Source organism: Balaenoptera acutorostrata, chromosome 11 (genome assembly GCF_949987535.1).
Source record: "Balaenoptera acutorostrata chromosome 11, mBalAcu1.1, whole genome shotgun sequence".
Taxonomy (NCBI): Eukaryota; Metazoa; Chordata; class Mammalia; order Artiodactyla; family Balaenopteridae; genus Balaenoptera; species Balaenoptera acutorostrata.
Genome location: NC_080074.1, coordinates 24,182,868 through 24,254,956, shown reverse-complemented (window position 1 = coordinate 24,254,956; position 72,089 = coordinate 24,182,868).

Sequence of the window (72,089 nt, the reverse complement as noted above, 5' to 3'; positions counted from 1 at the left end):
CAAGTGGTCTAACATACATATCATCAGAGTCCAAGAAAAGGGTGTGTGGGCAGAACAGAAAATATACTTAAAAGAAATAATGGGGGACTTCTCTGGCAGTCTAGTGGTTAAGACTCCGCACTCTGGATGAAGGGGACATGGGTTGGATCCCTGATTGGGGAGCTAAGATCCCACGTGCCATGCTGCAGGACCAAATAAAATAAAATTTTAAAAAAAGAAAAAGAAATAATGGCCAGAAAATTTCAAAATTTGACAAAAATTGTAAATCTACAGATCCAAAAAAGAAACAGAAGGCAAGAAAAAGAAAAAAACCCAAGATTCATTACAATTGAATTGTTGAAAAACAGAGATAAAGAGAAAACCTTAAAAGTGGTCAAAGGAAAAAAGTCAAATAGGTATAGAAGAATAATAAGAAACACCTCAGACTTCATGAAAATAATGTAAACCAGAAGCAACAGCATAATGAATTTAAAGTGTTGAAAGAGGGGGCTTCCCTGGTGGCTCAGTGGTTGAGAATCCGCCTGCCAATGCAGGGGACACGGGTTCGAGCCCTGGTCCGGGAAGATCCCACATGCTGCGGAGCAACTAAACCCGTGTGCCACAACTACTGAGCCTGTACTCTAGAGCCCACGAGCCACAACTACTGAGCCCGCACACGGCAACTACTGAAGCCTGCATGCCTAGAGCCTGTGCTCCACAACAAAGAGAAGCCACCACGATGAGAAGCCCACGCACTGCAAAAAAGAGTAGCCCCCGCTTGCCACAACTAGAGAAAGCCTGCGCGCAGCAACAAAGACCCAATACAGCCAAAAATTAATTAATTAATTAATTTTTAAAAAAAAGAAGCTTCATATGTTTCTGCCATCGCCATAAAAAGAACTTCCCCTGGGCAGCTGCTGCCCCATCAAGCTGGACTCCAGAATGAACCCACTTGGATCAGAGCCACCTCAACTGCTCACAGACCATCAGGGAAAATCAAAGCTACTGCAGATGCCACAGCTTGAAACAAGAGTCATCCAGCCAAGCTCAGCATAGACTAACAGAACTGCCCTGGCCCATGCTGCCTGCAGAGCCAAAGGGGGGGAAAAAAAGATAAAAATAAAGTGTTGAAAGAAAAATAACATTGTCATTCTAGAATTTTACACTCAGTGAAAATATCTTCTAAAATTAAAGTGAAAATAAAAACTTTTTTAGACACACAAAAGCTAACAATTTATTGCTAGCAGGCCTGAACTGTAAGAAATATTAAAGGAGAGTCTTCAGGGAAAGGGAACAGAATACCATGAAAAATCTGAATTTACAAAAAGGAATGAAGAGAACAGGAAGTGGTAAATATGTTGGAAATATAAAAAATATTTTGTCACTTTAAAAATTCTTTAGGGGATACTTGTTTAAAGTAAGAAAAATAACATATCATAGGGTTTGTAACATGTAGAAATAAAATGCATGGCAAAAATAGCACAAATTATGGAAGGGGACAAATAGAAGGTTTTTACATTATATGTGAAGTGGTATAATATTATTTTATATAGACTGTGTTTAGTTAAAGATGTAGACTGTAAACCCTAGAGAAACCAGTGAAAAATAAAACAGATTATAGCTAATGAATAAGCCTTGGAGATAAAGCATAGTTATAAAAACGTTCAATAAATCCAAAAGAAAGCAAGAAAAGCAGAGAAATGAACAGAAACAAGTAGGACAAATAGAAATCAAATGACAAGATAATAGATGTAAAATAAACATATTGACAATTACATTAAATAGTTGGTCTTTTCAGACTGGATAAGAAAGCTTTTATGGTCTGAATGTTTGTATCCACCCCAAATTTATATGTTGAAATCCTAATGTCCAATGTGACGGTATTGGTGGGTTGGGCCTTTGGGAGGTGCCTAGGACATGAGGGTGGAGCCTTCATGAGAGGGATTAGTGCTCTTATAAGAGAGATCCCACAGAATTCCCTAGCCCCTTTCACAATGTGAGGACACAGAGAGAAGTCTATGACCTGGAAAAGGGCCTTCACCTCACCATGGCAGCACCATGATCTTGAAATTCCGAGCCTCCAGAATTGTGAGAAATAAATTTCTTTTGTTTATAAGCCACTTAGTCCATAATATTTGTTATAGCAGCCTGAACAGACTAAGACAAAAGCAAACCCCAAATATATGCTGTCTAAAAGAAACTGACTTTAAATATAAAGATACAGATAGTTTAAAAGTGAAAGGAAGGGAAAGATATACAACACAGACCCTAATCATAGGATAGTTAGAGTGGCTAAATTAATATCAAAGAAAGTGGAACAAGAAATGTTACCAATGACAAAAGGGACATAACCTAGTAATAAAACACCAATTCATCAAGAAGAAATAACAAATTTAAATGTGTGTGCACTGAACAACAGAGTTTTAAAATACATGAAACAAAAACTGATAGAAGAAAGGAGGAAATAAAAAATTCACAATTATGGTTGCAAATTTCAAAATTCCTTTACAACTGATAGAACAAATAGACAAAAAAATCAAGAAGAATATAGAAGACTTGAACAACACTATCAATTAACTTGACCAAATTTATAATTTTAGAACACTCTATCCAATAAAAGCAGAATATATATTCTTTTAAAATGCACACATATATTTATTAAGATATTCTATTCTGGGCCATAAAAAATCAGTAAATTTCCAAAGATTGAAATCTTAGAACGTATATTTTATATGACCACACAAAATTAAATTAGATATCAAAAATATATCTTCAAAGTCTTCAAAAATTTGGAAATGAAGTGATATATTTCTAAATAACTTATTGGTAGAGAAGAAATCACAAGAAATATTGAAAATATTTTGAACTGGAGAAAAATTAAATCAAAACATCAAATTTTGTGGCTGCAACTGAAGCAGTGATTAAAGGAAAATGTATATCTTTAAATGCTTACATTTTAAAAGAATTAAATTCTAAAATAAATTATCTAAACTTCTATTTTAAGAAGAAAATAGAAGAAAAATAAAAGCAAAATAAGTGAAAGGAAGGAAATAATAAAGATAAGATGGAAATCAATAAAATAGAAAATGGATAAATTGTAGAGAAAAACCAATAATATCAAAACTTGGTTCTTTGAAAAGGTTAGTAAAATTAATAAATCTCTAGTTAGGCTGATATTTAATGAGTGGGGGTAATGAGGAATGAAATGGGAGATATCACTACAGAAACTACAGATATTAAAATAATAATCCAGAAATATTTTAAACAATTTTATACCACTAAAAGTTGACATCCTAAATGAAATGGATACATTCTTTGAAAGATACAAATTATAAAGTAAACTTAAGAATAGAAAATTTCAAAAACCCTATATCAATGTAAAAAACTGAATTTAAACTTTAAAACTTTTCTCAAATGAAAACCCCGACCCCCAATTCACTGGTGAATTCTACCAAACATTTAATGAAAACATAAAACCAATCCTGGGACATTACAAGAGAGAAAAATCTATAGAACAATATTCTTCATGAACATAGAATCAAAAATTCCTCAATAAAGTATTAAAATCAAATCTAGTTATATCAAAATAATACACAACAATCAAGTGGGAATGTAAGTTTGGTTTAACATTTGAAAATCAATTAACTTAATTCACCACCACTGTAATTCACCAATGTAATTTCTTTAACAAAATAAAGAATTTTTGGTTACCTCAATAAATGCAAGAAAAGTATGTGAAAAATTCAGCATCCATTGATAATAAAAACTGATGGAATTAGATACAGAAAGAAACTTTAATTGGAGAGAGAGCATCTACAAAAAACTTTCAGGAGATACTTTACTTAAACATAAAAGACTGATTGCTTTCTTACTAAGACTGGGAACAAGGCAAGGATGTTCACTCTTACAAATTCTATTCAACATGTCCTGGAGGTTCTAGCCAGTGCAATTAGGAAAGGAAAAGGAATTACAGGCATACACATTCAAAGAAAGCAGTAAACTTCTACTTTTTCTCAGATACATAGAAGATCCAAAAGAATTTATTAAAACATTAGTAGAACTAAGTCATTTTAGCAAAATTGCTAAAACACACAAGTCAAAATACTAAAATCAAGTGTTGCTCCGTACTAGAAATAAACAATCAGAATATTAAATTTCAAAATACCATACCATTTGGAATCTCACTGTGGGTATTCATAACAGTTTTATTTATAATAGTAAAAAAAAAAAAGTGAAATAATCCCTATGTCCATGAACAGGTGAATAGACTTTTTAAAATGTGGTATATTCATACAATGGAAAACTACTCAGGAGAAAAAAAATTACAAAACATGTATGAATCTCAAATACACTTATGCTAAAATAAAGAAGCTAGAGACATAACAGTCCTTAGTACTCAATTCAATTTTTATGAAACTCTAGAGAAGACAAATCTAATATAGAGTGAACAAAAGTGGATCAGCTGCTACCTGGGGTTTGGGGGTGAGGAGGATATTGGATGAAAAAGGGAATGATTAAATCTTTTGTGTTGGTAAAATATTCATCTCGATTTTATTAGTGATTACAACTGTTTATCAAAACTTATTGAACTGTATACTTTAAATTGTTGTATTTTATCTTATGTAAATGATGTCACAATAAAGTAAGTTAAAAAATAAGTTGAATTTGTCATCCTCTCTCCATTAGGACCTGTCCCTATGACTCCCTGCTGCCTCATGCCAAGCCCACTTGCTTCTATGAGAGGGCCAGGAGCAGAGTGAGGCAAAAGGTAAAGTACTGATAGAAGACAAAGCTTAAGGAGGCTCTCGCTCTCAGTGTCATGCACAACCCTGTTCTTTTACATAACCTGCCCTGCTCTACAGCCTGGCTTCCATTCTCACTATTCTCTTAAAGATCACCAAAAACAACAGACCTTCTGTGCTTCTACTTACCATCCATACAACTTTGAGCAATGTTGACAGTCCTAATCATCTTGAAGGCTTTCATGCTTATTAGCTCCCAATTACAGGTGTGCTTTGGTTTTCTGCATACTCCTCTTAGCCTGTCCATCCACTGCTGTGGTGGCAATTATTCTGCTCTTCAAAGGGCTTCTATATCTTCCTTTGAGCTTTGCTTTCTATCCTGACCTCCAGATCTAAATTTTCTCCAGTCACTGTGTAGTAACACAGGAAGTCTCATATTTACTTTACACTTTACACCAGATAAATATAAAATCATCATCTTTGCTCCAAATTACCTTCTGACTTCCCTCCTCAGATGTTCTCCTAGTCACACTACTCCCTTCCATCACCACACCCGGTCAACTCTGTCTCTTATAAAAGTTACCTCTCATTCTCGCTGCTACCATCCACCTCCCCTCCAACTTACAATACAACTCAATATCTTTTACAAGTGTTGCCTGAAGACTCCCAGCTGCTCTATGCCTCCCAGTCTCTGTTATCCTAATCCACCCCACCCACTGGTGTCATCTTCCTGTAAATCTAGTTATTCACCCTCCTTTCCAAATTCTTAAATGACTCTCCTTCAAGCACTGAGTAACAGATTCCTGGTTTATGTTCAAGGTTCTCCATTCTTCATATCAAACCCCGCTTTTTGCTCTTATCTCCCATTATTTCTCTACTCAAATCACCTAAGGGGAAAATTGCACTTTCCCTGAATATACCACCTACTACATGTCTAACGTTTGTTGCTGATGATTGTATTGGTTTGCTAGGGCTGCCATAGCAAAGCACCACAGACTGAGTGACTTAAAAAACAGATATTTATTTCCTCACAATTCTGGAGGCTGGAAGTCTGAAGTCAAGATTTCAGCAGGATTGGTTTCTTCGAGGACCTTTCTCCTTAGCTTATATATGGCCATCTTCTCCCTGTGTCTTCATATGGTCTTCCCTCTGTGTATGTCTGGGTTCTAACTTTCTCTTATTACAAGGACATTAGTCATATTGGAATAAGGCCCACCCAAGTGACCTTATTTTAACTTAATTACCTCTTTAAAGACCCTATTTCCAAATACATTCTGAGGTACTTGGGGTTAGGACTTTAGCATACAAATTTTGAGGGAGACACAATTAGCCCAAAACAACGGCTATTGGTTTAGTATGTCTTTGTTCTACGTTACAACCCATCCAGTCTCTACCCAGCCTCAAAAACCAGATCAGATATTACCTCTGTCTTGAAGTTTTTCCATATGGGCAAACCAGATAGGCACTTACTCTTCTGAGCCCCAGTAACATTCGGTTTGTACATCTGTCAGTATATGAATCATAGTCACTATGCATTAAAGCTACTAGTGAATTTTTCTTCTCTCTTCTTCTATAATGTAAGTTCTCTGTAGCCAGAGAAGATGTTATTTTCATTATGGTAACTCCCTTGATGGCTAGCATTGTTCTGGCACAAATAAACTTTTGTAATTGAATGGGGTACTTCTAGATAGGTCAGCCTTCAAGATAGGAGTTCAGGAGCCCAGAAAGGGTTTTTTTGGCCTCCCATCTCCTCATGCCCTGATGTACTTCATTGGTTCACTTACGGCATTGATTCTAGATGAAGTACAATACCTTGATAAGTGCCGTGATATTTTAGGTTTTTAGAGTAGATGTTAATTTTGAGAAAACATGAAGAATATTGACAGTTGGGGCAGGGAAGAAAGTGAAAAAGGAGTATAAACATTTATTAAGGATTTACTGCAGGATAGGTCTTTCAGAAACTTTTTGTTCTTTTAATCCTCATGACAATGCTATGGAGACAGGTAGTTTTTCCCATTTTACAAAAGAGAAATCTGAGGCTCAGAGAAGATAAGTGACATGTAGTTAGCAGTTATTGGTAGTTAGTGGCACAACCAGAATTCCAACGCACGCCCAGCATGTTTCCAATACTTGACCTCAAACTCTTTCTAAGAAGTCTCACTCAACTGTAGCTTGGGTAAATCTGAGAGTAACATAGTACAGTGGTCCCCTACCCCTGGGCCATGGACCGGTGCCAGACTCCGGCCTGTTAGAAACTGGGCCACACAGCAGGAGGTGAGTGGCGGGCGAGCGAGCAAAGTTTCATCTGTATTTACAGCCGCTCCCCATCGCTCACATTCCCGCCTGAACTCCGCCTCCTGTCAGATCAGCGACGCCATTAGATTCTCATAGGAGCGCAAACCCTACTGTGAACTGCACGTGCGAGGGATCTAGGTTGCACGCTCCTTACAAGAATCTAATGCCTGATGATCTGCGGTGGAGCTGAGGCGGTGATGCTAGCGCTGGGGAGTGGCTGCAAATACAGATTATCATTAGCAGAGAGGTTTGACTGCACAGAGACCATAATAAAATCAGTTGCTTGCAGACTCATATCAAAGCCCTATCAGGGGAAGGGTAAGTTGGGACGAAGTGAGAGAGTGGCATGGACTTATATACACTACCAGATGTAAAATAGATAGCTAGTGGGAAGCAGCCACATAGCACAGGGAGATCAGCTCGGTGCTTTGTGACCACCTAGAGGGGTGGGATAGGGATGGTGGGAGGGAGGCTCAAGAGGGAGGGGATATGGGGATATATGTATACATATAGCTGATTCACTTTGTTATACAGCAGAAACTAACACATCATTGTAAAGCAATTATACTCCAATAAAGATGTTAAAAAAAAAAACCCTGTCAGTGAGTGGCAAGTGACAATTAAGCTGCATCTGGTGGCAGGCTTTATAGTGGCAGTGAGTTGATTTATTTCAATTGTACAGCCGCATCTGGTGGCAGGCTTTAAGTCAGAATCCAACAATTATTTTAGTCTGCACGTGGCCCGCCCATCATTTTATTTACCACTTCTGACTGCACCTCTTTCCCACACTGCACACTTGTCTCAGTCACAGTTTTGGTAAGACCACAAGCTAACCGTGGCAAAAATGAGTAAAAAACAAATGTCACTGGAGAGCTTCTTTGAAAAGGGGGAAAGACCCAATGATGAGACAGCAGAAGACTCTAAGACTGCCAACAAAAAGAAAGCTGCAGTTAAAAGAAAATATGAAGAGTGCTACTTAAATTATGGGTTTATTGCAACAGGTGATTCACATTCTCCAAGCCTGCTTTGTATAATATGTGGCGACTGGCTACCCATGAAACCTTCAAAACTGCTTCGCCACATGGAGACCAAGCACCCTGCATTAAAAGACAAGCCTTCGGAGTTTTTCAAAAGAAAAAAATGTGAACATGCAGAACAGAAGCAGTTTTTGAAGGCCACCACTTCATCAAATGTGTCTGCACTGAGAGCATCATTCTTAGTGGCTAATCGCATTGCTAAAGCTAAGAAGCCCTTTACTATTGGTGAAGAGTTGATCCTGCCTGCTGCTAAGGACATTTGTTGTGAACTTTCAGGAGAGGCTGCAGTTCAAAAGGTGGCACGTGTTCCTCTTTTGGCTAGCACCATAACTAGACAAATTGATGAAATAGCAGAGGATATTGAGGCACAGTTTTTAGAGAGGATTAATGAGTCACTGTGGTACACAATCCAGGTTGACGAGTCTACTGATGTTGACAGCAAGGCAGCAATGTTTGTTTTTGTGCGATATGTTTTTCAGGAGGATGTGCATGAGGGTGTGTTATGTGCACTTTTGTTGCCAACCACCACCACAGCTGAAGAACTATTCAAGTCTTTGAATGATTACGTATCAGGAAAACTGAACTGGTCATTTTGTGTCGGTATATGCACGGGTGGAGAGGCTGCCATGACTGGACAGCTTTCTGGTTTCACTACTCAGGTCAAAGAGGTCGCTTCTGAATGTGAGTCTACGCACTGTGTCATCCATGGAGAAACGATGGCTAGCCAAAAGCTGTCAACTGAACTTAACATTTTGCAGGATGGGATTAAAATTATCAACCACATTAAAGTACATGCCCGTAACTCACATCTGTTCACGCAGCTCTGTGAGGAGATGCACACAGAGCACACACGGCTTCTCTTATACGCAGAAGTGAGATGGCTTTCTAAAGGTAGATCACTGGCCAGAGTTTTTGAGTTACAAGAGCTGCTCCAGAGATTTCTTTTAGAAAAACAGTCACCACTGGCAGCACATTTCAGTGACACAGGATGTGTCACAAAACTTGCTTACTCGTGTGACATATTCAACCTGCTCAACGAACTCAATCTGTCACTTCAGGGAAGAACGACAACTGTGTTTAAGTCATCAGATAATGTGGCTGCATTCAAAGCCAAACTGGAATTATGGGGGCGATGAGTGAACATTGGGATTTTTGACATGTTTCAAACATTAGCAGAGATTTTGAAAGAGACTGAGCTAGGGCCTTCTTTCTCCGAGCTGGTGCATGATCACCTATCTCAGCTTTCAGAAGAGTTTGCGCATTACTTCCCAACCACAAAGACCCCCGAAGTGGGAAGGAATGGATCCGCGACCCATTTGTGAGTAAGCCAGGTGAATCAACTTTGTCCGTGCTAGAAGAGGATCAACTGCTTGAGATTGCAAATGACGGTGGCCTTAAAAGTATGTCTGAGACAACTTCAAATCGCCATACATTCTGGATTAAAGTCAAGGTGGAATATACTGAGATTGCCACAAAAACACTGAGAAGCCTGCTTCCATTTCCAACATCCTATCTTTGTGAAGCAGGGTTTTCTGCAGTGACAGCAACAAAAACGAGACTACAGAGTAAACTGATCATAAGCAACACACTTTGGGTGTCATTGTCTCCCATCCCTCCCAGATGGGACCATCTAGTTGCAGGAAAACAAGCTCAGGGCTCCCACTGATCCTACATTATGGTGAGTTGTATAATTATTTCATTATATATTACAATGTAATAATAATAGAAATAAAGCGCACAATAAATGTAATGTGCTTGAATCATCCTGAAACCATCCCCCTGCCCCGGTCCGTGGAAAAATTGTCTTCCACGAAACCGGTTCCTGGTGCCAAAAAGGATGGGGACTGCTGACATAGTATATGGTATTGCTAAAGTGAGAGGCACTGATCCAAGTGCCTTAGATTCATTTCATTTTTAAAACTTAGGAGGTAGAACCTGTATCATCACCATTTTACATAGGAGGAAACTGAGGCATAAAGATGTTAAGTAACTTGCCCCAGATTAAAGTAATAAAAAGTAGAAGGTCCAGGATTTGACCTAAGCTGACTAATTCCAGAGCCGCAGCCCTAAACTACTCTGCTGTACCCCGTCTCTTCACAAGTGGCCATCTTCCCTTGCATCCCAGGCACCCCTAGATTCGCATTCCCACTTGGAATCTCTGCTCATCAGCTATCTCATGAACAGCCGACTGGAGGCCAGTCAGACACAGACACACGAGACAGGTCAACCTTTCCCAGTTTATTTCTTTCTCAAACTTTTCATAGTTCAGTAACTACTGAAGTAATAGGTACTAGACATTCACTTTTCACTCTTTGGGAAACATGTTTCCCGGTCCACATGCCAGCACACATACTATCCAGCCCAAGCTGGGATGAGAATTAGGGTTTTTTTTCTTTTATGAAAAGTGCGTTTCACACATCTAGTTGATCTCCATGGGTTGCTTTTTGGGTTTGGTTTTATTTTTACTTTTTTAAAGAGGAACTTATAAATTGGGAAGTTGTCCAAAAGTGTATCAATTATTTACACATATAGTTGTACGTGCAAATACTGTATTTCTGCAGACATTGTCCCAGCTGCTGCTAAAATGCAAAAAGACATTTTACTAAATGTTTTACCTGTGGCAACTTGCTTCTATTTGTTGCCTTTGAAGAAGGAAATTGAATTTTACCAAGGAGCAATGTGAGACGTGTTCTGATCAGCACATCTCCCCTTCTGATTCCCATGGTAGGCGGAGGACTTTTTCAGACTCCTTAACTCACTTGGCCCCTATGGAGATGAAATAATTGATCTCATCGGTAAATGTGGGAAGAATGGCCGGCTCAAATTCTCTTCCTCTTTTATGTTGCCTTGAACTGCCTTCGTGACTAAGAGAGGGAGTTCACCTTAAATTTGTGTGGCAGCTTCATACTGCAAAAGACACTTTCCCCACAAGACTTCAAACTGACTTTGGATTTAATCATTACATAAGAAGCTGAAGGCTTCTTGGGAGGAATGTTTCTCAGGCCTAAGCAATTCCATGACGGGAATCAGTGTCAGTGGATATAGCAGCATAAAATAAAAATGCTCACAAGATTTTGTGGAGGCCAAAATACTGAATAGAGTTCACAGAGTGTGTCGAGCTGCCACCATCCAAATTTCTAAACCTTGCTAGAATGTAGGAAGATCTCAAGGGCCCTTCTGTGAAAATGAAGCCAATATGGAGACAAATGCTTTGTCTCTTGTACACGGTAAACACAGAGTGCCAAAATTAAGCTCTTGTGGGAACATTTATGTCCATAGTGTTTAAGTTCATAGGCTGTGATTCTGGAACAACTGGCATCCACTAGATAATATCCTGGTGAGGCTAAAACTTCTCAGAATCCATTAAGTTCCTGGAGCGTCTTTGCCAATACTAATTGAGGTAATGCAGAGGACCCGTTGTATGTGGGTTGCTTCTTTGTTCAAATTTGGAACACAATAATTTGAGAAAATAAAAGAGATAGAGAATGAAAATACTGAAAAAGACTGAATTGGAGTGAGTAGCCAGTTCTAGAAGCCAAGCAGATTTATGACTACTGAATTTCAGAATCCCACACACCTACCTACGGGGTCTCCCTGATGCTGAGGCCAGCAGTGTCCTCTGTTCCCTCCACTGCAGAAGGGCCAGGGCAAAAGCATGTTCCTTGCAGGAAGCTCTCCTCTAAGACAGGACAGTGAACTAGGATAAGCATGCTCAGTTATTACTCTTCTCCAGTGTAAAGGTGGAGAAGCCAGAGAAAAATTCCCCTCCTCATGGAAACCAAGAGTGGGAAAATGGTGTTTCCATCTAGCAAAGTCCAATATAGCTCAATTTTCCTATTTCGCATTTTGGATCAATCTGTAAAGCATTTTACTGTAACTTATGCCAAGGAGATCAGTTCTCAGGCTAGTATTTTGTACTTTTGCAACTGCTGTGGTTGTACAGTATAGCCATTTAGAATAGCATTAGCCCTTTACAAGTTTGCACCAGGACTGTAGTAAGATAAGGTCTTGCTTTTCCATGGCGGACTTCAACAATACCTACATCATTTTCTATTGTTAATATTTCAATGTAGACCACTCCAGATTGTCATGTCCGAAAAGGAGAAAAGTACTTCCTCCTATTCTTGGGTTGGGCAACCACAATTTTTAAAATAACCTTCAAATACTGGGATAAGAGGAAGGAATCAAGCACATCACTTTTGCCTTTTGTCACATGGGGCTCAATCACCTTGTTCTCTTTCTTACTCATATATATCTCCCAGGTTTTTCATGTATATATATCTCTCTCTCCTTCATTAATCATACACTATTCTACCTTCTCAACTCCACGAAGTCCCTTCTATAACAAGTAGATTTATTCCAGTTTTACATCTCTTTACAATGCTTTATTGGTGAGTAGATAAGATAAAAATAAGCTATATCTTTTTTAAAAATGCAGTTGATATGGCAGGTTTAAAATCAGTGGAGTGTGTCTGTAGAGCTGTAAAACAATGACTCTCGTTCCTCTCCATTGGAGTGACGGGTCAGTGACAGATATGACCATTAGTTGATGTCCCATCTGGACACCTCGACCATCACACATGACACCTGCCATAGGCTTTGCTAAGCTGATTTGCCAACATTGAAAAGGTTACCAATTTGATTGCTTAAATTTTATTCCTAAGTCAGTTCTTTTCAGGTATGCTGCATCACTGGGGCTTGGGGAGGATTAATGCATGAAAGTTTGAATTTCAGAAAGCATGTCAATTTTTCTCCAGTTATGAAAGACTCTGAAAGGTTTTCTTTTTTAAAAAAAAACCACTTTTTTTGCAAAGCATTAACTCTCAGTAAATGTTTATCTTTAATTTTAACCTGAAACTAAGTTTAAGAAATTCCAGTCCACATGGATTTTGTTTTTACAAAACTCATCAAGAAGGCTTACAGAAGACTGTCTCTGATAAAAAATGGCGAAATTGCTACTTCAACTCCAAGAAAATCCAGAGTGTTTTATGTATTATGACACCAATAAGTGACAGAGCTCCAATTGGCTGGAAATCCAGTTTAAATATCAGAAATTTCTATACTTTCCAAACCAAGAAAAAAAGAAAGAAAAAAAGGAAGGAGGAGAAGAAAGGAAGGAGAAGGAAAAGAAGGGAGGGAGAAGGAGAGGGGAGACAGATTGAGAGAGGTCGGGGAGAAAGAAGGAAAGAAAAAAAGAATGTTGCAGGAGCTTGGGATGGACACATGTGCACTAGTATGTATAAGACAAATGACCAATGGGGACCTACTGTATAGCACAGGGAACTCTACCCAATATTCTGTGATAACCTATATGGGAAAAGACTCTAAAAAAGATTGAATATATGTATAACTGAATCACTATGCTGTACACCTGAAACTAATACAACATTGTAAATCAGCTATACTCCAGTAACATTACAATATTAAAAAAAAAAAAAAAAAAAGACTGTCGCAGAAGCTGCACTGACTTTCTGAACAACATCCACAACAAGCAATTAGAATAGGAGTAGGAAGGGCACTGAGCTGGACTCCTTGACAAACGCCTAGAAGAAATCTCTCAATAAGGGCTCACTCAGGACACCACCGCCAACCATCTCCATGCTTTCCTCTCTACGTCACCTCATTCTGTTCTGAACCTGAACTTCTGCCCTGCTTCACCCTGGGAGGAAATGAGCCCTGCAGATGAGAACAAATATAAATGATGCTTTCCAGCCTCCACCTGCCTCTCCGTTGCTCTCCAGCCTTTGTTTTTCTTTCAGTGACGCCCTAACACATTCCACAATTCCTTCAAGCCAGGCCTGAAGGTCAGACTGGAGAGAAAAGACTCAGTTTTCAATGAGACTTTGGGCTTATCTCGCTTGGCCAGGCTGCCTTCCTGCTGGTGCGCTTCACCTGCAGGGGTCCGCCTGGTGTGATGGGAGCAGCTCATTTCCTTTAGCTCCAGAGAGGCCTGAGCTCAAAGCCTAGATCTTGATTTCATTAGCTGTATGGCCCATACCATGACCAGTTCTTTTTTCCAAGATGCAATTCTGACTGGGTGCCTGCCCTCCTCAGAGCACCTCAGGGGGTCACTATTGCTTTTGTGCACAAAAGCCAAACCTTGCATCCTGTCTTACAGGCTCTGCAGATTCTGGACTCTAACAGCCCCCTTGAGTTTCTCCCCACACCACTCTCCCACTCACACTGAAAACTACAGCCCTCTGACATCTTCAGTATTGTGAGCTCTTTTGCTCGACTCTAGAATAGGGGACAACATACTTTTCCTGTAAAGACACAGATTGCCAATATTTTTTCAGGATTTGCAGGCCAAATGGTCTTTGTCACAGCTACTCACCTCTGCCATGGTGGTACCAGCACAGCCACAGACAGTACACAGATGAATGGGCATGTCTGTGCCAGGAAAACTAGCCTACGGGAGGTTGGGAGCAGTTGGTGGAGATGCAGATTTGACCCGTGGGCTGTAGTTGGCTGACCCCAGCTCTATCCCTTCATCCATGTTCTTTATTCCTTCTGCCTGGGACACCTTCCACCTGCCTCTCACATGAGCAACCTGTTTTTAACTGGTGCTGCTTCTTCCAAGAATCTTTCCTGATGCCCCACTCTGGGTCACCTGCCCTGTCCCCAAAATGTTCCAAGACAGAAGGAGAAAAACAAATATCGTATATTAACGCATACATGTGGAACCTAGGAAAATGGTACGGATGAACCGGTTTGCAGGGCAGCAATAGAGACACAGATGTAGAGAACAAACGTATGGACACCAAGGGGGGAAAGTGGCGGGGTGGGTGGTGGTGGTGGGATGAATTGGGAGACTGGGATTGACATATATACACTAACATGTATAAAATAGATAACTAATAAGAACCTGCTGTATAAAAAATAAATTAAATAAAATTCAAAAAAAAAAAAGATTCCAAGACAGCCTGCACTTATCCCACCACTGGCTCACCACTTTATATTATAATTGCTTATTTACATATTTACATCACTCCCTAGACTGTAAGTTCCACAGGGCGGGGATGAAGTTTGCCTTGTTGATTTTATACCCAGTACCCTCACCTAGTAGGTACTCAAAATATACTAGCTCTTATTGTCATGATCATCAGGGTAGGATTAGGTAAAGTGGGTCATTTTGGGTGAGCCTGAAAACCTACAACTCTTCTATCAGAAAAATCAAACTGACAGACTCACAAAGGCAAAGTTTTCCCAAATCAGGGTTGCCTCAGGGTCTGCATGGAAGTGATTTTTGCCAGTTAGTAGGTACAACGTCCCGAGCCCAAAGTCAGTGGTTCTCAGCCTTCATGTGCATTGGCATCACCTGGGAGAGCTTTAAAAGTTTCTGCTACTTAGATCCTACCTGTGGAGATTCTTCTTTAATTGTTCTGGGGTGCAGTCTGGCATGAGAATCTTTACAATCTCCTCAGGTATATTAGTTCCCTTGGGCTACCATAACAAATTACCGCAAATTGGGTGGCTTAGAGAAACAGAAATTTATTCTCTCAGAATTCTGGAGCCCAGAAGTCTGAAATTAAGTTATTGGAGGCTCTAGGGGAGAATCCTTCCTCGCCTCTTCCAGCTTCCGGTGCCTGTACACATTCCTTGGCATCTTGGCTTGTCCACATCCCTCCAATCTCTGCCTCCATCTTCACATCTCCTTCTCCTCTGTGTTTCTGTTCTCCTCTGTATGTCTCTTATAAGGACACTTGACATTGGATTTAGGGTGCCTTGGGTAATCCAACACGATCTTCTCTCGAGACCTCAAATTAATTACATCCGCAAAGATCCTTTTTCCAAATAAGGTCAAATGCACAGGTTCCGGGAATCAAAACATGCACCTATCTTTTGGGGAGCCGACGTTCACCCCCAAACACCAGGGAATTCTGATGTACAGCCTCTCTCTAAGTAACATGCACACGTTTGTAGGTGGGATGTCACGTCTGTGCCGGAGCTTGTGTGGGGACTGATCCCTTCTCTTGCCAAGTGAGGATCATTTTGGAGCATTCCTTACCCTGATGAAAGAGGGACAGAGGGTTAAGGAGGGAGGGTGAGGAAATGCCAGGCAAGTGAGACAAAGGGGATGCAAAGCATGGATTTAATAACCAATTTCCCTGTTCTTTGTTCTTCCCCACTCTCTCCATCAGAATTATCTTTCCCTCTTTAGAGGAATCTGTACTATCCAGACTTTTCTCTCTTTTATTTTCTTTCCCCTTTCTTGTTTGAAGCACTCTGTCTTAGACTGATTATCTACAATCCTATCATCTCATATTATTTCAAAGACAACCATGCCATGCCCTTCATTTGATCAGACTTATAGACAAAATTGTGAACAGGTTTTTCCATGTTTCTTTGGGTAACTGAGACATTCATAGTTATGATAAAGGAAATTCTGCTCTTCTTTCAGATTAGTTGAGGCTAGGAAGTCAGATGTGCCCCTATGTTTCAGTGAAACCAGAGCTGACTCACACCGAGGCTGAATCCTTTAAAAGCTAAAAAAAGGGAAAGAAGTGAAATGTGTAATCCTCAAGACATTAGGGCTCCTTCATGCTCCTTTGTTTGCTGTTTAATTTTCAAGTCATTTTACTTTAGCTCTTATCAGAAATAACTTTGAATATCTAGCAGTGATGATTATATTCTGGAAGAAGGTCATGAGATTGGGGATAGCATGCTCAGTTACCTTTTGATTTTTCCTCTCTGCTATCTTTTCGAAACCAGATATCAGAAGCTCCAATAATTGGCAGTACAAACAGTACATTCATGGCAAGCCCCCAGCAACCTCTTTGAAGGGAAATGTCTAGTCCTTATTTATAATAACATAATAATGTGATTTTGAAAGAGGCAGCATGAGTGTGGATTTTGTTTTGGTTGAAAAAAATAGAAGCTGCATTTTATTTATTTGTTTGTTTGTTTATTTATTTATTTTTAGGCTGCACTGTGTAGCATGTGGGATCTTAGCTCCCCGACCAGGGATTGAACCCATGCCACCTGCATTGGGAGCTCAGAGTCTTAACCACTGGACCACCAGGGAAGTCCCTGCATTTTTTTTTTTTTAAATGGAGGAACGGAAGGCTGTTGGATGCTGTTTAGATAAGAAGTAGCAGGAAGATTATACTCAGCGATGCATTCTGCCGTCTGGCATGTGAGCTAATTCTCCCTGACTACTGGCACCAATTCGCCTCTGCCATTTTGTTAGAGAGAAAAGAAAAAAAAAAGAAGAAAATACCCATTCTGCCTGTTTTCACTTTATTGTCTCATTCTTATTCTAATCCTCCAATAAAAAGGACAAAGTCCTTTATGCTGATTCAAGACTTTTTTGCAATTTGGAGAAAAATCCTGTTTTTTTCCTCCCAATTTTGATGAGATGTTGAGCAATCCTGGTAGACTAATTTAGGTAACTTTTCAGGTGTTCTTAACTGAAACTAGAATTGCCAAAGAAATGCAAAAAATGCCAGCACTTATCGGAAATGCAAATGTGGCATTTGTTCAGCTTAATGTGAATAGCCTGGCCCAGGCAACAACAGAAGAGACAATTAGAATGCAGTCATGGTTCCCAAAATTCACCCTTTCTTCCTGCTAATATGACATTCTTTCAAAAAGAAAAGAAAGAGAAAGAAAAAGAGGACATGTATGTGTTTTTTCTTCAGTTACCAGCACAAAAAATGGCAATTTGGTACGGGTTTTATTTAAACTAAGAGAATCTGTTATTGTGCAAGTACTGTCAGAACAAAGTAGCAATAAAGGAATTTTATGTCTGTACTGCCTTCATTATGGCTGGGTTTTAAGAGCAATGGAACTCAGGTCAACCAGCGTTAGGAGCAACTGTGGGTATTATTCTCCACCGAGGACTGTGGCGGAATAACCATGTTTACTGCCCATCAATTTTCAATGATTTTATGCCATCATTTGGGAGATGAATAAAATAACTCTGTAGCAGGCATGCATGTAAATAAATTAAGCATTAAGAACGAGTGAGTTGTAATCATCTTTCTTTGAGAATGTACTAAATAGTTGCAATCAGTGAAATGGACAAGGAATTGCATTAAATTGCAGTTCCAGTTACACAGCATAGCAGCTAAAACAAGACTGGTTTGAGAGGATGTCTGCAGGCAGGACAGAATGCAGTTGTCTCCTGGGTGTGTTTTAGACTACAAAACCACACTGGGCAAATAAGGCATGGGTCACTTAACCTTCCTAAGTGAAAGTATCTATTATTGATGAACAAACGGCAATGAATGAACTCTTTAGCCATATATTACCATTTCCCTCATTTAAGCATTCAAGTCTTCAAGGCCTGAGAACCATGGCAAATATAAAACCAATTGTCCCCTTGTATCATAATGCCTCTTCCACAATGACCACTTTAATTATTCAGAGGATCCTTTTAAACATTAAGATTGATTGGGAATGAGAGGAGAGAGTTTGATGCAGAGATGTGGATTTTATTTTCCTTTTTCTTTTAGAAGGAAAATGGGAACTGTGTATAGGGAAGCATTTTCTTCACTTTTACTGAGTTAATGGTTGGACCTCAGGGGTGCAGATTTTCCAGCATCTTCTCCAAAGTAAAAAATAATGGTGCCCTCCCAACTTCTCCTGATTTTCAGTTGAATAGAGGTACATTGGGCATCCCTGGATATGTGCTTTAGTCAAGAGATATCTTTAGCCTAACATCTTGATTTGTGATGCATATGAGCCAGTTTTTTGAGGAAAATCTCAATGCAGAAGAAAAAGGATAGGTTTCAGTTGTCACCAGACACTGGTTCAAATCCTGATTCTGCCACTTACAAACTGTTCTCAGGTTAAGTTTCTGACAAACTATTTGTCTTTAGGTTGAGTTTCTTAGCCTGTCTGAGCCTTTTTTTTTTTTTCTCATAGATAAAATGGACATCTTATGCTCACATCATATTAACCTCCTGGTACTAAGTCTAGTGTAGTGTTTGCACAATTGGTGGAGACTGAAGCTGTTAGTCTCACAGTTCAGAAAACTCTCAAGTCAAAATTGTTCTTGGAACAGTGCAGCCGACAGGCAGCTAATGTTTACTGAGCTCCTACCATGTGCCAGGTAATCTGATAGATGCTTTCACATATGTCATCTCATTCATGTCTTATGACACTCAAGGTACTTTGCGTAATTCCCATTTCGCTGTGGGACAGAATGAAGCTTAGGGAGTGTGTGGTTTGCTTGAAGACTACTGAACTACTAGAAGCTGGGGTTGGAAATTAGATCCAAGTCTTTTAATTCCAGGTTAAGGCCTCTCCCCATTGTTCCCCCAACCACATGTGCCAGCAGAGTTAGGAGGTCTAAACTTAGGATCTAAAAAATAAAGCCTTTATCTATGACTACGTTATTACTATGGTTGACTCGGCAATTTTTTACATTCGTCAGAATTCTTTGGCACAAATAAGCGAAATTTAAATAGTACTGGATTATGAAAAAAGGAGAATTTATGGACTCAAGTAATGGAAAGATTCAGGAGAAGGTGGTTTTAGGCACAGGTGAGTTCAGGGACCCAAGCAAGCCCAATGGCTCTCGGTTGTCTTCATTCTTCCTGACTGTTGGCTGCATCTCAGTGGACTCTCCCCTTCCTCTAACGGGTGACAATATGGCTGCCAGCATTTCCTTGCAAATAGCTTCACAGTGGAAATAAAGATCCTCTCTTCCCCACAGGAAGAGTTTCCAAAGTGAAGTCTTTCCTTGGCAACTTGGGTCACATGCCCACCCCTGAATCCGTCCCTCTAAACCAGGATAGCTGGCCAGAACAGGGTCATATATATAAACTTCTGGAATCAGGAGTAAAATTCCGTCAGCCGAAACAGCATAAACAGAGACGCGAGAGAGATGTCCCAAGGGAGGTGTCTAGAATTAGTGTGAGTGAACCAAGTTATAGTTGCTGTTATGGAAAGAAAACTGAGAACCAAGCCTCTTGTCTATACTCTATGTGACTTTGAGCCTATAAGAATTCAGCCTTTGGTGCAAGACACACCAGATGAATTCTGGCTCTACCATTTTTCAGCTGTGTGACTTTGAGCAGGATACATCATCTCTGTTCCTCGGTTTCCTCGTCTATAAAATGGCGCAACTCATAGAGTTTTGGAGGAAGACTAAACAGTTTAAAATATACATATTTATATCTATCTATCTATCTACAGCTAGAAAATGTTTGGCTATCGTAAGTGCTCATTCATAGCTGCTAGCAATCATTTTAAAATTATTATGCCTCAGTTTCCTCGAATTTAACACAGGACTTTGCCTTCCTTGATTAACACACAGGATGAAAGTGAGAACAAACACGTGATGGCACACTGAAAGAATAAGAGACATTCTAAAACAGTTTTGTGTTTACGGCATTGTTAATGAACTTACAGGAGTCAGATGCCCTTCCCTCATGGTACCTCTTTTAAGTAAAAATTGTCTGACCAGACCTTTGCAGTGATGTTGCTGGAATCCTACCATATTTGCCATTTTCCAGTAAGCTGCTCCAGCACAACTTTGCAGATGAGTGCTTGGCTTTTACTCTGAGTGAAAAAAGGGGAACCATTGCCTGTGTTCGGCAGATCAGCTCTCTCCTCTGCTCAAACCTTCCAGTGGCTTCCTATCTTAGAATAAAATGCAAGGTGCTCACCATGGTCAAAGGACCCTATAGAATCTGCCCTCCTAACTTCTTCCTGTTTCATCTTAGTGTTTCACATCCCCCTCTTCTCTCATTGGCTTCATTCACACTGGCCACCTTGATCTTTCTAAAATGTAAACATGGTAGGTATGGTACAGCCTCAGGGCCTTTGCATACACTTTTAACTATTCCTTACCCACCTTCTCACTTCAGTTAAATATCTGGGCAAATGTCAACCTTGTCTGTGAAGCCTTTTCTAATCCACTTGACACAAAATATACCCCTCAGCCTACCTTACCCTGACACACTTTCTTTTTTTTAATAAGGTTTTTTTTTAATTTTTTAAAATTAATTAATTTGGCTGTGTGGAGTCTTAGTTGCAGCATGCAGGATCTTCATTGCGGCATGCGGGATCTTTTGCTGTGGCGTGCGGGCTTCTCTCTAGTTGTGGCATGTGGGCTCCAGGGTGCACAAGCCCAGCAGTTGCAGCACGCGGGCTCTCTAGGTGTGCCTCATGGGCTCAGTAGTTGCAGTGCACAGGCTTAGTTGCCCTGTGGCATGTGGGATCTTAGTTCTCCGACCAGGGATCGAACCTGCATCCCCTGCATTGGAAGGCAGATTCTTAACCACCAGACCACCAGGGAAGCCCCTACCCTGTCATACTTTTTATAAACACTCAGCTTTACTTGCCATTTTAGATTTTTATTTATTCATTCATTTATAATCTGTTTTCCTTAACTAGAAAAAAATCTCCTTAAAGGAAGGATTATTGTTACTGGTGTTCATGGCTCCATCCCCAGTGCCTAGAAGAGTCTGCCCATGGTACTAGAGATTCAATAAATATTTGCAGAATGAATGAATAAATGAGGGATGTAAAAATATCTGGGCAAAGCTTGGAACATAATCAATATTCAATAAATGTTGGTTTAAAAGTATATTTTCAGAGAGACCTTCAAGATGGCAGAGGAGTAAGACGTGGAGATCACCTTCCTCCCCACAAATACATCAGAAATACATCTACATGTGGAACAACTCCTACAGAACACCTACTGAACGCTGACAGAAGACCTCAGACTTCTCAAAAGGCAAGAAACTCCCCGCATACCTGGGTAGGGAAAAAGGAAAAAGAAAAAACAAAGACAAAAGAACAGGGACGGGACCTGAACTTCTGGGAGGGAGCTGTGAAGGAGAAGAAGTTTCCACACACTAGGAAGCCCCTTCACTGGTGGAGACGGGGCGGGGGGTGGGCGGGGGGGAAGCTTTGGAGCCACAGAGGAGAGCGCAGCAACAGGGGTGCGGAGGGCAAAGAGGAGAGATTCCCGCACAGAGGATCAGTGCTGACCAGCACTCACCAGCCCGAGAGGCTTGGGCTTCGGAGGTCAGACCCCAGGGAGAGGACTGGGGTTGGCTGCGTGAACACAGCCTGTAGGGGGCTAGTGTGCCACAGCTAGCCGGGAGGGAGTCCAGGAAAAAGTCTGGAGCTGCTGAAGAGGCAAGAGACCATTGTTTCAGGGTTTGTGAGGAGAGGGGATTCAGAGCACCGCCTAAACGAGCTCCAGAGATGGATGCGAGCTGCGGCTATCAGCGTGGACACCAGAGATGGGCATGAAGTCCTAAGGCTGCTGCTGCCGCCACCAAGAAGCCTGTGTGCAAGCACAGGTCACTATCCACACCTCCCCTCCCGGGAGCCTGAGCAGCCCGCCACTGCCAGGGTCCCGTGATCCAGGGACAACTTCCCCGGGAGAACGCACGGCGCGCCTCAGGCTGTGGCAACGTCATGCCAGCCTCTGTCACCGCAGGCTCACCCCACATCCGTACCCCTCCCTCCCCCGGGCCTGAGTGAGCCAGAGCACCCGAATCAGCTGCTCCTTTAACACGCTCCTGTCTGGGTGGGGAACAGACATCCTCCGGGGACCTATACGCAGAGGTGGGGCCAAATCCAAAGCTGTACCCTAGGAGCTGTGTGAACAAAGAAGAGAAAGGGAAATCTCTCCCAGCAGTCTCAGGAGCAGTGGATTAAATCTCCACAATCAACTTGATGTACCTGCACCTGTGGAATACCTGAATAGACAACGAATCATCCCAAATTGAGGAGGTGGACTTTGGGAGCAACTGTAGACTTGGGGTTTGCTTTCTGTATCTAATTTGTTTCAGGTTTTATATTTATCTTAGTTTAGTATTTAGAGCTTATTAGATTTGTTTATTGATTTAGTTGCTCTCTTCCTTTTCTTTTATATATACAGATATATATATATTTTTTCCTTTTTCTCTTTTTGTGTGTGTATGTGTATGCTTCTTTCTGTGATTTTGCCTGTATAGCTTTGTTTTACCATTTGTCCCAAGGTTCTGTCTGTCTATTTTTGTTTGTTTGTTTTTTGGTTTTTTCTTTAGTATAGTTTTAACACTTGCTATCATTGGTGGATTTGTTTTTTGGTTTGGTTTCTCTCTTCTTTCTTTCTTTTTTAAATTACTTTTAATGGTTTTAATTTTTCATAACTTTTTGAAATTTTTTATTTTAATAACATTTTTATTTTATTTTATTATTATTTTTTCTTTCTTTCTTTCTGTTTTCCTCCCTTTTCTTCTGAGCCGTGTGGCTGACAGTGTCTTTGTGCTCTGGCTGGGTGTCAGGCCTGTGCCTCTGAGGTGAGAGAGCCGAGTTCAAGATATTGGTCCAAGAGAGACCTCCTGGCTCTATGTAATATCAAACAGCAAAAGCTCTCGCAGAGATCACCATCTCAACACTAAGACCCACCTCCATTCAATGACCAGCAAGCTACAGTGCTGGACACCCTATGTCAAACAACTAGCAAAACAGGACCACAACCCCACACATTAGCAGAGAGGCTGCCTAAAATCATAATAAGGTCACAAACACCACAAAACACACCACCGGATGCGGTCCTGCCCACCAGAAAGACAATATCCAGCCTCATCCACTGGAACACAGGCATGAGTCCCCTCCACCTGGAAGCCTACACAACCCACTGAACCAACTTTAGGCACTGGGGGCTGACACCAAAAACAACGGGAACTATGAACATGCAGCCTGCGAAAAGGAGACCCCAAACACAGTAAGTTAAGCAAAATGAGAAGACAGAAAAACACACAGCAGATGAAGGAGCAAGGTAAAAACCCAACAGACCAAACAAATGAAGAGGATATAGGCAGCCTACTTGAAAAATAATTCAGAGTAATGATAGTAAAGATGATCCAAAATCTTGGAAATAGAATGGAGAAAATACCAGAAACGTTTAACAAGGACCTAGAAGAACTAAAGAGCAAACAAACAATGATGAAAAACACAATAAATGAAATTAAAAATTCTCTAGAAGGAATCAATAGCAGAATAACTGAGGCAGAAGAACGGATGAGTGACTTGGAAGATAAAATAGTGGAAATAACTACCACAGAGCAGAATAAAGAAAAGAGAATGAAAAGAATTGAGGACAGTCTCAGAGACCTCTGGGACAACATTAAATGCACCAACATTTGAACTATAGGGGTCCCAGAAGAAGAAGAGTAAAAGAAAGGGACTGAGAAAATATTTGAAAAGATTATAGTTGAAAACTTCCCTAATATGGGAAAAGAAATAGTCAATCAACTCCAGGAAGCACAGAGAGTCCCATACAGGATAAATCCAAGGAGAAACATGCCAAGACACATATTAATCAAACTATCAAAGATTAAATACAAAGAAAAAACATTAAAAGCAGCAAGGGAAAAACAACAAATAACATACAAGGGAATCCCCATAAGGTTAACAGCTGATCTTTCAGCAGATACTCTGCAAGCCAGAAGGGAGTGGCAGGACATATTTAAAGTGATGAAAGGGAAAACTGTACAACCAAGATTACTCCACCAAGCAAGGATCTCATTCAGATTCGACAGAGAAATTAAAACTTTACAAACAAGCAAAAGCTAAGAGAATTCAGCACCACCAAGCCAGCTCTACAACAAATGCTAAAGGAACTTCTCTAGGCAGGAAACACAGGAGAAGGAAAAGACCTCCAATAACAAACCCAAAACAATTAAGAAAATGGTAATAGGAACATACATGTTGATAATTACCTTAAATGTAAATGGATTAAATGCTCAAACCAAAAGACATAGGCTGGCTGAATGGACACAAAAACAAGACCTGTACATATGCTGTCTACAAGAGACTCACTTCAGACCTAGGGACACATACAGACTGAAAGTGAGGGGATGGAAAAAGATATTCCATGCAAATGGAAATCAAAAGAAAGCTGGAGTAGTAAATAACATATCAGACAAAATAGACTTTAAAATAAAGACTATTACAAGAGACAAAGAAGGAAACTACATAATGATCAAGGGATCAATCCAAGAAGAAAATATAACAATTGTAAATATTTATGCACTCAACATAGAAGCACCTCAATACATAAGGCAAATGATAACAGCCATAAAAGGGGAAATCAACAGTAGCACAATTATAGTAGGGGACTTTAACACCCCACTTTCACCAATGGACAGATCATCCAAAATGAAAATCAATAAGGAAACACAAGCTTTAAATGATACATTAAACAAGATGGACTTAATTGATATTTATAGGACATTCCCTCCAAAAACAACAGAATACACTTTCTTCTCAAGTGTTCATGTAACATTTCCAGGATAGATCATAACTTGGGTCACAAATCAAGCCTTGGTAAATTTAAGAAAATTGAAATCGTATCAAGTATCTTTCCCAAGTACAATGCTATGAGACTAGACGTCAATTACAGAAAAACACTGTAAAAAATACAAACACATGGAGGTCAAACAATACACTACTAAATAACCAAGAGATCACTGAAGAAATCAAAGAGGAAATCAAAAAATACCTAGCAACAAATGACAATGGAAACACGATGACCCAAAACCTATGGGATGCAGCAAAAGCAGTTCAAAGAAGGAAGTTTATAGCAATACAATCCTATCTCAAGAAACAAGAAACATCTCAAATAAACAACCTAGCCTTACACCTAAAGCAATCCGACAATGAAGAACAAAAACAACCCAAAGTTAGCAGAAGGAAAGAAATCATAAAGATCAGATCAGAAGTAAATGAAAAAGAAATGAAGGAAATGATAGCAAAGATCAATAAAACAAAAAGCTCTTTCTTTGAGAAGATAAACTAAGTTGATAAACCATTAGCCAGACTCATCAAGAAAAAAGGGAGAAGACTCAAATCAGTAGAATTAGAAATGAAAAAGGAAAAGTAACAACTGACACTGCAGAAATACAAAGGATCACGAAAGATTACTACAAGCAACTATATGCCAATAAAATGGACAATCTGGAAGAAATGGACAAATTCTTAGAAAAACACAACCTGCAGAGACTGAACCAGGAAGAAATAGAAAATATAGACAGACCAATCACAAGCACTGAAATTGAGACTGTGATTAAAAATCTTCCAACAAACAAAAGCACAGGACCAGATGGCTTCACAGGTGAATTCTATCAAACATTTAGAGAAGAGCTAACACCTATCCTTCTCAAACTCTTCCAAAATATAGCAGAGGGAGGAACAGTCCAAACTCATTCTATGAGGCCACCATCATCCTGATACCAAAACCAAAGATGTCATAAAAAAAGGAAAACTACAGGCCAATATCACTGATGAACATAGATGCAACAATCTTCAACAAAATACTAGCAAACAGAATCCAACAGCACATTAAAAAAGCATACACCAAGATCAAGTGGGGTTTATCCTAAGAATGCAAGGATTCTTCAATATATGCAAATCAATCAATGTGATAAACCATATTAACAAATTGAAGGAGAAAAACCATATGATCATCACAATAGATGCAGAAAAAGCTTTTGACAAAATTCAACACCCATTTATGATAAAAAAAAAACCCTCCAGAAAGTAGGCATAGAGGGAACTTACCCCAACATAATAAAGGCCATACATGACGAACCCACAGCCAACATCGTTCTCAATGGTGAAAAACTAAAACCATTTCCACTAAGATCAGGAACAAGACAAGGATGTCCACTCTCACCACGATTATTCAGCATAGTTTTGGAAGTATTAGCCACAGCAATCAGAGAAGAAAAAGAAATAAAAGGAATCCAAATTGGAAAAGAAGAAGTAAAGCTGTCACTATTTGCAGATGACATGATACTATACATAGAGAATCCTAAAGATACTACCAGAAAACTACTAGAGCTAATCAATGAATTTGGTAAAGTAGCAGGATACAAAATTAATGCACAGAAATCTCTTGCATTCTTATACACTAAGGATGAAAAATCTGAAAGAGAAATTAAGGAAACACTCCCATTTACCATTGCAACAAGAAGAATAAAATATCTAGGAATAAACCTACCTAAGGAGACAATAGACCTGTATGCAGAAAACTATAAGACACTGATGATAAAAATTAAAGATGGTACAAACAGATGGAGAGATATACCATGTTCTTGGATTGGAAGAATAAACATTGTGGAAATGACTATAGTACCCAAAGCAATCTACAGATTCAATGCAATCCCTATCAAAGTACCAGTGACATTTTTCACAGAATGAGAACAAAGAACTTCACAATTTGTATGGAAATACAAAAGACCCCGAATAGCCAAAGCAATCTTGAGAAAGCAAAACGGAGCTGGAGATATCAGGCTCCCTGACTTCAGGCTATACTACAAAGCTACAGTAATCAAGACAGTATGGTACTGGAACAAAAACAGAACTATAGATCAATGGAACAGGATAGTAAGCTCAGAGATAAACCCACACACATATGGTCACCTTATCTTTGGCAAAGGAGGCAAGAATATACAATGGAGAAAAGACAGCCTCTTCAATAAGTGGTGACGGGAAAACTGGACAGCTACATGTAAAAGAATGAAATTAGAACACTCCCTAACACCATAAACAAAAATACACTCAAAATGGATTAAAGACCTAAATCTAAGGCCAGACGCTATAAAACTCTTAGAGGAAAACATAGGCAGAACACTCTTTGACATAAATTACAGCAAGATCCTTTTTGACCCACCTCCTAGAGAAATGGAAATGAAAACAAAAATAAGCAAATGGGACCTAATGAAACTTAAAAGCTTTTGCACAGCAAAGGAAACCGTAAACAAGATGAAAAGACAGCCCTTAGAATGGGAGAAAATATTTGCAAACGAAGCAACTGACAAAGGATTAATCTCCAAAATTTACAAGCAGCTCATGCAGCTTAATATCAAAAAAATAAACAACCCAATCCAAAATTGGGCAGAAGACCTTAATAGACATTTCTCCAAAGACGATATACAGATTGCCAACAAACACATGAAAGGATGCTCAGCATCACTAATTATTAGAGAAATGCAAATCAAAACTACAATGAGGTATCACCTCACACTGGTCAGAATGGCCATCATCAAAAAATCTACAAACAATAAATGCTGGAGAGGGTGTGGAGAAAAGGGAACACTCTTGCACTGTTGGTGGGAATGTAACTGGATATAGCCACTATGGAGAACAGTATGGAGGTTCCTTAAAAAACTAAAAATAGAACTACCATATGACCCAGCAATCCCACTACTGGGCATATACCCTGAGAAAACCATAATTCAAAAAGAGTCATGTACCCCAATGTTCATTGCAGCTCTATTTACAATAGCCAGGACATGGAAGCAACCTAAGTGTCCATTGACAGATGAATGGATAAACTAGATGTTGCACATATATACAATGGAATATTACTCAGCCATAAAAAGAAACGAAATTGAATTATTTGTAGTGAGGTGGATGGACCTAGAGTCTGTCAAACAGAGTGAATTAAGTCAGAAACAGGAAAACAAATACCATATGCTAACACATATATATGGAATCTAAAAAAAAAAAATGGTTCTGAAGAACCTAGGGGCAGGACAGGAATAAAGATGCAGACGTAGAGAATGGACTTGAGGACATGAGGAGTGGGAATGGTAAGCTGGGACGAAGTGAGAGTGGCATGGACATATATATACTACCACACGTAAAATAGATAGCTAGTGGGAAGCAGCCACAGAACCCAGGGAGATCAGCTCGGTGCTTTGTGACCACCTAGAGGGGTGGGATAGGGAGGGTGGGAGGGAGACGCAAGAGGGAGGAGATATGGGGATATATGTATATGTATAGCTGATTCCCTTGTTATAAAGCAGAAACTAACACACCATTGTAAAGCAATTATACTCCAATAATGATGTTAAAAAATATATATATTTTCAGTTAACGCTTCAGTGAGATTTAGCTGGTAGTTATTGAGTTACTGGAGATAGTATCCAGCAATTGCACTCCTAGGTATTTATTCATGTGATTTGAAAATTATGTCTGTATAAAAATCTGCAAGTGAATAATTTATAGCAACTTTATTCATAACCGCCAAAGGTTGGTAGCAACCAGAATGTCTTTCATTAAATAAGTGAATGGATAAACAACCTGTGGCACAATTGAATATTACCCAGCAATAAAAAGAAATGAGCTATCAATCCACAAAAAGATGTGGATGAAGATCAAATTCATATAGCTAAGTGAAAGAAGCCATTTTAAGAAAGCTATATGTTATATGATTCCAATTATATGGCATCTGGAAAAGGCAAAAATCTAGTAATGGTAAAATAAAAAAATATCAGTGATTGCCAGGGATTTGGGGGAAAGGGGAGGGAAAGTTAAATAGGTGAAGCATGGGAAATTTTTTAGGGTAGTGAAACTATTCTGTATTATACTGCAATTGTGGATACATGACATTATGCATTTATCAAAGCTCACTGAATTTTACAGCACAAAAAGTGAGCCTTAATTTTTGTAAATTATTTAAAAAATCATTTTTGGAGGTCTAGCAGTCACAGAATGTAAAGCATACTGTCTTAAAACAATCTGTGTTGCAAATGTTTAAGACAACCTCACTGGAAGTGGTGGGAGAAAAAAGTGCTGACCAAAGTAACTTTGGAAATGAGTGGAATATAAAACTAAAGGCAAAAGAAGTTGTAGATAAGCACCGTATTCTAGTTGATAAATTCATATCCCACAAGAATATCAGTTAACAATCCTGATATTTCTCTATGTGTGCACTGGAATTGAACAATTAAGTAAATGGATGGTGGATGGTAGAAGCCAAGTTTATCACTGCTGGAGTGGAAGTTTACAGATATACACAGGGAAGAGGCTAGAGTGATCCATGTTGCAATGAATCAGAATTAGAAACATCAGTATGAACTCATGTTTAGCGTCACATAGGTACGGATGGTTCCATATAAAAATAGGTAGAGATATGCATGTATTTGCAAATGAATACAGCAATATCTTGCTGTGTCAGCTGAGCTGGTCTAGAAGCAACAATACCCCCAGTAGCAGTGAGCACACCTAGTAGGCAGATCTTGGTTTCTAAGACCATTCCCCAACAAAAGGAAGAAAAGTTCCTTGAAGAAATAGCTGAAATTGCTGAGTCCAGGAATGGGACAGGAACTACACAAGATGAGTCTGGAGTATCTTATAGTGTCAGAAAGTAAGGACTGAAAAATCAAAAACAAACAAACAAGACCCCTCAATGACGAGGGTATGTCAAAGAGACATAGGAACAGACGGAAAGAGCTCCCAGTGGCCAGAGCTGGTACAATGTGAGCAACAGAATAAATAAAGTAGTATTGGGTTATAACCTAATATATGAAATAAATATCCACGAGCCATACTTATGTAAAGTATTGAATAAATAAATAAATGAGGGAGAATAGGCAAGTTTCCCATACAGAAGAATTTCAAATAATTTTAGATATTTCACCTTCTGGAATATGGGGTATAAGTCCCAAATCACTTAAGTATAGCTGCACACAGCGGAGAAAGCTAACAAACACAACCTCAGCCAGGTGATCAAGGTCAACAATCTCAGTGATTAAGTCATGTTGATAAATGTACCCTTGACATGATGTGATGAAAATAACACTTCTCCTCTGTGGTATTCCTCCCTCAAATACATAACCCTAGTCTAATTATGAGAAAATCTTCAGACCAATCCAAACAGAAGAATAGTCTACAAAATACCTGACTAGTACTCCTCAAACTGTCAAGGTCATAGAAAAAAGAAAAAAAAGCACAGACTGAGAAACTGTCACAGCCAAGAAGAGCCTAAGGATACGTGGTAATTAAATGTGCTGTGTCATCCTGGATGGGACCCTGGAACAGCAAAAGAACATTAAAAAAAAACTAAGGAGATCTGAATAAAGAATGGACTTTCGTTAACAATAATATGTATCACTATTGGTTCATTAATTGTAACAAACACTAATATAAGATGTTAATAATAGGAAAAATTGGGTTCAGGGTATGTGGGAACTCTCTGTACTATATTTGCAATTTTTCTATAAATATAAAACAGTTCTAAAAATGAAGTTTATATATATATTAGAAAATGTTACTGAAGACAGAGTCCCTGGGTAAAGAGCACATTGAATAAGGGTGTGGAGAACAGAATAAAGAGGTGACAAGGGGGACGACCATCAGTGTCCCAGACTTTAACTGAGCTAATTAACAGTTTTATCTACCTTCATTAATACACTTATCCAACACAGATCCATGCACGTCTGCATTTACCAGACCTATGCCAGGAGATGGGGACGCAATGGTGAACCGAGAAGGGGGCATGTCTGCTGTCCTCAGAGACCCAATGCCGAGGGAACCCAAACATTACTAAAACAATCATATGAGTAAATGTAAAATTCCAGCAGTAGTTAGTGTTACAAAGGAGAAATACACAGAACAATGAGAACCCAAAAAGGGGCATCTGAGTCCATCAGAGAAGCTAAGAAATGTGACCCTGTCCCAATGTTAACATCACAATGGTATTATATGTACCCCTGTGAGAGAGTAGGGAAATACTTGAGCTGTTTACTGCACAAGATATAACTATTTGAGATGTCTTAGCTTCATTTTGTTTGTTGCAGTCAGCCTGAACAGATCGACTGTTGTGCAAACAACTTCCATTTTGTTTAGGTTTTGATAATTGTCATTTTGTTATAGGCAACTGCTTCTTGTTTGAAGTGGGAAACTGTAAGGAAGAATTCAAAAGATTTTAAGACTACCTGACAGGATTGCTTCGTGATAACAAACAGAGCCATGAGAAATGTTTGAAGTGTGAAAGATTACCTCCTCAGGGTTTTTGTATTTTTGTTGTTTTTTTTTTCCTGGGTGCCCCGCCCCCCAATGATTTCCCCCGATAGATAAGAAATAATTGCTTGTTTCTTGAGGAATAAAAAGAAGGAATATCCTCAGGCTGCTTTCCTCATATTTGGTATGAATATGACTAGTGTCTATTCTAATCCTTGAGGCATTCTTAAGAAGAGCCAGCAGATGAATAAAAAAAGGCTTTAACCTTTCTCCTTTGCTCATTATGTAAATTCTATTTTTCAGCTTCCTTTTTTTCCCCCTCAAGTCTCAGTGCTAACTCCCCTCCCCTTAATTTTTCTGAATGAGTATTCTCTTTTGTCGTTTTCCAGGATTCACATTCTTTTGGGGTGGATGGGTATCTATTAAGACTATTAATGTGTTTACCGGTATACCAATTTAGAATGCGGTAAAAGACAAGGAAAAAAAAATAAGTAAGCAGTGCCCTCTGGATAACGCCGTGGAGCTGACGGTCATGGCAAAGGTTTTTCCGAGCGTTACGTGGTAATCTGTCTGCATTGTTAGAGTCAGTAGGGTATTCAGCATTCTAATCTCTTATAGGTAACAACGACCCAAGTATATTAATTACAACTCGAGAAATGAACGTGCGCATCTAACACGCAGGCGCCATTTTCCTCCAGGCAGGATGAAACAGTATGAGCATGGACATGAAATTATCATCAGACTCACTGCCAACCTTTGTCCTCATTTTCATTCCTGGTTTATACAGGAGTAACTAAGGTTAATGTCACAGAACTGGCTGTGATTATTTTTAGTTTAAACAACAATGTCTGCCTAAGATGAATGCATGTGCAAGATAGATTTCGCCCCAGAGAGCAGTTCATCTTTCCTTCGGTGTGCCAATTTCCCTTTACTGCCCCTCAGATGGATTCTGAACGTATAGATTACATTAGCACATTAAATAAGGATGGGTAAACTTCAAAGCGTTCAGAGCTAAGATGCACCTGGACTTTTAGATTCGGACTTGAAAGCGCGCTCACATTAACTGATGTATGAAGCTGTAATGGAGACACCTAATGTCATTGTCAAATTCCTACGAATAGTTTTTAAATGAGGCAAACCGAATGTAGGACTTAGGGGCTTTTGAATTATCCTCTCTAAACTGATGCTGCAAAGGAAGGGAAAAGAAAGATTTAATATTTTTCTAAAATCGTTTATTATGAAAGTACATTAATAGCAGTCCCCAGAGCTAACCTTATATCTAGCTGTGTCCATTTAGTCATTTGACAAGAAAAATGTGTTAATCCGTTCTTGGCACATAGAAACAATGCTTTACGTAAATTGTTATTTTTGTCTATTGCTTTGTTCCTTCAACAGACATTCACTGGGCTCCCATTATATCCAGGCACCATGCAATCAGATGAGTTCGCGAGGATACCTTTCGCCACCAGGCTGTGAGCTGAAATGACATGTCTTATTTCTGAGCCAAAGGTCGTAATTGCTGGTGCAAGACTCCCCAGAGCTCTCTTCCTCTGCTGGGGTTACTGAGAGAAACATATGTCTCAAATGGGTGGGTTACAATATGGGGGAGAGTGCCAGCCTGGGTTCCTGAGTGCGGCCCACTAACCCATAGTGGACATGTAGTATGAGTGGAAAACCATCTTTCGTTGTATTAAGCCACAGCGTTTGGGGATTGATTTGTTATTGTAGCATAACCTAGTTGATCCTGACTAATAGCGTGGTTCACTACTTAACCTAGTAATCGTGATGATAAGTGTTGCCATTATTAAGTTTATAACAAAAATCCTATGAGGTAGCTATTATTGTTCATACTTGAGGAAACTGAAGCTCAGAAGGTCAGATAACTTACTCAAAGTCACATAGTTTATAAGAAGCAGAGAAAGACACTGAAACAAAACCCCATGTCCATGAATATGTCTCCCACACTCTATCATAATTAGGGGCTACCCATAAGAATAAAGATCTTTTACAATATTAGGAAGATATTTACTGATTCATTCATGTAGTTCAAACCAGAGTAGAAGGAACTATGGTAAGACTTCCCTTGATACTCAGTGCCCTTCGGTTGCCCACCACTATAGCTCTCATCATAGTCACCTATTCCTTCTTGACCTCAATACAGAACTAATCTAAGTTAATATGAAAAGCCAGTTTCTGGTGTTGAATAAAGTTAATGCATCACCTTCACGAAGTAACATTTCATTCTTAGTAAAGGCCTTTAGAAGTATAATGTAAATGAACAGGTGGTGGTGGGATTTCCACTACAGCAGCAAAATAGCAAAGGAAAAATTTCTGAGCAAGCTTCTTGCATTAGAGTCATCAACTTTGCCTGAGGATGATCAATTCGTCATCGGTATTAGCGCCTCCCAAGAATATGCTCATTCTTCCCAATAGGTAGGGTCTTATCAGGGACACACTGAGAACTCTTGAGATATGGGAGGATACAGCAGGACTAAAGTGTTTGGTGGAGGAAGGAAGGGTAGGTACGCTACTACCAGCATTTCCAGAATCATTGTTCCTCACGGTTGTTTTTCTGGGAAGTAAGTCTTACCCAAAATATGACAGTAATTCTGTAAATAAAGTAGTGAAGCCTCAGTAGATTAACTCTGGGGAAATAGTTAAACCTAAGTTCTCTCATCTGCACATTGGTTTTAATAAATAATATCATATGTAATATTATTATTGTATATATTATATCATCATATAATATAATAGCATATGTCATCAAGTTATCATAAATTTTAATAAGATCATGGTTCTCCCATTATTTGTATAATCTTGGGCAAGTAACTTTAAATTGTCTGAGTCCTATTTTCTCCGTGTCAACTCTATGTTAGAGGCCTTGTTCAAATAATCACCAAGATCCTTCTAGCTCTGGTGTTATAGATCTATGCATATGAAAGCATTAATTGGGAAGTGTTAGAGAAAAGTAAATTTGATTACCCTTATGATTGATAACATTTGTATTGTACTATTTTGAATGCAGCAGTTCTCGGGAACAAGGCTTCTCTAAGAAATGAAAAAGCATGGTCTTTGATAGCTTCCATATGGGACTGTTGTCAGTGGCAGAGATTTGTCTCTGTAAAAGCCATTGGTCAGAAGCATAGAGCCCTTTGCTCCTCCTGCTTGAAATTGATGACCTTCTGCTCTAACCACCAGCAGGGAGACATCATATGTTTCCTGTTCTGATTTACACACAGGAGCTTCTAGCAACAGGTTTGAGATGAATGAAACCACACCCTCCAGAAGTCAGAAGCAGCAGAATCATCAATTTCTCATTGATTTCAAGGATGAGGAATGAAGACTCTGCCCTCTCACCTCCTCTCCTCTCCTCTCCTTGGAGGATGGATGGAGTACTACAAAGAAAACTTGGTTTCCAAAGGGTCATAAAAATGCTTTTATCATTCCTTTACAATGATGATAAACTACTTATTAAGAGTTGACTGTATACTCAACCCTGAGCTCTGTTGCTTGCCTATATTTTCTTATTTAGTCCTCACAACAACTCCATGATGTAAATGTCACTCTTATGCCCAGGACACTGAGGCTTAGAAAAGGTCAATAACTGGGAAGTCAGTTATAACTTATGTCTGTTTGACTCCAAAGCTAGTAATTCTCAATTTTTTGGTATCAGGACTGCTTTACATTCTTAAAAATTATTAAGGGCTCCCAAAAGCTTTTGCTTGTGTGTGTCCTGTCTATCAATATTTACTGCTTTAGAAGTTCAAGCTGTGAAAAATTTAAAACACTAGAAAACACAAGCAAACATTTCATTAGTCACTAGGGCGATGATGTGATCACCTTATTTAGCCTCTGGAAAACTCCATTATACACTCAAAAGAAGAAGACTGAAGGAGGCAGATAACATCGCAGTGTAATGTGAAAGTAATTTTAACCTGTGAACTCCCTGAAAAAGTTTTGAGGTCAGTAGAGGTCCCAAAACCATCCTCAGAGAGAGCTGTTGTAACTTTCACATTCTACATTCTATGCTAACATGACTTATATGTCTAACATAATGGCACAACTGACATAAATGTCTTCTACAAATCAGACAGAGGTCTACAATTCTCAAATGCCTGATCTCCATAGTTAGGAGTTCATACCCTCTGTCCCGTTTGAATATGAGAGTTAGTCTTTTTTTGACTCTTCAAATGGTTATTGTGAAAGGTCTATACAAATGAAAGGTGATATTATTGTTATTATTCATTATTCATAATTCTCCCTTGCTCCTGCTTTACTCATATCCTGAAATCAAAATGTTATCTGATAACATTTCATCATCTCACCCCATAAAAAAGAGATGCTGTTGGAAGTAGTTCATTTTTACCTTCAAGAAATATTTATCCAGTGCCTACTATGTGCCAGTCACTAAGACAGATTTACAACAACGAATGTAACTCAATCCCTGTGTTCAAGAAGCTTAGAGTCTGATATGATAGGAAAGGATATACAAATCAAAAGGTAATTTACAGTACATAGAAATATCAGAGATAACTGGAAAAATCAACAGAGAAATGTTCTATGAAAATCAAGCTCTTTGACTCAAAATATACAATGGAATATTACTCAGCCATAAAAAGGAATGAAATTGAGTCATTTGTTGAGACGTGGATGGATCTAGAGACTGTCATACAGAGTGAAGTAAGCCAGAAAGAGAAAAACAAATATCGTATATTAACGCATGTATGTGGAACCTAGAAAAATGGTACAGATGAGCCGGTTTGCAGGGCAGAAGTTGAGACACAGATGTAGAGAATGGACATATGGACACCAACGGGGGAAAACTGTGGTGGGGTGGGGATGGTGGTGTGCTGAATTGGGCGATTGGGATTGACATGTATACACTGATGTGTATAAAATCGATGCCTAATAAGAACCTGCAGTATAAAAAAACAAACAAACAAAACAACTAAAAAAAAAAAAAAGCCTCAGGGCTGAAACACACCCTCTATTCATCCAGGCAGCAATGCCTCTTGCTTCTTATCAGGGATGCAATTGGTCAAGGACACTAAATGGCTTTACAAAGCAACTTTTCAAGCTTTCCTTTTGGGCCAAGGTCTGGGCCTATGAGCATCAGGCAGCCTCCGTGAGGGCTGGGAACAGCAGGTCCCAAAGGTTCCAGGTTCTGGCCCTTCCTTCCCAGACACAACGTCAAACACACAAAAGCTCCTGTCATGTTACATTTTACATTTTGAAATATGGAAGCATCTTTTAAATACTCTTAAGGCATTTATTTCTGTGTTTTGTTGTTGTTGTTGTCGTTTTTGAAATGAGGTGTGTCCAGTTTTTAAATCTAACAACTACTTTTGGGGACTTGCCCACATCTCTGGGATTTGAATGTGGGTTGTGTCCCATTTTACTGTCTTTTAAGTTTACATTTAACATGTTTCTCTTCTCTGCTCCCCTTGCCCACTGGGGACAACTCTTTGGCTCCTTAAAGTTTGCCGCTTAGAGTGGAAGTTCAGCAGGCAGGTGATCATGCTGCAAGCTCTTTCTGGACTTCTGGCAAGGGGAGTGATCAGTGAAGGAGGGCCACTGCTACCTTGGGATCTGCAAGGCTGGGTGTTTTCGGTACCTGCTGTCCACAGCCCTCCACTGTTATCGGAATACTTTGCCAGTGCACTAATCTCTTTGGAGATAAAAATGTTAACGTGTTACTAAATTTTAATTTTCTTTTGCAGAAAATACAGTACCATGTCTGAGTTAATTATTAATATTTAAAATATTTCATCCCTTAACTCCCTCATTTGCTTTGCCCACAGTCTATTCAGTTCCTTTGTTCGGCAGAATTCTGCAAAATGTGTGTTACCCACTACTGAGATTGTTCTGCCCCTGATGTATTTGTATGGATTTGTTTCTGGTGGTAGCTTGTCCTAAAATGTGTGTAGCAAGCAGGTATTTTATGATAAAATTGTGTGGTGCATGCTCTGTATGGAATTCAGAGGAAAACCCAGATTCAGTGATTAACAATGCCAAAAAATGCAAGTAACTAGCCATTGTTCAAATAACAGTGGTGCTATTTCTCTTTTGTGGCCTTTTAGACTTTTGTTGCCCTAAAATTCCATTTTATTGGGAACCCATTTTCCACCTGGTCTGTCCTGACAGAGTTTTTTGCTACTTTAAACAGTTTCTAAATAAATTCTGTATTTCAAGAAAAAAAAAAAAAAGGTAATTTACAAAAACAATGTGATAAGTTCGGAATAGGGGACCACATGGTAACAGCACCTCATTCATCTCTCAAAGATCAGAGATGATTAAGAAATACACTAGTGGGCTTCCCTGGTGGCACAGTGGTTGAGAATCTGCCTGCTAATGCAGGGGACACGGGTTCGAGCCCTGGTCTGGGAAGATCCCACATGCCACGGAGCAGCTGGGCCCGTGAGCCACAATTGCTGAGCCTGCGCGTCTGGAGCCTGTGCCCCGCGACGGGAGGGGCCGCGATAGAGAAAGGCCCGTGCACCGCGATGAAGAGCGGTCCCCGCACCGCGATGAAGAGTGGCCCCCGCTTGCCGCAACTGGAGAAAGCCCTCGCACGAACCGAAGACCCAACACAGCCAAAAATAAATAAATAAATAAATAAATAAATAAATAAGAAAATCCTTTAAAAAAAAAAAAAAAACCCCTTCCCAAGATTCTGGGCTGGGTTTGTTTTGAAAAAAAAAAAAAAAAAAAAAAGAAATACACTAGTAATTTTACTGCTATATTTCAAAGGGCCCATTTTAAAATTTAACTCCATTATCCAACTCCATGTCACTTTCAACATTGACTTCTCGTTTTCTCTCCTCTATTTAAATGTTGAAGGTTTCTTTTTTTATATTCAGACTCATTGCCTTGCATTTTCAAAGTCAAGTCTCATTGTTATTCCTTCTCTAGGTCCTATTGTATCATTTCCCTGATATCCCTGGTATTCATAATATCTCCCAAATGAGTACCATCTGTGAATTTCATCAGTGTGCTGTCTGTTCCCTATTCTGGCTTATGAATGAAGATGTTAAATAAGAACAGACATTGTAGGGCAGCTGCTTCCTACAGCACCCCACCAAGAGTGCTCTCAGCGTTTAGGACACCATCTCCCTGGCATTCATTATATTTTGTTTAGAGTTTTTCAGGTAGCTTTGACTCCCAAGTGGTAAGGATGATGTTCAAATGAATTCATAGTTTTGTGATTAAAATTTGAGGTAAGATGTAGCATACTTTCTGTTGAGTTCTGGGTTCTGGAAAGCAGTTACCTAACTTCCTCCCCTCCTTACCTCTGGCCCAAAATGACTCTATTTTCTGATAGACTTAAAAATAGTATTTGCTGATAGACTTAAAAATCTGCATGTGGAGAGTACTTTACCTCAGTGTACAGGATGATGAAATGGAAGTAGGTGTCATATTTTGATGTGCAGTGAGAAACCATGATGTGGGATTTGCAAGAGAAGTAATTAAAAATCAGTTAAAAGATTCTTAACCCAGTACCACAACAGGTTAGATTATTGGAGATTACAGAGTGACTTTTGGAGTCATTTGGTGTACTGTGAGTCCCATCCATTTACTAAGGTGTAGGAGGGGTATTTCCCTCTTCACCTCAAGCCAGCAGAGAGAGAATTTAAAATAACTCAGAGAGTTTTATAACTATGCTCTGAAGTTTGGGGGATATTATATATTGATATTTTTCACCAACACAGAAACATCTAAAGGTAAGAAGGAGTCACTGTCCTTGGCAAACTGCTTTCCTAGAATTATCTGAATTAATCTGAGCAAAAACTATGGAACCATGTATGGGATATGCACAAGAGAAACCCACTTGGGATCATTGTTATCTTGTCCAAAACTCATAAAAAGGAATTTTGCAGAAAGAAGCTAAAGGCATCACTCAGTTTTTATTGATGACTAGTGAGATATAAGTGTTCATCCAGAATAGAAATGAATTCATCTAGGTCAATGAGCTACTACTGGATATGGGGTAGGAATAGTGCAACTTGGAAGAGCTCATGTGTATCAGTTAGCTTTTGCTGCATAAGAAAATACCCTCAAACTTAGTGTCTCCTAACCATTTGTTTAGCTTGTGATTCCTTAGGTCACCAGTGTAAGTGGGGAGTCAGAAAAGCATGCTTTGCAATTTAGGCTGGCTCACTCATGTGTCTGTGGTTAGTAATGGGTCTGTTGGGGGCTCACTGATTTACTGTAGCCTCAACTGAGATAGCTAGTCTCTGCTCCACATGGTCTCAGCCTCCAACAGGCTGTTTCAGTGGCATCAACGGTGGTTTCCAAAAGAGAGTGAAGGAACGCAGGACTTCTGGAGGCCTAGGCTTGTAACTGAAATATCTTCAATTCCTTCACATTCTGTTGTTCACGGCAAGTGAAAAGGCCAACCCAGACTTGGTGGGTAGGGAACCAGATTCCACCTCTTATTGAGAGGATTTGAGTCCTTTCCTGAATCTTTCTTTGTGTAACATGAACATAAGCTCATAGGTGCAGCAGTCAACTCCTGACCATGAGGTTACAAGCATGTTGAGAAAGACCTCATTCTAAGGATAGCAGAGGGGGAAGAAAAAAAAGGATCCTTCATGCTTAATGACATCATTGAGTCACCAACCTGCCCCGCACTGCCTACTCCTGCCGTCTTATTGCATGAGACAAATTAACCCGTTTCCTGTTTAAGCTACTGTTTGTTGAGGTTTTTGTTGCTTGCAGGCAAACACATTCCTGATACAATAGCAAATTTTTATATAAGATGAGCTAAACTGAGCTGCATGAATAAAGAGGGATAAAATTAAGAGAAGAGTCATAAAAAAATGGATTAAGAGTTATATGAGAAAACATCAAAGCAAGTCGACTTTTTCTGGTCAGAAAAGAAAATACAGAACTTGGAGAGTGAGTTTAGCAAAATTGTGTGAATGGTTAGTGTGCAAAGGATTATGAATAAGCTTTGTTGTTGTTTTTTTTTAATTTATTTATTTATTTTTGGCTGTGTTGGGTCTCCGTTTTCTGTGCGAGGGCTTTCTCTAGTTGCGGCAACGCGGGCCACTCTTCATCGTGGTGCGCGGGCCTCTCACTATCGCGGCCTCTCTTGTTGTGGAGCACAGGCTCCAGACGCGCAGGCTCAGTAGTTGTGGTTCACGGGCCTAGTCGCTCCGCGGCATGTGGGATCTTCCCAGACCAGGGCTCGAACCCGTGTCCCCTGCATTGGCAGGCAGATTCTCAACCACTGCGCCACCAGGGAAGCCCAAGCTTTGTTTTTTATAGAAGGAAAAAAGCAAGACCCAAGATTATACTGTAAGATAGTTAGATGGATAAATTCATCTCTGAAGAGAACAAACACTGGAATTCTGTTTGAGCATGGCTCTGAATCTCCATTTCTAGAAATCTTTAAGAAGGCAACATATATTTTCTATCTAAAATTAGATATATTTTTATCCCAAAGAAAAATAAATTAAGTAACCGCTTTTCAGTATTTTTCAGCCCTACATTTCTTCAAAAAAGTCTTAGTTATACATAGAAGAAATAGATAAATATGTGAGGCAAACCTGGTACCTTCAATAACTGGAGGTAAGACATTCTAAGGATATGCCTTAGAATGCTGTCCTGGTGACCTATACTTCTATTTTCTACATTCATAGTCAGAATCTTGACTTCTTGACTCTCCATGCCTCACATTTAGTTTTATTCAATAAGAGAATCTCATTTTCTTGCAGAGATTCTTGGTGTCTCTATACAACTCCTTCATGATAGAAAAGTGATTTATTTTACAACAAATAGTCATGGACCTTATAATTGTCATTTTAAATCTTGTTTAAATTTCTCATACAGCGCATCTATCAGCTGCTTGAATCTATTGCCATCATTTTCTTCGTTTGCTCCACTTTCTATGTATCACCCGAGGAGCCACCATCCTTTGGAGTTTAAGCTTTTAGCCCAAGATACCCAGGTTTAGTTATTGCAAATAGTGTATTCATAATATGGGTGACTGTTTCAGTCCTTGGAATGTTTCCTTCGGTTGTAACTTGTGGCATGCCAAAAAAAAAAAAAAAAAAAAGCCTTAAGATAGAATTCTATGTGGAGTTTATTTATTCTGGTTTATCCCGACTTTGACACCAAAATCAGGACTATAACAGTTATGTAGTGCCCATACAGATCAGGTACCTGCCTGGAAGGTTTACAAAAACAAAGCAGAGTGACTTCCCTGGTAGTTAAGAATCCGCCTGCCAATGCAGGGGACACAGGTTTGATCCCTGGTCCAGGAAGATCCCACATGCCGCAGAGTAACTAAGCCCGTGCACCACAACTACTGAGCCTGTGTGCCACAACTACTGAAGCCCACGCGCCTAGAGCCTGTGCTCTGCAACAAGAGAAGCCACCGCAATGAGAAACCTGTGCACCGCAATGAAGAGTAGCCCCCGCTCTCCGCAACTAGAGAAAGCCCATACACAGCAATGAAGACCCAACACGGCCAAAAATAAATAAATTTATTTTTAAAAAAACAAAGCAGAATTTGAGAATGACTGGAATCTAGACTATAGGATAAAAAAATATTTGTCTTAAAACACATTCTTATATTTAAAAATTATGAGTAAGATACTTTGAATTCTGACAGAAAAATCAAATTTCTCCTCAATTAGGAACTTCAAGATCCATGGGGATACTTCAACACCCTTTTGGATTTTTCTTGCAATCTGTTGCATGCCATCCCCACCAGTTGGCATTTTCAGAGAAATGTCTATACCTTGCTTTAGGACCCTAATTATTAAATATGGCTTATCTCTAGTCTTTGATAACGCCTTTTCTCAAAGGATAATCTCCAAATACTGTCATCATCAATTAACTTTTATGGAAGGCTTAGCTTTCCATATTTCCTAAACACTCAGGAAAATGTTGGCTGGTGCCTGAGGTGGACTTACTATGAAGCTAATGAGGTCAAACTTTGGAACCCTTCAATTGCACAGGCCCCTTCCAAGGCTCTGGGAGAGGACCCTATAAATGTGTAAAATTTGTACGAATAAGATAATTTAACCACAATTACTTAAGGCTACTGTTTCTTTCCACTCCAATCTCCACTCTGTCCTACTTCCCTTCAAGTCAGATAGCAATGTGGCTGCAGGTATTTGGGGATCCAACTAAGGGGAGATTGAACTGCTCATACCTTCATTTGCGTCGCATATATTTACGCGGCTCACAGCCCCTTCAGAGCATAGTTAAGAACCTGCTAGGCTTCCTGGTGAGGACGTGTCTCCCAGGCACTCTCCTGCTCCTCACTAGCTGCCTCACTCAGCTGCATGACACCAGGGTGCAGGGGCGGAGGTCACAGCATCATGTGAGCGTGTCCGATGGCAGGTGGCATGGGACATATGTGGGTCCTGGAGGAGAAACATGGTTTGAGACATGCGGAGAAGGAAGCAGGCCTGTGGAAAATCTTCCAATCAGAAGTCATGTAAAATTGAAAATGGAAGATTCAGTTCTCATTGACATCTGGTCAGAACAGAATTTCTCTCCTACCAGGAATATACCCATAATATGGTATTTGCAATTACCAATGTACCATCCATTTACTTTTTCAAAGGTAGTAGCAAGAAATAGAATTTATCAGAATTCCTGTGTTTGTAGGACCCAAAATTATACCAGTATTACAAATAGTGAGTACACATATAATAGCTTATATACAAATGAAACTTTACAGAATTTCCCCAATTTGTGAAATGTTATCAATAATTAGGGTTAAATATAAAATATTTTTCTAAATTGTTGATAATAAAAATAAATATTAATCAATAATGATAGAAGACTGATTAATTTCTCTAGAAAAATTATATTTCAAAATTATTGTCATATGAAGAAGCAGCCAGAGAATATGCAGCCCAAAGCATCATAGAGATATAATAGGCAGTTAAATAAAAACTTTGTTATTTTTTGTAATGTTTGTGGTATTTGACAGCTTTTTAAAATGTATCATTTGTTGTGATTTTTATTCTTATTCTAAATAAATATTTATTCTAGTAATTAAGTTGTCCTTTATAATTTTGCATTCTTTTTCTTAAAGTGGGCTTCATAAATTGTAAAAGCTTCAGGCTCCCATAAACTTAAATCCATCTCTGACTGAAGTCCCTCTCTCTCTCTATATATATATATATTTATATATATATGTGTATATATATATGTGTGTATATATATATGTGTGTATATATATATATATATATATATATATATATATATATACACACATATATATATAGAGAGAGAGATCTCTCTCACACACCCACACATACACACACACAAAAACACATAGAGTTTAGTGCACTTGGCTTGAATTTTTGTTCTTTACAACATTGCTTTTTTTTCGTTTGTTAAATCAGACTTCTTGGTGGTGAGATGGAGAAGGATATTTTAAAGCTCTTTCTTCCTGGGGGAATAGTCACTTATGCAGGATTGGTGGAGGTCTGAGCTGATAAGATGCTTTCCCATTAGGCTTCTCTGTGAGCTTCCTTTTCTAGCAAGAGGTTAGAGTGTTTAACCACTTCACATGCATGATCAAGTTCGTGACCTTCCCAGCAATGGCTTTCTGTGTGTCACCATGGTCATCTTCTTCTCCCTCCTGCTCCTCCTTTAACAAACCCTATAATTTATTTTGTCCAAGAGAAAGAGATAAGGAAAATAAATGCACCGGGAAGAGTACTTCCAGCCCACAAGAGGTCAACCTGCATTCCAGGTAGGGCTGCTCTTCCTGTGGTACCAGAGGGTGGCACAGGGCAAAGCAGATGTGGACCCTCTGAATAGGATTAGGAGGATTTTGAGGCCAAACTGCAAGTGGCTGGTTCGGTGGGAGGAGGTGCTAGTACCGGGGAAGAACCCACATAGACATAAAGTTCCAGGAAGTCTAAGAACAGAGCCAGGAAGTTCAGAGACTCATCTAAAGTCTAAATTAGAGACTGAAAGAGTCAAGTGACCAGGGGATGGAGAATGAGTCCATTGGAAACACTCGGAGATGTGGGCTCAGTTTATGTCCTAGATCAGAACCAAAATGGAGGTGATATCAGGGATGCAAAACTACAGTCAGAGGTATGTGGGCCGGGAATGACATCCAGGGCCAGGTTGGCAGCCAGTGCCCCTTACTTTGAAGGACTGGACCTGGCTGTTGGCTGGACATCACAGTGATAAGAGTTTCCTGCCCCTGAGGAACAGTGTGGACTCCCAGAGATAAAGTTAGCTGTGGAGTTCATGACAGCCTCTTCAAGCAATGATTCCAATTACAAATTGGCACAGGTATGACTCTCTTCATACTTTAACAGCAGGTGTCATTTTTGGAAGAAGATGAAAGATTCCAGGGTTCAGAGTACAGTCCCTCCCGTAGCAAAGTCCTTCAACCCAATGATTCTCTCCATTAATGAATAGCAATAACTTCTCTTTGCCTCGCAAGTACTTGTGAAAATCATTTATTGCTATTAGTGAGGTGAATTTTTACAAAATAATTCATTGTATTAACACTGTTAGCCTGCTTTAGAGGTTTTTACATTCTTCTTTTTCATTAAATGAACATAGCATACATCCTAGATGTTAGAGTTGCTATTATTAGGAAGAAAAGTAGCATCATTTAATTTTACTTACATATTTTATTATATTTGTCCAACTGAGTGCTATTATGTCCCAGAATAATGAAGGATATTCATAACTTTCTCCATTCTCAAAATAAAGCAAGGACTTAAAGTTCTCCCCAGGTACCTGTAGCCTTGAATTCAAGTATTATTCCTCCTTACACGTTCCTCCATTTTGTTCTATCAGACCTTCCAGCTTTAAATATTGCTTCAAACCCCTGAGGGTTTTATAAGCTTAACCACAGGCAGCATTTAAACAGACTTCACTTATAATTAATTAGTTGAATGTGTTTAACTATTACTCATTGTCCAAATAAATGCAAAATAAAGTGCCTCTACTTAAATGTACAAAATAGCCGTCTATAAAATCATAAGCAATAAAGTCACAGAGTTGGATTTGTTCTATTTCTTTGGCTGGGATAAAAATAGAATGTCAGCTGCTTAATAACATTTTCTTATACTAAAGGAAGATATAGCACTTTTGATTGCCTATCAACTTTAATATTTGCTGATATGGAAAAGCGCTAGTCTCTGCTAAATATGGAGGAGGCTTGACCTACTTTATTTGATTTTAACATCTTGCATTTTAAAATGTAGGATCAAGGACTGTAGATTTTTATCATCTTTCCTTAGCTTTCTCTAAAATAAAGGCAATACAGGGAAATTTTGGAAGGTGAAAAGATGCGGGACTCTTGAGGCCAATTTAATAGAAAGGATTATTTTAAATAAATTAAAAAATGACATGTTGAGACTTGTGCAAGGAGGCACAGAATTTTCTTCAAATAGTATAAAAAATCAGGTATATTCACAATGAATGCTTGGCTTGGAAAGATTTTATAAGCCTGTCCCTCTCATTTGCTTGTCTCTCATAAATCTGTCAGATACCGAGGGGCATGAGATATTGGGAATTGTTCTTTGGGGTTAATGGGCTGTGTTTGTCTGGAGGGAAAAGCCCACTGTTATGTGTCAAGTTTGGGGCCTGCTGATAGAGCACTCAACAGACGTGATTTACTGTGCAGATCAACCAAATCTAGAACAGAGAAGAGAAAGGCAGTGATATTACCTTCAACAGACACAGTTGGATGACAAGACAAGGCAGGAAAGGTTTGCAGCTATCAGTAACCTGGGCAAGAAGTTACCTGAGAAACTTCGACAGCAGATAAGAGAGGGGGAGAGCTGTAGAAGGAAAGAGGTGTCTGGGGCAAGCGTTGAGCCCACATGATCCCCAGGGTACTTATATAAATAGATATCTGGGGGTGGGAGTTGATTAAGAAGGGAGTTGGTGTTTTTGCAATCATAGAGGGCTGAAGGGTCAGAGAAATATGGTTTAATAGCTGATGTTACCTATTTCTACTCTCCATTATAACATGAACTGGGATAATATGGTTCCAAACAGAATTTTCGAAGAAATGATGGAATTCCAAACACTGTTTCCCTATAATTTACAGTGTCTGGACTACTGGGCTCTAATCTGTTAATCAACTATTAAAGAGTCTTTAAAATTTTCTGGTTTGTGTCTGAATGGTTATGGCATTCATATAAAAATATATTATGCCCACTTGTTTGGGTTTGAGTGTCCCCCAGAGCAGATCCTGACATAAGGATTTTGGAGCATGTATCTGTCTCTTCAACCCCCTCCACTTTTGATAATTATTGCAAATGGATTGCTGGAGAGGTATCATAGTGTAACAGTTACAGGCAAAATCTCTCAAGCCAAACTACTGGGTTTATGGTCTGATGCTGCCACTAACTAACCACATGGCCTTTGAGTAGTCCCTCCTGTCTGCGCCTTGACATTCTTATCAAAAATGTTGATGCTACTAGGAGTCAACTCTTAGAGTTGTTGCAAGTATAAAGTAAATTAAAACAAATACTGTGCTTAGAATGGGGCCAGGTGCATGACAATTACCCAATAAACATTAGTTCCTTTTATCATGGGTTTTTTTCATACAGCTTCAAAAATCCTTCTCAAAACAGTTCCAGGAAGCCACTGTCAATGAATAAGGGTTGACATAAGAGATGAAATCAATTTGTCTAGTCTCCATCCTCTATAAAGTGAGAAGACAATGATACAAGTAGAGACCTGTGTTTCTGTGTCCATATAGCTTTAAAGACTTGTGAAATCACAGAATCTCAGAGGAGAAAAGGACCATAAGAGTCAGCCACTGTAGCCTCTGTCCTGCTCTGGAAATGTCTTCTGTAGTATGCCCTAGCGCACATGCATGTGTGCCTCTGCTTGCTACTCAATGCTCATCAAATTATTTAATTTTAACTTTAGACATTGTCTTAGTTCCAGCTGCTATAACAAAATAACATGACTGGGTGGCTTAAACAACAGAAATTTATTTCTCATGGTTCTGGAGGCTGGGAAGTCCAAGATCAAGGTTCTGGCTCATTCAGTTTCTGGTGAGGGTTCTCTTCCTGGCTTACAGACAGCTGCCTTCCTGCTGTGACCTTACATGGTCTTTCCTTGGTGTGTGCACATAAAGAGAGAGAGATTTCTTTCTCTTTTTTAAAAGGTCTCTAACTCGATAGGATGACCCTAATGATCTCATTTAACCTGAATTACCTCTTAAAAGCCTTATATTCAAATACAGTCGCACTGGGGGTTAGGACTTCAACATATAGATTTTGGAGGGACACCATTTAGTCCATAGCAAACATTTTTAGTCTTACTGAACTGAATTTAGCCTTACTATAAGTCACAATTTTGTTACCAACGGCAACAAAGGAAATGAGACGTCCTCCACATGACAAACGTATAAGAATTCAAAACACTTAAAGTGTCCTCTCTAGTTTGTCTTATGTCCCCAGTTCTTTCAATAATTTTTCACCTAGACCATCCCATGAACACTATATCCTTTGTTAATTTCTATGCTTAAAAATGGTATCTACAATTGAAAACAATGTTTCAAATGTGATCTGATCAATATAAAATGCAAAGAAATTAGTATCTTCTCTGTTGTTATAACTATTCTTCCTTTGTCACAGGCTGACATTGCATTCAATATGTTAGTCATTGGATGACAGTTTATAGGCAATTAGCTTATTCTAGCATTTTAGGTACTTAGTAAGCACTGGTTGAATTGAACTGAAGTCCACTCTGAAGGAGTTTTTTGTTATCTTTAAGTTTTATTTTTTCTGAATCATCTCCTGTCTAAAGGGTTCATACAAGACTAGAAACTTGGCCATTTTGGTGTTCTCTTGATATTTTTGAATTTACATTAAGAACAGTAATAAAGGTCTGGACCAGTATGGAGAAAAATTGCAATGGATCAATATAGAGAGTGCCTGCACTCTGATAATAAAACTGATAATATTGTTTTCATCTCTTTCCAGAACAAGAGAGAGAGTGAACAAAGGACTATACTTCTGCTATGTGTCTTCAGTAATCTCTTTAACACGTGACTTGCCATTTAAGCAACAAATGACATTAACTAAGGGTTTAATATATGTCAGCTACTGTGCCAGACACTTCCACATTATCTCGTTAATCCCCTCAACAGACCTGTGAGGTAGGTCTTATTAGCCTCACTTTAGAGAAAAGTTATGGAGCTTGCCTAACTTTACATGCTAAAGATAGTCCTTGCATTGGCTGCCAAATCCCGAGTACTTTCCACCACACCTGAGCTAGTGAAACTGGTGTGTGCTGCGGATACTGGTACCACAGCTAATATATGGCATATCATCCTGGGACATTAATATTCCTGCTGGCAGGTATATTAGTATAATAGGGTTGCCATAACAAATACCACAGACTGGGTGGCATAAACAACAGAAATTTGTTGAGTCCTGGAAGCTAGAAGTCCAAGATCAAGATATGGACAGAGTTGGTTTCTTCTGAAGCTTCTCTCCTTGGCTTGTAGATAGCCATCTTCTTCAAATATCTTCATATGGACTTCCTTCTGTTTGTAACTGGGTCTTAATCTCCTCTTCTCATAAGGACATCGGTCATATTGGATTAGGACTCACCCCAATTACCTCATTTAAACTTATTTACCTCTTTAAAGACCCTTTCTCCAAATACAGTCACGGTCTGAGGTACTGGGGGGTTAGAACTTCAACATGAATTTCGAAGGAACTCAATTCAGCTCATAGTAGCAAGTAATCAAAAACATATTAAAAAGTAGGTGAAATACAATGCACAGTGGCCTGGACTCGAAAGTTTGATTGCTTTGGTTGGATCCTGATTCTTTCATGAACCAGCTGAATGACCTTGGGCAAGTTATTTACCTGTCTGTATCTCAGTCTCCTAATCTTTAAGATGGAGATTTAATAGTATGTTTATAGGTTTTTATGAGGATTAATTGAATATATATATTTATATATTGCATTAAGTCCTGTATATTTAACTCTTATTACATTATTGAATAAAGTAAAATGCAAAATTCTTTTAATTTTAAAGTTAAAACATATTGTAGAATTTTTTCACTTACAGAATGCTGATTCAATCACATATATCCATTCATTGTCCTCTTCTAATGGGGTCGAGTGGAGAAACAGTTTCTGCTACCATGGATTTACTCTTCATGCTAGGCAGACTTCTAAGATCCTTCATGCTGGGCAGACATCTAAGATGCTTCTTGATGATTCCCACCAGTGGTATTCAGGCCTGATACAATCCCCTCCCTTTAAATGTAGGCTGGACCTAATTAATCACTTATAATGAATAAAATACAGCAGAAGTGTTGGAATGGCACTTCCAAAGTTAGGTTATAGAAATCTGTGACTTCCATCTTGCTTGCTTGTCCTCTCTTCTGGATCTTTTTGCCTGCTTGCTTTGATGGGGCAAGTTGTAGTGTTTGGAGTTGCCCTATGCATAGGCCCACGTGGCAAGGAACTTAGCATAGCTTCTGGCCCACAGACTTTGAGGAACTGAGGCCCCTCAGTTCAACACCATACAAAAAACTGAATCCTGCCAACAACAACATGATTAAATTTGGAACTGAATTCTTCCCCAAGCAAATTCTTTCCTTTCAAGCCTTGGATGACTGAAGCCCCAGTTGGCACCTGGATTACAACTTGTGAGAGACCCTGTGGCAGAAGACCCAGCTAAGCTGTGCCCAGATTCCCAACCTACAGAAACTATGAGGAAAATAAATACTGTTGATCCAAGCCACAGTTTTGGGATAATTTGTTACGCAGCAATAGGTAACTAATACACTCTGCTAAAAGTGAAGAATGTTGTGAAAGAAGATGGAGCCATCAAGATTCAAGTGGAAAACAAGATGCACGCAAACACAGCAGAAGGACATAAAGAGGGCTAGAAAGGAGCTGTCCTCCGAAGATCACAACTATTTTCTAACACTCACTCTGCTCAAGTGGTTTTTCCCCATCAGCATCTCTAGAATCAACCCTCAATTGGATAGCTTGCAAATACCCTTGCTTCACACCAGTTGCATTTCAAAGCACTTAAATTGCTCAACCTGCTCCAATACATTTACTCCTACTGTTTTCATCATTCATGAGGCCCTCAGCTTTTATAATCTAGGAGATGACCTAAAGATCAGAGTTAATTTAATTTAAAATCAATGAACTAGAGAAGAAAGCCCCTGCCTCCAGCATCGACATTGAACTGCAGGCTTCTGCAAACTCAGGGGCAAAGACACATAACAGCATATGCCATGTTGTTATTTCTAGCCAGGTGCCTACAGTCACGCAATCACAAAGTTCTACCAAAAATGATTTTGAAAATTGGTCCCCGCCTGATTTAATACTACTTATAGGAACCTTTTGTTTGATCAAAGGAATTGCAAACCACTTCCTGGATTCATTTTTGAGTCTTAAATCCCAGTGAGTAACTAAAACCAATATCAATGAATCCTACATCCTTGATATTTTGGACAAAGTCGCTCATGACTGAGATAATCAAAGGGCTTAGATTTCTGAGCAATGGTTCATATAAAATATTTGTGTTTTTAACTGAGTTCTATTTGCAAAGTTACTAATTCCTACTGCAAGAAGTAAGAAGGCTCTGTGATGCAATGCCTGGGGGTATCTAGTTCACATGTAATTGTTTTATCCTCAAACTCTGATTTCTGGTTTTCAGGGGTCTGCAGTGAGATGGCTTCACAGCTAATTGTTTTCTATTCATCCACTCCTTCATTTGTTTATCCATTCAGCAAACACTTACTGCATATCTCTTCTGTGCCAAGCACAATGCTAGATCTTAGGGATTAAAAATGAATAACACAGTCCTTCAGTCAAAATAGACTAAGTCTTGCTATTGTAATAAACAAGCTCAAAATTATCTCTATGGCTTATCCCAACAGGTTTATTTCTTGCTTACACCAAGCCTACAAAGTCCACCTGATACCTCCATGGCAGCCTGGGTTTCTGTGTTTGCTGAGACTAGGGACAACCAGAATGGAAAACCTGGTAGCAGTAATTAAATGCTTCCATCAGAAAGAGACACGAGCTCTTCTGTTTGCATGGCCAGGTCTGCCCCTAAGTAGAAGTGCAACCGCCAGAACAGTTTCATTAAGAGGAGAAAGAGAAATAGAACACAAGATTGTTTTCCACACACTGACTTTGCTCCCTGACACTCCCCACCCAGTTCAGTTTTGTTAGCCTGTGCAGACATGTCACACATGGGCACTTGTATGATTTTTTTAAAAAACATCTTTATTGGAGTATAATTGCTTTACATTGTTGTATTAGTTGCTGCTGTATAACAAAGTGAATCAGTTATACATATACATATATCCCCACATCCCCTCCCTCTTGTGTCTCCCTTCCACCCTCCCTATCCCACCCCTCTAGGTGGTCACAAAGCACCGAGCTGATCTCCCTGTGCTATGTGGTTGCTTCCCACTACTTATCTATTTTACATTTGGTAGTGTATATATGTCAATGCTACTATCTCGCTTCGTCCCAGATTACCCTTCCCCCTCCCCAGGTCCCCAAGTCCATTCTCTAAGTCTGGGTCTTTATTCCCGTCCTGCTCCTAGGTTGATCAGAACCTTGTTTTTTTTTTTAGTTCCATATATGTGTTAGCATACGGTATTTGTTTTTCTCTTTCTTACTTCACTCTGTATGACAGACTCTAAGTCCATCCACCTCACTACAAATAACTCAATTTTGTTTCTTTTTATGGCTGAGTAATATTCCATTGTATATATGTACCACATCTTCTTTATCCATTCATCTGTCAATGGACACTTAGGTTGTTTCCATGTCCTGGCTATTGTAAATAGTGCTGCAATGAACCTTGTGGTACATGACTCTTTTTGAATGGTATTCTCAGGGTATATGCCCAGCAGTGGGATTGCTGGGTCATATGGTAGTTCTATTTTTAGTTTTTTAAGGAACCTCCATACTGTTCTCCATAGTGGCTGTATCAATTTACATTCCCACCAACAGTGCAAGAGGGTTCCCTTTTCTCCACACCCTCTCCAGCATTTGTTGTTTGTAGATTTTTTGATAATGGCCACTGTGACTGGTGTGAGGTGATACCTCATTGTAGTTTTGATTTGCATTTCTCTAATGATTAGTGATGTTGAGCATCCTTTCATGTGTTTGTTGGCAATCTGTATATCTTCTTTGGAGAAATGTCTATTTAGATCTTCTGCCCATTTTTGTATTGAGTTGTTTGTTTTTTTTTTTTTGATATTGAGCTGCATGGGCTGCTTGTATATTTTGGAGATTAATCCTTTGTCAGTTGCTTCGTTTGCAAATATTTTCTCCCATTCTGAGAGTTGTCTTTTCATCTTCTTTAAGGTTTCCTTTGCTATGCAAAAACCTTTAAGTTTCATTAGATCCCATTTGTTTATTTTTGTTTTTATTTCAACTTTCGTAGGAAGTGGGTCAAAGGATCTTGCTGTGATTGATGTCACAGAGTGTTCTGCCTATGATTTCCTCAAAGAGTTTTATAGGGTTTGGCCTTACATTTAGGTCTTTAATCCATTTTGAGTTTATTTTTGTGTATGGTGTTAGGGAGTGTTCTAATTTCATTCTTTTGCATGTAGCTGTCCAGTTTTTGCAGCACCACTTATTGAAGAGACTGTCTTTTCTCCATTGTATATTTTTGCTTCCTTTATCAAATATAAGGTGACCATATGTGTGTGGGTTTATCTCTGGGCTTTCTATCCTGTTCCATTGATCTATATTTCTGTTTTTGTGCCAGTACCATACTGTCTTGATTACTGTAGTTTTGTAGTATAGTCTGAAGTCCGGGAGCCTTATTCCTCCAGCTCTGTTTTTCTTTCTCAAGATTGCTTTGGCTATTCAGGGTCTTTTGTGTTTCCATACAAATTGTGAAATTTTTTGTTCTCGTTCTGTGAAAAATGCCATTGGTAGTTTGACAGGGCTTGCCTGGAATCTGTAGATTGCTTTGGGTAGTAGAGTCATTCTCACAATGTTGGTTCTTCCAATCCAAGAACATGGTATATGTCTCCATCTGTTTGTACCATCTTTAGTTTCTCTCATCAGTGTCTTATAGTTTTCTGCATACAGGTCTTTTGTCTCCATAGGCAGTTTTATTCCTAGGTATTTTATTCTTTTTGTTGACAATGGTAAATGGGAGAGTTTCCTTAATTTCTCTTTCAGAACTTTCATAAGTAGTGTATAGGAATGCAAGAGATTTCTGGACATTAATTTTGTATCCTGCTACTTCACCAAATTCATTAATTAGCTCTAGTAGTTTTCTGGTAGCATCCTTAGGATTTTCTATGTATAGTATCATGTCATCTGCAAGCAGTGACAGTTTTACTTCTTCTTTTCTGATTTAGATTTGTTTTATTTCTGTTTCTTCTCTGATTTCTGTGGCTAAAGCTTCCAGAACTATGTTGAATAATAGTGGTGAGAGTGGGCAACCTTGTGTTCTTCCTGATCTTAGTGAAAATGGTTTCAGTTTTTCATCATTGAGAACGATGTTGGCTGTGGGTTTGTAATACATGGCCTATATTATGTTGAGTTAGGTTCCCTCTATGCCTACTTTCTGGAGAGTTTTTATCATAAATGGGTGTTGAATTTTGTTGAAATCTTTTTCTGCATCTATTGAGATTATCATATGGTTTTTATCCTTCAAATTGTTAATATGGATTCTGTTTTCTAGTATTTTGTTAAGGATTTTTGGATCTATGTTCATCAGGGATATTGGCCTGTAGTTTTCTTTTTTTGTGGCATCTTTGTCTGGTTTTCCATCTGGTCCTGGACTTTTGTTTTTTGGAAAATTTTTAATCACAGTTTCAATTTCAGTCCTTGTGATTGGTCTGTTCATATTTTCTATTTCTTCCTCGTTCAGTCTCGGAAGGTTGTGCTCTTCTAAGAATTGGTCCATTTCTTCAAGGTTGTCCATTTTATTGGCATAGAGTTGCTTGTAGTAATCTCTCATGATCCTTTGTATTTTGCAGTGTCAGTTGTTACTTCTTTTTCATTTCTAATTCTGTGGATTTGAGTCTTCTCTCTTTTTTTCTTGATGAGTCTGGCTAATGGTTTATCCATTTTGTTTATCTTCTCAAAGAACTGGCTTTTTGTTTAATTGATATTTGCTATCGTTTCCTTCATTTCTTTTTCATTGATTTCTGATCTGATCTTTATGATTTCTTTCCTTCTGCTAACTTTGGGTTTTTTTGTTCTTCTTTCTCTAATTGCTTTAGGTGTAAGGTTAGGTTATTTATTTGAGATTTTTCCTGTTTCTTGAGGTAGGATTGTATTGCTGTAAACTTCCCTCTCAGAACTGCTTTTGCTGCATCCCATAGGTTTTTGGACCAATGTGTTTTCATTGTTATTTGTTTGTAGGTAATTTTTGATTTCCTCTTTGATTTCTTCAGTGATCTCTTGGTTATTAAGTAGTGTATTGCGTAGCTTCGATGTGTTTGTATTTTTTACAGTTTTTTTTTTCCTGTAATTGATATCTAATCTCATAGCGTTGTGGTTGGAAAAGATACTTGATATGATTTCAGTTTTCTTAAATTTACCAAGGCTTGATTTGTGACCCAAGATACGATCTATCCTACAAAATGCTCCATGAGCACTTGAGAAGAAAGTGTATTCTGTTGGTTTTGGATGGAAAGTCCTATAAATATCAATTAAGTCCATCTTGTTTAATGTATCATTTAAGGCTTGTGTTTCCTTATTTATTTTCATTTTGGTTGATGTGTCCATTGGTGAAAGTGGGGTGTTAAAATCCCTTAGTATGATTGTGTCACTTTCGATTTCCCCTTTTATGGCTGTTAGCATTTGCCTTATATATTGAGATGCTCCTATGTTGGGTGCATAAATATTTACAATTGTTAAATCTTCTTCTTGGACTGATCCCTTGACTATTATGCAGTGTCCTTCTTTGTCTCTTGTAATAGTCTTTATTTTAAAGTCTATTTTGTCTGATATGAGAATTGTTACTGCAGCTTTCTTTTGATTTCCATTTGCATGGAATATCTTTTTCCATCCCCTCACTTTCAGTCTGTATGTGTCCCTAGGTCTGAAGTGATTCTTTTGTAGACAGCATATACATGGGTCTTGTTTTTGTATTCATTCAGCCAGTCTTTGTCTTTTGGTTGGAGCATTTAACCCATTTGCATTTAAGGTAATTATCGATATATATGTTCCTATTACCATTTGGTAATAGGAACTTAAGCGGTGCTCTGAGTCCCCTCTCCTCGTGCACCCTGAAACAATCATCTCTTGGCTCTTAGGCAGTACCAGACATTTTCCTGGACTCCCTACCTGCTAGCTGTGGTGCACTAGCCCCCTTCATGCAGCCAACCCCAGTCCTCTCCCTGGGATCTGACCTCTGAAGCCCAAGCCTCAGCTCCCAGCCCCCACCCTCCCCGGTGGGTGAGCAGAGAAGCATGTTAGGCTGGTGAGTTCTGGTCGGCACCAATCCTCTGTGCAGGAATCTCTCCACTTTGCCCTCTGCACCCCTGTGGCTGCGCTCTCTTCTGTGGCTCCGAAGCTTCCCCCCACCCCCCCACTCCCTGTCTCCACCAGTGAAGGGGGCTTCCTAGTGAGTGGAAACTTTTCCTCCCTCACAGCTCCCTCCCAGACATGCAGGCCCCATCCCTATTCCTTTGTGTCTGTTTTTTTCTTTTTTCTTTTGCCCTACCCAGGTACTTGGGGAGTTTCTTGCATTTTGGGAAGTCTGAGGTCTTCTGCCAGCATTCAGTAGGTATTTTCTAGGAGTTGTTCCACATGTAGATGTATTTCTGGGGAGGAAGGTGATCTCCACGTCTTACTCCTCTGCCATCTTGAAGGCCTCCTCTCTGAGACTTCCGAGTTCTCAGTTCAGCAGCATGGACTGGCGTTCTGTGAACTGTAGTTCCGTGGGATGTACTCCTTGTATGATTTTTGTCAGGCCTTCAAAATATTAAACATATTTGGAAACCCCCCATTATTGTTCTCATGGACAATTAAAAGAACAGGGACTCCCCTTTAGAAATGACCCATTTCCCTTTCTCTGAAAATATTGTGGTTCTTCCCTCTCTTCCCCTCTGGCCCAGGTAGGAAATCCTGGTCACTCCTTGAAAGTGGAGAAATGAACAAAAGAGGACGTAGTTCAGACCAAGCTAGACTTTGAGAATTACATTAAATTCTCCATCATTTATTTATCTATGTAATCATTTGACCATTTGACAACTATGTAATAAGCATCTGTACTATATGCTGTGTGCTAGGAATGAGATATTTATCAAAATAGACATGATTCAAACAATATATTGAGGGAGACTGTCAAGAAATGAGCAATTACAATGCAGTGTAGTAAAAGCTTTGCTAGAAAAGTGCAGAGACCTCTGGGGACACACTGGGGCACTCAATGGATGAGGGTAGGCCCTTGGAGGAAATAATGCCCAAGCAAATGTCTAAGATCTGCAGAGGAATAAGTTAGGTGAAAAGAGCAGGGGGGAATGAGTGATTGTTCCACAAGAACAAACGCCAGGAGGAGAGAGAGAGGAAGAAGAAGAGGAAGACAGAAAAAAGAGAGGAGAAAGCAGATGAAGCTTTTGACATAATCAGGGAACTATCCAGAGCATAGATTCAAGGTGGGGGAGTTTTGAGAGACAAGACTAGGGCCATGAGGAGGAGTCAGGTTTCACAGGACTTTGTAAGCCATGAATAAGAGTTTGGACTTTTTCCTAAGAGCAATGGGATACCATTGAAAGGTTTCAAATAGAAGAAAGTGATATGACAGATACTTCATATTTGAAGTAACAACTGCCCTTTACGAAAGCCTAGCAGTTTTTATGCTGGCAAAAGACCCAACCCAATCCAATGCTTGCTCACAGCAGTCCTGGTCTTTGGCTGGTTTCCTTAGTAGGGCGATTTATGTGGAAGTGAATTGGGGATTTGTGTGTTTGGTATGATTAGGAACACCAGGAGAGCCTCTAACACAAAACTATACTTTCCACTCTCTGCCATCAACACTGAAACCCCACTCTATTTGCTTTTTCTTTCTTTTTTTTTTTTTTTTCTTTTACCTGTTTATCAAATATGCACCAAGCACCTGCTATGGAAATGGAATAAAGCTTATACAGTAAAGAAAAGAAGATAAGGACAGGGCTCTTGTTTTCAAAAGGCTAAAGGTCTAGCAGGGGAGATAAGACAAACTGAATAGTATTGAAACAGAGCAGGACCCTATGGTCCATACCCCACCATGTCCTCAGCCTGCCTTTTGTCTGTGAAAAAATTTTAGCCAAACAGTAAGTTTAATCAGACAAGTGAGAAAATGCAGAAACAAAGGAAAACAGTCAACAGAGACAAAATAATAATAGTTTAGTCATTAAGCAAAGTCAAGGGCCTTTAGTTCCTCCTCAAGGGCTATAGATAATATTCTGAGCCATATCCTGTGAGCTGTCTTATAGATACTAAAACCCCCACCAGGTGGAAGAAGTTAACTACATGATGACCAGGCTGTAGCCATGACATAAGCTGCCACAATTTCGAGAACTGGCCTCATGGAAATGGGAGCAAACTGGTCCTGGAACTGAAGATTAACTGTACTTAAAACTATCAAAATGATGCTGGTCAGACCACAGTATGACCCATTTCAAGATGACTGTCAGAGCTGACTGTGCTGTTTCTACACGTAGCCCCCTCCCTCCATCTACAAAAGCTTTTGCTCGCTGGTTGGGGAGGGGGGAGTCGGCCTTTGGACAGGAGTCCGCCCTCCCCCCCACCCCCAACCACTGCCCCCGGTTGCCGGCATCAGAAATAAAGCAGTTTCCTTTCCACCAACTTACCTCTTTATTGGCTTTTGAGTGGTGAGCAGCCGGACCCCCATTTTTGGTAAGAGTATCATGTGTGGGAGGAGAACAGAGCTACAAGAATCCAGAGGAAGAAATGAGCCTTTCAGACTGGGGACCCCAGGGAAGGCTTTGTGTAAAAAATACCACCATGGCTGGGCCTTCAAAGATGAATATGAAAAGCTTTTGCACAGCAGAGGAAACCGTTAACAAAATGAAAAGACAATCTACCAAATGGGAGAAAATATTTGCAAGGGATACAACTGATAAGGGATTAATATCCAACATGTAAAAATAGCTCATACAACTCAGCATCAAAAAACAAAAAACCCAATTAAAAAATGGGCAGAAGAACCAAACAGACATTTTTCCAAAGAGGAAATGCAGATGGCCAACAGGTATAAGAAAAGATGCTCAACATCACTAATCACCAGAGAAATGCAAATCAAAACCACAATGAGATATCACCTCACACCTGTCAGAATGGCTATCATCAAAAAGAACACAAATAACTAATGTTGGCAAGGAGATGGAGAAAAGGGAAGCCTTGTACAGTGTTGGTGGAAATGTAAATTGGTGCAGCCACTGAGGAAAACAGTATGGAGATTTTTCAAAAAACTAAAAATAGAACTACCATATGACACAGCAATTCCACTCCTGGGTATAAATCCAAAAAAAACAAAAAAAACAAATTCAAAAAGATACATGCACTCCAATGTTCATAGCAGCATTATTTACAGATGCCAAGATATGGAAGCAACCTAGGTGTCCATCAACAGATGAATGGATAAAGAAGATGTGGTGTATATATACAATGGAATACTACTTAGCCATAAAAAAGAACAAAATTTTGCCATTTGCAGCAACATGGATGGACTTGGAGGGCATTATGCTAAGTGAAATAAGTAAGTGAGAGAAATACATATACTGTATGATATCACTTATATGTGAAATCTAAAAAATACAACAAAGTAGTGAATATAACTAAAAAGAAGCAGATTCACAGATATAGAGAACAAACTAGTGGTTACCAGTGGAGATGGGGGGAAAGGGGTAAAATAGGGATGGGGAGGTGGGAGGTACAAACTATTGGGTGTAGGAGAGGCTCAAGGATGTGTTGTACAACATGGGCAATACAGCCAACATTTTAAAATAACTGTAAATGGAAAGTAACCTTTCAAAATTCTATAAAAAATTTTTAAAAGTTGCATGATTTTCTCAGTGCTGAGCCATGTTTTCATCAGAAGTCTTTCAGCTCTCCATGAGAAAAATTTAACGCAAATGAGCTTAAACAAGAAGAGAGCATTATAGGCTCCCACACTGGCCCAGAGGTGCTGCTGACTTCAAGCCTAGCTGGATCCAGGGACTCAAGGTTATAATCAGAGCTCAATCTTTCTCTCTCCATTCTTATGACAGATTCTCTCTGGCAGGCAAGATGGCTCTCAGCAAACCCAGTGTATTCATTCCATAGGGCTGCTCTAACAAATCACCACAAACTATGTATCTTAAAACAACAGAAATTTATTTTCTCACAGTTCAGGAGGTCTGAAGTCTGAAATCAAGGTGTCAGCAGGGTTGATTCCTTCTAGAGGCACTAAGGAAAAATCCATTCCATGCCTGTCTCCTAGCTTTTGTGTTTGCCAGAAATCCTTGGCATTTTTTTTTTTTGCTTTTAGATGCATTCTACAAATCTCTGCCTCCACCTCACATCCCTGTCCTCTCTGTGTTTCTCCTCTGTGCCTCTTTATTTAAAATCTTCCTCTTTTTTCTCTTGTAAGGACACCAGTCACTGGATTTAGCACGCACCCTAAATCTAGAATGATCTTTCTTGAGATCCTAAACTCAATTATATCTACAAAGAGTTCATTCCAAATAAATCATAGTTTGAGGTTCCAGGTGGACATGAATTTTAAGGGGACACTATTAAATCCACTACACCCAGCAAAGTCATCTTTCCCACTATCTATGGTACAAAGTCCCCCTCCAGTGGACCCAGATGGGATCATGTGCTAGATCTGTGGTGAAGGAGTTGGCTGTTGAGTTTAGTCCCACCAGAACCACATGGAGTGAGTTCTCAAGGGATAAAAAATGTTCTGCTCTCAGAACAGGAGAAGACTCATCAATGACAGCATCCTGGGACAAGCTCCTGGCAGAGCTTTCTGAGGGAGGATATGGCAAGGTCTTTGGAATCATTATGCTTCAGAACTGAATGGACTGCAGAGGTTAGTGTAGTGGCTTCCATTCCCTATTACAGAAGAGGAACCAGAAGCACAGGACCAGAATGACTGAAGACTCCTGGACCTAACAGTCAGTGAGGGACATTCTGTTTGAAGACAGGTGCTCCCTCACCTGCATTTCGGGAGCAAGAGGCACCTGGAGAATGGGACAAATCAGATGGGGAGAGGCCAGTACAGGAGACATGGATGGATCTTCAAAACACATTTTACAATAATTCCTACAGCTATTCCTGCCTTAGTCTACTTAAACACTTTACCTATGGAGCTCAAAATTAGACCACTGGTTTTAAGAGGCTACTCTGAAGGCCTGTGTTGATGTCATGTTTACATCCATCTTCAGTGAAATTAGAAAATTAAGAATAATGTGGAAATTTTTAAGCTAAATTAATTCCATTTATTTTTTTTAAATCATTTATTTACTACTTGTTTGGCTGCACCGGGTCGGGTCTTAGTTGCGGCACATGGGATCTTTAGTTGTAGTATGTGAACTCATAGTTGTAGCATGTGGGATCTAGTCTCCTGACCAGGAATTGAACCTGGGCCCCCTGCATTGGGAGCGTTGAGCCCTAGCCACTGGACCATCAGGGAAGTCCCGTAAATTAATTCAATTTAAATGGCTACATGTTGGTCCCAAAATTCTATCCTTTCTACTTTTTTGGTATTTGTTAAGCTATTTTTTTAAATTAAACCATGGTCAGAGTAGAAAGTAATTTTTATTTTGTGTCATTTAGTTTTGTGCCTGTATTTGGCAAATGAAAACGTTGGCAACCCCAGGGTAGGTTTCCATATTTTTGGACAGGGAGGGGATTTTACCGACTCATGAAATCCAAAGGTCTTGGATACCTAATCTTGGCCAACTGCTTCATCTCTTAGGTAGCCCCAGAGCTGAGAAACCCCAGGGAAAAATCGCAGAGGACTTCCCTGAACATTCATTTTCTAAAAAGGAAGGTAGCCTGGATTTTGAATTGATTTTTATTATGTTTGGAATGTTTTAAGAAAGCCCTCTTTTGCTCAGGATGAGACGGAGTTTGTTAGCGGCATTTTTAGTTGCTAAGGGACATGCCATTCTAAAGTGAAGCATTGCATGCAGTACTTCCTAAAATCCTGTAGCTTAGAGACTGTACCACCATTACTGCAAGTGTTCAAAAACTAGAAGACCCACTTGTTGGTCAAAGCAGCTGAGCTGGTTGAAAGCCTCTGATTTATATGAAAACAATACCCGTACTTTTTCAAACAGGAAAATTAGCAGGGCATTCTTCAGAGTAATTGATCTGTGAATTTGAATTTGATTTGTTTATCCACAACAGCCATCACACCAAATTAGCAATAAGCATGTTTCAGCCAAACTTCACGGTTGGTGACCCCTGAGTTGCACATCATTCATCATGCTACAGGCACTCCTGGCCCACTTTATCCAAGCCACTCTTGTTAGAATAACTGTTTGGAAGTAGGAGGGCCATTGTGAAAGCTTATTTAAGGAACTAGTTAGACATAGAACAATTCTTTCCTGGAATTTAGAAGGGTGAGTTATCTTTGCCTAACCAGGAGGCAAAGAGATACTCAAGAGTGGCATATTGGCCATCCACTGGGGTAACCAGAGAGACCTGAATTTTCATTAGGTGGTCCTATTGTATCTACTCTCCACGTCTCCCAGCTTCCTTTAGGTTTGTTCAGTTCCTGAAGAATGAAGGAGATAAACAATGCTAAAAAGCCAGCAAAGAAAAGAAATAAGAGTAATCTAGTATGTGATCAATGCCTCATCCTCCAGACCTTAAAATAGAGAAAATAGTAAACATCCCTTACCCACTTCTTTTTTTTTTCAACATCTTTATTGGAGTATAATTGCTCTACAATGGTGCATTAGCTTCTGCTGTATAACAAAGTGAATCAGCCGTACGTATACACATATCCCCATACCCCCTCCCTCTTGCGTCTCCCTCCCACCCTCCCTATCCCACCCCTCTAGGTGGTCACAAAGCACCGAGCTGATCTCCCTGTGCTATGCAGCTGCTTCCCACCAGCCATCCATTCTACATTTCCTTACCCACTTTTTATTCACTCACTGGTGTATTCATTGATTGGTTGGTCCATTCATTCATCAATCCATTAAAAATCAAAATTTTATTAGTGACTATTACATGCAAGATATTCTTGTCTTAGGACCGTAGGATAGAGAGGTAATTAGAATGGACTTAAAGTAAAGGAGCTTTCAGTAAACTCATTTTAGCCTAGTGTTAAGGAGATTGTTGGTGTCCTGAGGGTCCTTGGTTATCCTGTTGGCCTCAAAAGTGCTGACCAGGTTTCAGGCTTCCATTTCAGAAGAAGTGAAGCAGTCCAACTGACTGATTAGGGCTTTCTCCAGGTCTAATATTTTAAGGGAGAGAAACACATCATTGATGAGTCCTTCCCAGGGACAGTCAGTTTCCCAGGGAAGGAAAGCAGACAAGGACTCAAGGCATAAGCCTGTCCAGGAAGAATGCATGTGTGTCTCCTGGAACTTAAACCCAAGGGAAATCTCACTGGGAAAGAAGGGAAAAGAAACAAGTCACTAACCACCCTGATTTGCCATTAATAAAATTTGTACTTATTGATATTAAGAATCATTATTGATTATTGGATATTAATAAACAATCCTAGCACAGGTGTAGTGCCTACTCATGACCATCACTGGGCTGGAGACACAGACAGACAAAACATAGTCATTACCCTACAGGAGCGTCTTATATAGTCATGGATGAATATTGGTGAAGAAAAAGGAGACAGTCTTGGTTTCAATTGAGCTTTACAAAACACAAGAGGGAAGATAAAATCTTTTCATCCTTCTGGCATCTCATTGGAGGGATGGTTCTATCTGTTATTGAAAACAATAATAGCAACATATATTGCATACGTACCGTGTGCCAGGTGCTATTCTAAGTGCTTTGAATACAAAGTCGGCAATCTGCAACCCAGAAAAGGGTCCTCACCTGGCACCCTGACCTTGGAATTCAGCCTCCAAAACTATGAGAAACAAATTTGTTATATATAAGCCACCTATGGTACTTCGTTATAGCAGCTTAAACAGACTAAGACAGTGATCAAGGAAGGTCTCACCAAGGAAGTGACATCTGAGCAGCTAAATGAAGTGAAGGTGTGCACCATGTGGACATGTAGAGGAAGAGTGATCCAGGAGGGGGAGGGGCAAACACAATAGACACGTGTCTATTCATTCACTTCGAGAACACAGGCTTTATATGTCATGTTGAACATAAAAAGACGAGTCAGATTTGGACCCTGAACTCAAGGAGTTAATAGTCAAATAAGGGGAAACGGGTAAGTTTAAAATGTAAACGATTAGATTGATTGACCTCACAATGCACCTGGCAATGAGGGTTAGGGCACCATGAGGGATGAAGACAGGACAGGGATGATCAGGGAAGACCTCAGTTTGGAATCAAATCTTTACTTCCTAGGGTTAAAAATAGAGCACTCTGACCATCACATGCAGTAAACAAAATCATGGTTGTGATTGTTTCCTTTTACCTGTTCCACAATAAAACTTGTCAAGAGTAGCAGGTTATACCTAGATCTGCATATTTGTGTGATGGCCTGTAGCATCTTCTCATTGATATGGTGATGAATCTGAAATCCATCAAGAAACAATGGACAAAGAAGCTTTGCTTCACAAATGTTAACCTTAAAATCTAACGTTGTCATGTTGCTGCAAATAAAGGGATATTTGCTAAGAATCCCCAGCTAAAGCCACCAATCAAACTCACTTGCCCTTTCTGGCTTTCTCCTTTTCTCTCTCATGCACTGAAGAATGATTTATCTTTTAACGTAGCCTTAATTCACAATTTCACAATTAATTAAACATCAGCCTAATCATTATACCCACAAAGCATTTAAACTGATGTTGGGAGAATGATGGGGAAATGAATAATGCTTTGAAGGTCCATTTCAAATTAGTTATTTGATTAATGAATATTCCACAAGGGCATTTGGGAGATGACCTCTGTTGATGACTTAAAAAAAGACATGTCTGTTTAGATAATGAGAAGACAAAGCGAGCTTGAGTTATCTCTGAGTGTACGTTGTGTAGAATTACAAGGATTAATCCATATAAAATGTATTACTTTTCCTGTGGCTTGCTGGAGATAACATAGAGTTGTAAGATCAATAAATAAAGTTTGGCATTTCAAAGATGATGCTTGATGATAAACTGTGCAGTGCGCAGCCCAGACTGCCAGCCGTGGTGACTCTGAGCACAAGACGCCCACCGGAGGCTTAGGAAAGAAAGCTGGGCTTGTTCCTGATAAGGCTTGCAGTGGGGCAGGCTGTTTGCCTCATAAGCTCTCCATAATCCCTCCTAACACCTGACCTTTCGATTTCTTAGATGTAGAAGAAGAAAATTGGTTGTCATCTGCTTCCTGTATATTCAAACAAATAAGAAACAGCTTACCTTGTTTTGTGGTTTAGAAGGAACCTTTTCCCAGCAGTTTCATGATCAAAAGCGCATATTGCAAAAGGGAATCAAATATAGGTCAAAGACGCTGACTGCAGCGCATGATAAGAGTAGGACTCTGAGAAGGAGGTGTTTCAATCACAACCAGACTGCCTTCTTTATGGAGAAATACATATCACAGACTTGACGTTGTAATCTCAGACAGTTAAGTTACTTTTCGTCCTTAATTATGCTAAATCTTAGAACAGTCCAAGCTGAATCAAAAATGGGGGTCATCAGAGTCCCCAAAGGATTGGAGTTGTTTGAACATGAAGCAAATGCTAGAGAAGGTTTAATTGCTATGGCAAACAACATAGTACTTCCTTCCCTCCTGAGCTGTTTTTTACTTTAAAGCGTGGAAGTAACCCTCCAAAAGCAGGATTTACATTCATTCAATAGATAACTAATAATCCAGAGCCTCCTAGTGCTAAATAATTTCTTGGGAGCAAGTTGAGAACTTGAACTCTTATGGACCCCAGGGGACCTTTGGATGCCTGGCAGAGGGGGTGTAAGGCAGGGCCTCTAACTGCTATACACAAGAAGTTGGTAGGGGACCAGCTGTTGGTGCCCACCTCCTTCCCAATGTATAAAGGATGAGTCAACATTTTCTAAAACCATCTGTTGAGCAACTCTGAATGAGTTTAACTCTAAGGTAAGAAAGAAGGACTACTCTTTTAGAAACAGGAGACATGATATGGTTCAGACTTCAAGGCTCTAGACTGAAATAATAGAAATTTTAGAAACTAGATCCTGGATCTAGTGGTGGCGTTGAAACTGATTAACTGTTCAGCTTCGGGCAAGTCACTTCATTGCCTTCCTCTAAAAATGGAAGCGCACAAGGTCCTACTGCATAGCACAGAGAACTATATTCAGTATCCTGTGATAAACCATAATGGAAAAGAATATTAAAAAAAGAATGTATATATATATATATATATATATATATATGTACAACTGAATCACATTGCTGTACAGCAGAAATTAACACAACATTGTAAATCAACTATACTTCAATTTTAAAAGATAATAATAATTTAAAAAATTAAAATGGAAGAGCTTTGTTCAGCTCAAAGTTTCCTTCCAGCTCAAAATCTCTCTTCTTCTTTTCCTTTGCATGGGTGAAAAAAATCAGGAAGTATGGCATTGAGATTATTTGTAGCTGTTGTCACACGACCATTAGGGAAAAGAATTTATTAGCCTTTTGGGCAGTGGTTTTTTAGAACTGAGTCCTCAATTTTTGCTTTGCAGATGTCCTTTAACATAAATCACCCAGCAGGAAGTTATTTATTACACTCTGCATTTATCTGCACTCATTTCCAAAAATTACTTGAGAGCCAGGTTTCTCATATCATTTGTAGTATCGCATGATGATTTTGGCATCTTTTGGCATACAATCCTTTTGGACTTGAGATATTCTAGCTCAGGTAGTATTTCTAAAAGTAATTGTCAAGGGAAAAATCCTTGCTTCAATTTGGTCTTGAAAAGATTTCCTTATGCTGACTATTTTCAAGATAACCTTCCTCCAGGAGATCATTTAAAAGTCAAATGACAAGACTGGCTTCAATTTTCCCTTTTCAAGTCCAGAAAGACTTTCTTGAAATATTTGGCATCTTACTCTTTGACAAAGCAGCATTTGGGGACCGCCCGGGATGACAAGCACTTTTTGTTTTCTTATCCTTTGCTCTCTATTCTCAAAAATGGAGACATCCTTGCCATTGGGATCAATTCATACCTAGGGCAGGGGGGATTTGAGCAAATCTTTTACCTCTCCCTGAGCCTTGTATTGTGTTTTCCTCAATACTCCTTTAGCTTGGCCTTTGAGCTCCACTCCAATGACTGATTTTCTACTATTGTGCCTTCATCGTTGTATCTCCTCTAGAGCCTCAATACCTGAGAGCAATGGTCACCTAGTCTTTGAACTGGTGTTCAGTGACTGGCTCTGTGATATTACCTGAAATTTTTCCCTGATGCCACCCACTTGCCTGGCTTTATCAGTCAATATTAGACCTTGTTCTGGTTCATTAAAAGGTTACAACTCTTTAAGAGTGCTCTCAGGGACATCCACCCACAGGGTTCCAGGGACCAAGACTTTGTACTTATGACACTGGCTGTTCGTTGAATTCATTTCTTGACCCTAGTCCAACCAGAAGTGACAACGCAGCTTTAACATCCTAGGTGATTCCATCTTCACCTGTATGCATTACAATTTTAACAACGTACAACACTATCTTTAGTCAACTAACATAAAAATTTTCCTTATTAATAATTGATCAACGTGCAAATTCCTTTAGTTATTGTTTGTTAATAACCAATCCCATCCTCCAGAGTCTACAGAGGCACCTGGATTTCACAATACCAGATGCGCCTGGGCTGTGACAATTCCAGATTGGACTCATAAATACAATTGCTGTACTGCTGAGTTAACCATCATAATATCCTGGTACTTCTGCTTCCTGTCTGAGAACTGCTCCCTCCATCAGCAAGCTCATTCTGTTATAAATGCCTGATTTCTTGTTTTAGGTCCTCCTCTTTCCAGCCCCAAGACAGCCAACTATACTCTGCTTATCCACATGCAAATAAAACCAAGAAACCTGATTGAATAACAGATTGACAGAGGACAGCTCTGTTAACAGAAAATGTCCTATTATTCAGAAACTGTAATGTCACCAGTGTCTTTCCAATTTTCCATTTGCTCCTATTCTTTGCCATCTTTCCCCTTTCATTGTGTATGCCACCTTCTCGTTAGTATCCCAGTAGGAAAGAGTCTTCACAGAGAAAGCTTGCTGAAGCTGTCCTGGTGGAAACCTGTTCCCCTGCTTGCATTTTCATGGCTGAAACCCATGGTTATATTTGCTACCTACCCTTTATCACCTGAGCTTTCATGAAAGAAAAGGAATTTGAGGAGCAAGTGTAGTAAGAATCTAAAAAGACCAGAAAGTGTACTTAAGGACTGGACCTCCAGCAGAGCAGAGGTGTTTGGGAGAGTAGGCGCAGTCTTTATTCAGAAACTGACCCAATTCAGAGGGCTTTTAAGTGCAGAGAAATCACACAGCTGATAATCATCAGCCATGATTTTTACATTGAACTGCCATTGTGGAGTCGCATTTTAAGACACTAAACTTATTTTCCCCACTCTGTGAAAGTTCAAAATCAGGGCTATTGTGAGTATACCATACCTTTAAAGTTGGTAGGAGGGAGGGAATTTCCCCTATTTCCTAAACCAAAAGACATTTTTACACATACAGATAGAATACATGGAAAGAATGCTTAGGATCCTGGCATATGGCAGATGTTAAATTTGGCCTGAAGAGTAACACCTCACAAGAAAAAGAGAAGTGAGGGAAGCCTTGTTGTACAGTGTCTTCAGTGCAAACTTGCAAGTCAAATGCTATGGGTGACTATGGGGCAGAAATCTGAGTTAGTATTATTTTGGACTCATTTCTCCTGGACAATCAGAAGTCTTGTACCACTTGGGGCTTGGATGTAGAGAGGATGAGACAGTCTCTAGCATATCCCTAGGATCCTTGATTGTTGGTATTGTAATGTAAGAGAGTGCTACTGAGCCATTCTTAGCGATAATTTTTTCCCCGGACAAATTCTAGGATTTGAAGGCACAAGTGGCAGTGGAGCTGGAGCCAGGGGTGCACAAATACAGTGATCTATACTTTATCTTTGTGAGTTATCTTTAAGACACCATTTATGGGTTTTTTGCTTTGTTTTGTTTTTTGCTTTTAAAGAACTGTGGCTCTCCCATACTAGGAAGAGAATGTAGATAACTTTTTCCATTATGGTGCCACTGGAAGGACTGATTGGGACACATTTCATCACAAAGAACAAAAACTTTGCTAAATTAATTAAGAATACAGAAGGAGCTCATGGTACCCATTTGTAGGAGGTGTAGCTAAGTTTTATACTGGCCGGCCCTGGAAACACGGAGCCTCAAGACTGAAGGACTTTCTGCAACTGCTTTTTCTCTTCTTGCCCATGGCCCAATACAACCTTAGCTTGCCCATATTCCCATAGAGATAATCCAATTCACTCTGTTCAATTTTGGGAGTGTTTCCAACATCATCCCCTGGTCTAAACAGGACTGGCCAGGAAGGGACTCTTCTATGCCTAATCCCTAGCATGTTGATGAAAAAATGGTGGGCACTCAATCAATATATGTTTGTCGAATTAATGAATGAATGAGTCAAATAACCTTTAAATGAATTAGAGAAATATCATTGCAAAACCTCTTTACCCAAAATATCAGGGAAGCAATGATCTCATGGAAAACAAAAAGTGACTTGAATGAGGAATAGACACAAATGTTCACTGTATAAGGACCCTGCTTTATATTCTGGATGGTGCCGCGGGAGGAGGGAGGGAGGCACAACAGAAAAAAATAGCTATGTGTGCCCAAGGACATTGGGGATGGGCTTATTTCTCAGAGAGAGGAATATGGGATGCCAAGATCCCCAAATCTGCCTAACACACTGGCTTCATGTTTCAACCTTCTCAGAAACATCATGTCTTAAAAGAAGATTTCCAGGAGAGGACCACAAAAGATAAAGGCGTAAAGCTTTATGAGCGTCAAAAACATTTGGCACAGTTAGACTCCAAAACTCTCCATAGAGATGCCCCCTGATAAAGACTCCTTCTTTGATCAAACCTAAGTCAGGATCCTCTATGCCCTCTTTGACTAAGCTTCAACCCTGGCCTGCCTCTAGCAAGAATTCTGTTAGGCCAGTTTAGCAATAATCCCTCACCCTTGGTATTACCTCTTGGTAATTTTCTGTCTACTGACCCTCTCACTTTCCTATAAATCTCTGGCTGTCCTTGCTGTATTTGGAGTTGAGTTCAATCTTTCTCCCCTATTGCAATAGTCTTGACCCCTATTGCAATAGCTTTGAATAAAGGCTTCCTTGTAATTTTTTAAAAAGTGTTGGAATAATTTACGTTTTATACCCCTTCTCCACTCACTAGCTATTCTTCCCCGCCAGGCTACATTCCCTGGTCTCTCTGGGGAAGAAGGGAAAATGTCTGCCACTTCCTGTAGCACCATCTAGAATATAAGATAGAGATCCTCACGTCAGTGAACTTTTGTGTTTATTCCTCATTCAAGTCAATTTTGGTTTTCTTTGAGACAATGTTTTTCTTCTCTGGTATTTTGGGTAAAGAGATTTGGCAATGATATTTCTCTAATTCACTTAAAGATTATTTGATTCATTCATTCATTCAACAAAAATATATTGAGGGTCCACCACTTGTTCATCTTTAGACCAGGTACTAGGTAAAGAATCCTTAAAACTCACAGTCATGTCTTTTGGTTTTTTTTCAATTAATTTTTAACTGTTTTCTAAAACATAAAATAATTCATTGGTAAAAATGGAACGCCCTCAAGCACATACCATCTCACTCCCCTCTCCCAACTTCTAATCTCCCGGGGAGGTTCTTACAGATTTTTCTCCAAGCCCAATATAAAAACACAGGTTCGCGCTTCCCTGGTGGCGCAGTGGTTGAGAATCTGCCTGCTAATGCAGGGGACACGGGTTCGAGCCCTGGTCTGGGAAGATCCCACATGCCGCGGAGCAACTAGGCCCGTGAGCCACAACTACTGAGCCTGCGCGTCTGGAGCCTGTGCTCCGCAACAAGAGAGGCCGCGATAGTGAGAGGCCCGCGCACCGCGATGAAGAGTGGCCCCCACTTGCTGCAACTAGAGAAAGCCCTCGCACAGAAACGAAGACCCAACACAGCCATAAATAAATAAATAAATAAATAAATAAATAAATAAATAATCCAAAAAGTTAAAAAAAAACCACACAGGTTCAAGAGACCCAACGGGACCCAACTTGCCATTTACAATTGATATCTCATGGCTGTTCCATCTTCATTTCCTTCAACAAAAGTTTTAAAATAATTTTGATGTCAAGGGAGTCAACTTTCATATGCACTGTCTAGAACACTGTAGATGATCCACAAATATCTGTTGAATAAATAATCTTCCACACAAACCCCTTGGTTAATCCAAGATCACCTGTTGCTCCCATGGAAACTTCTATATGTACTTTGCCACCAACGACAGTTTCTTTATCTGATCTACTATTATATAATATTATACCCTTGTGTGTATATTGTCCACGCTATTTGGTTGCTCTTGTCTTATATGTATATATTGTCTCCCAACTAGAATAAAAACTTCTTGAGAGTTCAAGGGTAAAGCTCACATTACTAAAAGACAGCAATGTGCCAGTCTTTGGACTAGGTGCTGGGGATACGATAACAGCTAGTATTTTTGAGCACTTACTACCAGACACATATTTCATTAAGCACTTAAAGTAGAATTAACTCTTTTAATCTCCATTACAGCTATGAGGCAGGTACTATGTATTATGAACAACACTTCACCCATGAAGAAACTGAGGCACAAAGAGGCTAAGTAACTTGCCTAAGCCTGCTCAGTAAGAGGTAGAGCCAGGTTTCTAGCCTATACAGTCCAAATCCAGACTCCATGCAACTGCTGAGATCTCTGTTTCATAGTCTGACTCATAACTCTCAGTTAATTAAATTCAATATATGGGAAGATAAAATTTTTCTACCATTCACTCAATCTTAAGAGAACTGTGTTGGAGAAAATAGGATGGCAAGTTTGACATCTTTTTAGCTGGTTTGCGTGAAGAGATGCCTGCTGTTCTGGAAATAACTTCAGCATGACACTGTGTTTTGCCAGCCTTCCAGCTAACTTTAAATCATGTGGGTCACAACTAAAAATGTTCTGTCCTTTTTCTTGTCAGGATTTTGAATTTACAGAGCTTACATAAGTAGATGTTGTTAAGACAA